Source organism: Notamacropus eugenii, chromosome 4 (genome assembly GCF_028372415.1).
Source record: "Notamacropus eugenii isolate mMacEug1 chromosome 4, mMacEug1.pri_v2, whole genome shotgun sequence".
Classification (NCBI taxonomy): Eukaryota; Metazoa; Chordata; class Mammalia; order Diprotodontia; family Macropodidae; genus Notamacropus; species Notamacropus eugenii.
Window position 1 is genome coordinate 5,691,501 of NC_092875.1, and position 71,162 is coordinate 5,762,662.

General features: G+C 44.0%; 2 protein-coding genes and 2 pseudogenes across 4 annotated transcripts; 2 read left to right on the top strand and 2 right to left on the bottom strand.

Annotated features, from left to right (window-relative positions):
* Positions 1-6,305: 6,305 nt before the first annotated feature.
* LOC140502821 (uncharacterized) lies at positions 6,306-7,768 on the top strand (annotated as a pseudogene).
* A 14,594-nt stretch (positions 7,769-22,362) lies between these two features.
* On the bottom strand, positions 22,363-28,721 carry LOC140502813 (uncharacterized). 2 transcript variants are annotated; one of them, XM_072606818.1, is made up of 5 exons: positions 28,625-28,721; positions 27,726-27,826; positions 26,026-26,152; positions 25,371-25,469; positions 22,363-24,682 (listed from the first exon to the last, which is right to left on the bottom strand). In XM_072606818.1, exons 1-5 carry the CDS (start codon positions 28,704-28,706, stop codon positions 22,467-22,469), a joined length of 2,625 nt encoding a protein of 874 aa, XP_072462919.1. In that variant the 5' UTR covers positions 28,707-28,721; the 3' UTR covers positions 22,363-22,466. The 2 variants fall into 2 exon arrangements, with proteins under 2 accessions (XP_072462919.1, XP_072462920.1); XM_072606819.1 differs by having other exon boundaries at positions 28,504-28,653.
* Positions 28,722-42,542: 13,821 nt separating this feature from the next.
* Positions 42,543-47,106, top strand: LOC140502818 (zinc finger protein 527-like). 2 transcript variants are annotated; one of them, XM_072606834.1, is made up of 5 exons: positions 42,543-42,643; positions 43,281-43,388; positions 44,202-44,328; positions 44,854-44,949; positions 45,640-47,106. In XM_072606834.1, the coding sequence occupies exons 2-5, from the start codon at positions 43,353-43,355 to the stop codon at positions 46,842-46,844; spliced, it is 1,464 nt and encodes a 487-aa protein (XP_072462935.1). In that variant the 5' UTR covers positions 42,543-42,643; positions 43,281-43,352; the 3' UTR covers positions 46,845-47,106. The 2 variants fall into 2 exon arrangements, with proteins under 2 accessions (XP_072462935.1, XP_072462936.1); XM_072606835.1 differs by lacking the exon at positions 44,854-44,949.
* A 2,782-nt stretch (positions 47,107-49,888) lies between these two features.
* LOC140502833 (protein C1orf43 pseudogene) lies at positions 49,889-50,604 on the bottom strand (annotated as a pseudogene).
* Positions 50,605-71,162: the final 20,558 nt, after the last annotated feature.

A 71,162-nucleotide genomic window follows, 5' to 3' on the forward strand; every position in this document is an offset into this window, starting at 1 on the left:
GGGATTTGTTCTGTAAAACTTGGACTCAGTCAAAAGGTCACACCCAAGGACCTAGAAGACTGCATGTGGCCTTGAGGCTGCAGTTTCCCTGCCCCTGGACTAAACACACACACACACACACACACACACACACACACACACACACACACACACACACACCATATACACATGTCCTAAAGCACATTGGTATGGGATTGATGGAGATCAATGCCCTGCACCTGTGGCAGGGTTGGAGAAGAGTTTGGTGAGAGCAGAGGAGACAAGGGGTTTGTCTACCTTTTCATGATCAAGAGGTCTCTTCAGATCATCTTCAGTCTTTTTTAGCCTTTGGGCTCTTCTGGCTTCCAGCTTCAAGAGAGAAAATGCAAGATGCCAACCAAGAAACCAACATGAAAGGAACAGTCTTTATTGCATCACTATGCCAGCTTGTTGCTGTTACTGGAGACTTTGGAAAGCTTCTCTTTGGATGTGATCTCTCTCTCTCTCTCTCTCTCTCTCTCTCTCTCTCTCTCTCTCTCTCTCTTTCTCTCTGTCTCTCTGTCTCTCTGTCTCTGCCTCTCTCTCTCTCTCTTTTTCTGTCTCCCTCTCTCCCCATTTGAGTTACTTCATTCCCAATGGGAGAGTTCCTTCACTGTGTGTATTCTCTTATGTGTATTTTCTCTGATTTCTATTTGATATGGACTTGGAGATATAGGTTTCTTTGACAGCTGCTGTGTGTTCACCATGGAGTTCCCTTTATGGGAAGGGAGGCAAGCCTTGGATGTAATGCTTGGGGTCCCGCTTTCCCCACTGATGAAACAGTGATGAAAAGTTATATTGAACATGAATACTACATCCCTTAGACTAACAACAGTTAAGGGAGCATGGATAGAATTCTAGGCTGGTAGCCCTTCTCTCTGAGAAGAGTAGAGGAGCCAAACGTAGCCCAACCCTCCTGCTTGCCCTTCTGACAGATATTAAAGCCTCCCTTAGAAAAGGTTGTGGGAGACAAAGCTAGAGGTGTCTATTCTACCTCTCTTCAAGTCACACAATGACACCTTCATTCCACATGTGGGGAATAGGCCTTGCTAGAGATAGATCTGACAATTCTTGACATAGAGATGATAGCTGTACTTGGAGAGCACGTGAGGCACTACAGAGGGAGAAGAGAAGAGGGCTCAGGACCAAGCATTGGAGTGCCTCCAAGGTTAATGGGACTAATTGGTAAAAAGATACCGAGGAGTACTTTAGACTAGATTGTCATGAAGATCTAAATTAGATTTTTATGAAGGTCAAGATTGTTAAGAAAGTTTAGACTACATTGTTAAGATCTAAACTAGATGGTGCAAACTAGATTATTACAAAAGTCACTTTCATCCTTAACATTATTTGATGTTCCTTTTTTTATTTTGGTCAAAATATTTTTTTTCTGTTGAGCTGAACATTACCTCACCATAGTTTCTACACATCATTCCCCATCCTGTGTTTCAGAACTTCATTGAATGAACTGAATGTGCTTCAATTTAGAGTTAACTCCTTGGTCTGAGGCCCAGTGTCCCCAACTGAAGGAAAGAAAAAGTGTAAATGCCCTTTTCCTTGGATGAGTAAGCTTTTCTGTACATTTTACTTTCCGCAATATTTTGGCTCTTAGGAGTTATATATATACATATATATATATATATATATGTATATATGTATACATATATATATATATGTATGTATGTATTTTTTTCACTTGAAAGCAGTTCTTAAGATTTCTAAAAGTTCTTTGAATCCACCAGGCTTATCCTTTTATATAGGCCAATAATATTACATTAGGTGAATATGCCAAAACTGATGCAGATAATGCACAATTGATGGAAAATGAACAATTACTGGTTTCCACAGACCAATATGAGCAAAGTAACTTTTTTTTTTTTCAGGAAAACTCTTCATCTGAATATCACACCTGGGAGAGACATGAGAGTGTGATCACTGGGTCTAATAAGAGGAAGTTATGTGGAGCTCCTACACCACAGAATTCCACTTGGCTTTCCAAAAAATAAAAATAATTCAAATTTCCACCCACAGTGGGGCAGTGTTCCTGCATTCTGAAAATATCAACAGAATTTGATCATTTCTGTCTGTCCCCACTAAGTGACTAGTATAGAAGGAGCCAAGATCCAAAGAAACTAGAGGAGTGGGGAGAAATTATAGCCATAAGATCTGTGCCTGAGAAAAGAGTTCATGACTAAAAAGTCATGGAGAGGATCACAAATGTGTCCATTTTCAAGGGGTTCACAGATGAATGATCAGCTGACGACTGGGCGTGGACACTCACTGTAATGGTAATTTAAAATGGGGAGATCTTTCTCATTCATTAATAGGCCCTGTGACCTGCCTGGGTCAAAAGAGTCTGAGACACATGGAGCCTGCGGTGGGAGAAGTTTGCTGAATGGGTGGAACAGGAAGAGGCAGAGCTAGAGCAGGGCTAAGAGGAAGCTAGTCTTGAGAGCAGTCAGAGCTAGGAAGGAGGCAGGCTGCTGGCCAGTGTGAGTGAAAGAACGTGCTTGTGATTTGTTTAATGCACCTGGTTTGTGGAAAGCCTGGCAGAGAGAAGGCTTAGGGGTGGTGTCCTTTTCTGCGTTGTTATTGTGAATAGATTTTTGTTACTTGATGGATTTGGCTTTCTGGTGTCTGAATAAACGTTTTGGTTCTGCCTTCCAAGCGCGGAGCCAGCGGTATTTTGTGATTCAGAATTGCCTGGGGACACTCATGGCCACCGCAGGCCCCGTGAGTATCAGGCTGGTGCTACACTCACACAAGGGATACTATCCATTGGGGCGGGGCTACGGAGCGGAGGCACCTCTAATTGGCTCAAAGTTCCAGGCGCCTCTAATGTGATGGGAGGGAGCGAGTTCCCCAAGCCCTTATTCCAGCCAACCAAGAAGAAGGGACGTGGCCCAGGAACGTCCCGCCCCCACGAGCTAGCCAATGAGCGCCCTCGCTGAGGGACAAACCGCGCAGACGCGGAAGTCGCCTCTTCCTCCTGGTCAGTTTCCCAGCATGGCAGAGGCAGGAGGTTCTCGGGCCTGCGGGGTCAGCGCAGCTTGTCCTGGATACCCGGCGAGGAGAAGGGAGGGGGCGGCAGGGGAGCCCGGGGAGAACGGGCGCCCGGGACCCCCGGCCCCGCCTCCCCTCGCCTCAGTTGGTTCGTCTCTGAAATGGGGCGAAGGCGCCTGGACCTTTGGGAGGGCCAATGGGGGGGCGGGGTCAGCGAGGCGTCAACCCCCCCCTTTCCTCTTCCCCCCTCCCCTCGCCTTCTCTTTATCTCCCCTTTACATCCTCCCCCTCCCCGCTCCCCAGCTCCTCTTCCACTCTCACCCCTCCCTTCCCTACCCCATCACGTCCCCCCTTCTTGCCCCCCAAATCCCCTACACTGACATGGATGACCTTGGACTCCCACTCTTCTCCCCGCTGCATTTCTACAGTTGCGGTCCCCAGGGAAAAGAGCTTCAAGCCCCCCTCCTCCAGCCCGGGGCTCCTCCTTATCATGCCCTCAGGTGTCACTGACCCCTCTCACATGCCCTGGCATTTCTGGGAGGAGGGCATGGTCTGGGCTTTTCTGTTGGCATCTCTGGCACTTCGAATGGAGTGTGACATACAGGAGTTACTTGACCCAAGTCCAGACCAGCTGCTTCTGGTGTCACTTTGAGGAGGGAGGACTGTGGGCATTTCCAAGGCAGAGGCAGGGCTGGGAGGGGGGAAGGGACCACCCCTCTCATGGCTCCTTTTCCTTTCTAGCTCAGCCTTGGGGGACCCTAGCAGCCTGGGTGCAGGGCAGAGCAGGGAGCAGGAAGGAGTGGAGAATGGGCCCCAAGTTCCTCACCAGCAGTCCCCCCCCCAGGTAAGCAGCATCATCCTCTCCCCTGACATGGTGTCTCAGGTCACAGTGTAGACAGGTCCTTGCTCCAATGCTCTCTGTCCCCAGACACCTGGGGCTGCTCAGCCATTCAGTCACCAGATCACAGTGGATCTAGCTTGATTCTGTGCCAGGTTCAAAGATAAAATCTCCCATTTGGCATTTCAGGCTTTGCACAAACAGCCCTTCCTACCTTTCCCATGCCTTAGTGAGGTAAACTCCTCCATGGTTCCTGTGGCCCAGCCAGACTGGCCTATTTTCTGTTCGTCATACATGACCTCCCCCACCCCCATCTCTCCTCTCTGCCTTTGCTTCTTAGCCCTGCCTGGAATGCTTTTGTCCCCTCACCTTCCCCCTCTTGCAGGCACTGACTTAGTCTGTCAATATTCAGCTCAAGCCCTGACTTTTATAGGATCCCACTCCTGGTCCCCTCAGCTACTGGGGCCTTGCTGTCCCTGTCATGACTGTTTCTGCTATGTTGTCTTCCCCATTGGAATGTGAGCTCGTTGAGCTCAGGGACTGCTTTTGCCTTTGTATCCCCAGGGCTCAGCACAGAGTCTATAACAGGGAAGACACTCCATAAATGCTTATGAGACAGTGACAGTTCTTCTGTTACATGACTCAGAATCTAGTACAGCCTGAGGCATGTAGTAAATGCTCCTCAAGATTTTGCTTTGAACATTCTGAAACCTGACTAATGGTAAGAATCAGTCCTTCTCATTCCTGCTCCTTTCACCTCCCCTCCCACGTCCATCTGGGGTATGGTCCCTGGCTAAACACAGATTTATTTGTTTCAGGAATCAGTGACATTCAAAGATGTGGCTGTGGACTTCACCTGGGAGGAGTGGGGCTACCTGGACACTTCCCAGAAGGAGCTTTACTGGGAGGTGATGCTGGAGAACTACAGGAACCTGGTCAGCCTGGGTAAGAAGGCTCCTGTGGGAACTAGAGATCTGCCCTTGAAACATTTTTTGCTTCCTTCTGCTAGGGCTCAGTCTGTTATTCAACACAGGTCCTTTGTTTGTAAGAAAATAAGCATTCTTTATTTCCATTAAAACCGAGAGACAGGAATCTTGTGCCCTCCTGGTCCCAGCTGAAGGGCTCCTGCTCTGTATGTCTGCAAACTGGCTGCTTCATTGTGTGACCCCACTCCAACTCTGTTCATGCTGGGGAGGCTTTCTCAAATCCCAAGGCATGAAAAGTCCCAGATACCTTAGTACTGAATGGACCAAAGGAACTCATTGTCTTTCTGAACCCAACTCCATCCTTTGTCCCACTCCTATATCTTCCCAGGAAAGCAAACCAGATGACCCTTCACATGTTTTCAACATGCTTATCCACAGCTCCCAGACTCCCTTGTTCTTCCTCACTTCCTCACTTCCTCACCTCACAAGGTCTGTGGGACCTTGGCTGTGAGGTGACCATGCCTGTCCATCACTTTTCCATTTCCCCTCACTAGGCCTTGCAAATTCCAACATGGATGTGATCTCTCAGCTGGAGTTGGGGGAAGCCCATGAGATTCCAAAGGATAGTGTCCGGAAAATCCACTGGCCAGGTAAGTGTGTGTGTGAGTGCCCAGTCGTCAGCTGATCATTCATCTGTGAAGCCCCTGAAAATGGGCATATTTGTGACCTTCTCGAAGACTTTTCTGGTCCTGAACTCCCCTCCCAGACATAGATCTTACAGCTAATCTCTCCCTGCTCCTCTAGTTTCTTTAGATGTTTTCTCCTTTCATACCAGTCACTTAATGGGGATAGATAGAAATGATCAGATTCTGTTGGTGCTTTTAGAACACAGAAACACTGCTCCACTGTGGGTGGAACTTTGAATTGTTTTTATCTTTTTGGGAAGTCAAGTGGAATTCTGTGGTGTAGGAGCTCCACAGTGATCACACTCTCATGACTCTCCCAGTTATGATATTCAGATGAAGAATTTTCCTGGAAGAAAAAAATCTGTAAGCTATTTTATTCATATTGGTTTATGGGAGCCAGCAGCGGTTCATATTTCAATTAATTGTGTGTTATCTGCATCAGTTTTGGCATATTCACCTAATACAGTGTTACTGGGCTATACGGAAGGATGAGACTGGTGAATTCAAAGAAATTTTAGAAATCTTAAATTGATTTCAGTTCAAGTGAAAAAAAAATACATGCATTGCTTATAACAGCCAAAATATTGAGGAAAGTGAAGTGTACAAAAAAACTTACTCATCCAAGGTAAAGGGCATTTACACTTTTTCTTTCCCTCCAATGGGGACGCTGGGCCTCAAACCAAGGAGTTAACTCCAAAATTGAGTGTTTCTATGGAAGACATCCCAGCAAAGGTCCTTGTGGAATGACCCATGCATCTCCAAAATAGGGAGAGACTGGGAGTTTTATGGTAGGTTAAAGAAGGGAAAACATTCTAGAGAAGGAAAAGTAATCCAAACAGAACCTGCCAATGGAGTCAGAGGCTCTGGATACAGTAGATACAGCCAAATCTCTAGCCCAGAGCCACAGCAGGGAGTATCTGTAGTGATGAACGTCCATCAAATTGATAACCAGAGAACGAGCTTCACCATGGAGTCAGACAAAAGACAATGTAATCAAATCTATTCAAAGAAGTATTCTATGGTTAACAAATGCCAGAAAGCTTTTGTTTATGATTTGGACTGCATTAGAAAACATGGAATTCATGCAAAAGAGCAGATTCCTGAGAGTGGAAGTTCTTTCTTCCCAAACAATGAATTTACTCTTTTCCAGAGAACTCATACAGGAAAAAAGTGTTCTGAATTGACTAAATGTGGGAAGACATTCTGTCAGAAGGCAGATCGTACCCAATCCACTTGTATTCCAAATAAAAACAAATCTCATAAATGCAGTGAATGTGGAAAAGTCTTCTGGCAGAAGAGAAATCTTACACAGCACTACAGAATTCATACTGGAGAAAGACATTTCAAATGCAGTGACTGTGAAAAGGCCTTCCACCAGAGGACAGATCTTACAAGACATTATACAATTCATACTGGAGAAAAACCTTTTAAATGCATTGACTGTGGGAAAGCCTTTCCCCTAAGCACAACAGACTCGACATCAGAGAATTCACACTGGAGACAGACCTTATGAATGTAATGAATGTGGGAAGAAATTCCTACAAAGCTCTACCCTTTCTAAGCACCACAGAACTCATACAGGAATAATACTTCACCAGTGCAGTGTATGTGGGAAGGCATTCCCTCAGAAGTCTGATCTTAATAAGCATGGTAGTATCCATACTAGAGAGAAACCATATTAATGCATGGAATGTGAAAACTTCTTCCGCCGGATGTCAGATCTTATACAGCATTTCAGCATTCATACTGGAGAGAAACCTTTTAAATGCGGTGATTGTGGGAAAGGCTTTATCTGGAACACAGCACTGACTTGACACCGGAGGACTCATACAGGAATAAAACCTCATCAGTGCAGTATGTGTGGAAAAGCATTATCTGAGAAGTCAGATCTGGCACAACACTGCAGAACTCATACGGGAGAGAAACCTTTTAAATGCAGTGATTGTGGGAAAGCCTTCTTTTGGAGCACAACACTGACTCAACATCAGAGAACTCATACTGGAGAGAAACCCTATGGATGTAATGAATGTGGAAAGGCCTCCACCCAGAATTCACATCTTTCATTACATAAGAGAATACATGCCAGAGAGAAATCTTGAGAATGGAATTAATGTGGGAAAGCATTCTTCCAGATCAGAGGACTTATTGAACATTACAGAACTCATGATGGAGAAAAACCTCATTAATTTTATCACTGAAGCAAAACACCCTGGTGGGCTGATCTGAATTAAAAGGTAATTGGGAATTATCTTTGAAATAAGCAAAACCACAAATAAAACACAGAAGATGTTAGTTTATGGTTGTCTAAGTCAATACATTTGTTTGTATTTGATTATGAGAGCAGTTCTAAGTTTTGATATTGTGTTTCCTTACTTTCTTTGCTGAAACGATTTTCTTTTCGTTCATCTTTGTATGCCCAGAAGTAAGGGGCACTTCTTGGCTTGTCCCCCTGTTATTGTAGAACCATAGACTTGGATGGGGAAGGATGGCCACTGAGTCCATCCCCTCATTTTGCAGATGAGGAAACAATCCCCAAAGGAATTAAGTGACTTGCCAAGGTCACACAAGGGTGGCCCTCATACCACTTCCCTGAGAGGTTTGTGCATTGTTAAATGCCAAACAGGATTTTATATTTGATCCTATAAAGAATAGGGAGCCACTGGAGTTTATTGAGGGATAGTCGGGGTGGCATAGTCAGACCGGTGCTATGGTAAAAATCACTTTAGTGATATGTGCAAGTTGGACTGGAGTGAGAAGAGACTAGAAGAAGACCCAAATACGAAGAGGCTGATTCAGAAAGTCACCTGAGAGCAGGAGGGTGGAAAGTGGTGGAAGGGAAAGGCATCTGTGGGAATACGGCTAGAGATAGAAAGGATGAGATTTAGCCACTGATTTGGTGACGTCAAACACAACACTACAGATGGATGCTCACCACCCATCTGTACCCCGTTCAGCAGCATTGTCCTCTTTCCTGAAATGGTATTTCAGATCATGGTGTAGAAAGGTCATTTCTCCAATGTTCTTTATCATCAGAAAAACAGAAGCCAAGCAGCCATTCATTTCCAAATCACAGTGGATTGAGCCCTTCCTGAGCACCAGGCTCTGGGTGAAGCACACCAGAGACCAGAGACCCAGAAAGGCAGAAACCTGAGCTTGTTTCAAGGGAATGACCAGGTGCACACCAGATCCCTGAGGAATTGTATGAGCTGGCCTTGGAGGGTTCCTGGCTTCCTTTAGGGCTCACCTCCAGACATCCCTTGTGTAAGGAGCTTTTCCTCATCCCCCTTAATGCCACTGCCACCCACCACCAAACCCCATGATGGACCCTTGCTTTGTCTCATTAGTACAATGCTGTTTGTAAGTTGTCCCCACTCTTACACAGTGAGTTCCTTCAGGATAGCACCTGGGTTATGCCTGTATATGCTCCGTGTTTAACATAGAATATTGGTTTACTGCACTGGACTCAGCAGCTGGGGGAGGTCTTCAAAGTGGCATCTCCTGGGATACTGTCTCCGATCTCCCAGTGGTAACTGCCAACTCCCTCCCCAAATGTCCCAATGCAGTGGCCAGTTCTCAAGCCTCATCCTCTTCCCTGACAGTTTCATGACCCTGCTCCTTCTTGGTCCCATTCTCCTACCTGTCTGACCATTCCTCCCTTCTCTGTCTCCTTTGCTGGGTCAGCATCCTTGGCATGCCTCTGTTTAAGAGGCTTGTCCAAGGCTCTGGCCTGGACCTCCTCCTCTTTTCTGTCTCCAAGCTCGCTCACTGAGGGTCTCATCCCTTGCCATGGGTTCCACTCCTAAATGTACAACTATGAAAGTTGGACTTTTTAAGCAGGATGTCCTACAGGCATCTCCAACTCACCACATCCTAGGATAACTCAGTATCCCTCCCCAAATCCTCCTACTTTCTGAACCTGGCTATTCCTGGGGAGGATCCCACTGTCCTCCAGGTCACTCAGGTTGGCAGCATCACTGTTCCCTTTGGATGCTTCCTTCCTCTCTCAGCTCACAAATGAGATCAGCTGCCAACTTGAGAGATTTCTTTTTCTACACAATCTTGCCTGCAACATGTCCCCTCTGTCCAGTGACCCAGGCCTCCCCCTAGTGCAGGCCCTGGTCAGACCACACTGGACTCTTACCAGATTTCTGCTGTTTGGTCTCCAGCCTCTCCCAGCTCCAGTACATCCTCCACTCACCTGCCAAAGTCATTTTCCCTTTTAAATTCAAACTGCCTCACTTAAGCACTAGTGTTCTTGCTTTCTGAATGGGATCCTTCTGAGTTCCTCTCTGGGCATCTTCAGTACAATGACCATTTTCTAATTTTTTCCCTAATTTTTCCATTTGAAGTTCAAATTAAATTACAAACTCCGCACTCTCCCTTACCTCCTATCATGTCTAGGACAGTGAAATCTGATCCCAGCACAAGCACATTTACAGAGGCTTTTTTGAAAATGCTGTAAAGCAGAGGCTCTAAGACAGAGGGAAATAATATTCAAAAAGCACGAACAGTAATCTAGCCTCATATTCTGAGAGGACATTGGCCTATTGATGACAGAGGACCAAGGCTCTTGACTCCCTTCAAGTATCAAGGTGGAATTTCAATAAGCAAGAAGGTACTGCATGCTTTATAGCAAAAATGGAAAAGAAAAGGTGTCCTTAGCCTAGGGTCCATGATTAAAAATACAAAAAAAGAAAAGAAAACAAGAATCATCTGTGAGTGTGGAAGACAGAGAGTAGTGACTTGTGAATAGACCCAAAGAAAATTCCGTGAAAATCCTCCATGTTATTCACCCTGGAACAACGGAAGCTTGAAGTCAGTTTCCTTTTTCATTTTTTTCTTAATAGCCCCACTTCTTGATCAGTCTTTTAATAAATACTTGTTGATTTTTACAGAAGCAATACAGTACACAGAAATTATAATGTTAGGAATGAAAGAGACACATGTGATGATCTATTCCAACTCCCTCATTTTCCACAGTAAGGGCAGAAACTTCCACAAGAGAACAAGGGCCAAGAAGATTAAGTGAAGTAGCCAAGGCTATTTCTCTATGTAGCTGCAAAGACAATCCCATAACCTCTCTGAGTCTCTTACTATCTACTTCAGAAATCTTTTTGCCACATTATCCTAGGTTTCCACAAGGAAGTGGGACCTCACATACTTTGAAACATCAGCCAGGACCCAGCTACTTCAATAAGTACTCAATAATCAACAAAAGCTTCTGGGAAACCTGGAAGGCAGTCTGGCAGAAACTAGGTACAGACCAACATCATGAGGTCCTGACTGGAGAAAAGCCAGAAAACACAGTAATAAGTGACAAGTCATAAAAACCTGAACTCTGTGAAAGGTGCAAAATCCCAAACATGGTGACCTGTTTAGAATCATAACTTAGATACCGAATTATATTTTAGACAATGAGTTATAGCTTAAGATACTATGACCTACAAAAACCACAACAAAAATATGACCTATTTGTGGCAGGTACATGATCAATACACAAACTCATGTTTGAGGATAACACCAGGTTAACTCCCAAGCTCTTTACTAAGCAGAAAGCTCCTCCTGTCTTTGTCTTCTATATTTATGACGGAGATTTGGGGGATTCTTTATTGGGATCCACTGAACTGCCTGGTTGCTGCCTCCGACCAGATTGCCCCTGTTTGTAAGTATTCATAATGATTGATTAAACTACTACCTATAATCAGTCCATAGCTCCATGGCCTCTTCTTTTGCTATCATAACACCCCATGGTTATGAGGGAAGTATAGGGTTCCCCAAACAGGAATTCCAGACCTTACGAGTGATGTAGTTGGGTAGGAAACTAATGGAATGCCAAGGGAGTAAAAGATAAGCTGGTGGTGGTGAGGTAGTAAGAATCCCTGGATGGCCTCTATGTGGAGGTTTGGCCCTATGTTGGACCATCTTGGCCCATAGTTGAAATATATGGACTATCTGAACATGCCGAAAGACCTAGAGTCCCTTCTGATGGAACTATGTTTCATCAGGTTGGGAAAAGTAGGAAACAAGTAATGGCGTTAGGTTAGCCCCTCCTTAGATCATTAAAAAAAAAAGCCACTACCAAGTTCCAAGACTCAGAGGCTGAGAATGAAAGTTGCTGGAAAAATTCCAGAAAAAAACCATGTAGAAATGCAGGTTTGCTGCTTAACCAGGTTGAAGGGAGTTAAGCATGTAGAAAGGAAAGCATGTCATTATGAGAGAGTCTATCTCCTTCTCTGGCTGACGGCAGCAGCCTGGTTGGGTGAGCATGAGAGAGAGAAATATGTTTTTTTTTAATGAACTGAAAATTGGGTCATCCTTGTCAGATCTGGAGAGATGAGGGGGAACAAAAGGGGGGAAGGAGAAGGGGAAAGTGAGGAGGCAAAAGAGACGAGGCGGGGTCGCCCCGCTTCACTGAGACCCCCCCCTCCCAGGATCCGGGAGCCTTCGCCCGATTTCAGAGACGAGTCAAGTGGGGCAAGGAGAGGCCGCGAAGGGAGGGGGGATCCCGGGCGGCACCCCCGCTCTCCCCCGGCGCCCCCTTCTCTCACCTCGCCCCGGACCCCGGACAAGCGCTGCTGAACCCGCAGGACCCAGACACTCACTACCGCCCCAGGCCTCTGAAACTGACCAGGAAGAGGGAACTTCCGCGTCTGCGCAGTAGCTCTCCTACCGAGGAACGCGCCCATTGGCTAGCTCCTGGGGGTGGGGCGTTCGCCTCCGGTTCCAGGGCCACGCCCCCTTGTTCCTCCTCGGCTGGAATTTGAGCCGGGAGAATTCGCTCCGCCCCCCGTGGCCACGCCTGGAATTCTAAGCCAATCAGAGGAGATGCAGCGGCGCGGCCCCGCCCCAGCGGCCTCTGCTCTCCCCTCCCCCCTCCCCCCATAGAAGTTTTCCTGGAAAGTTAAACACGTGGTGTTTGGCTCAGCTGTCAACCAGAGGCCAGGAGGTTGTGGGCCTGAGGACGTGACCCTGGGGCGCAGTGGTGATGGCTCCTAGGGCTGAGGGTGTGGACGAGCCTCGAGGCCACACGTGCTGGGCTTTTCTGTAACAGTTACAGGAATTTGTATTATAATCGACAACTGTGCTCTAGGATCTTTAATACCACCACTGGTTAGCACCTAACACGTTAGCTGGGGTTTGGTGCTGAAGCTCTCTTCTCCTAACAATTCACTGTACCTTACTATCTGAACAGTAATCCTGTTCTGCTTAATGCTCTAGTGCCATCCCTGATACCCATCACATCATAGCCACCCAGTAAATGCTGATTAACTGAGAGTAGGGACTTCAAGACTGTCATCACAGAGAGACACCAGCAATAACACAGACACTGCACCAGAGCCACAGAAACAGCACCAGTAACACAGACACTGCACCAGAGCTGGAGAGACACCAGCAGTAACACAGACACTGCACCAGAGCCACAGAAACAGCACCAGTAACACAGACACTGCACCAGAGCTGGAGAAACACCAGCAATAACACAGACACTGCACCAGAGCTGGAGAAACACCAGCAATAACTCAGATACTGCACCAGAGCTGGAGAAACACCAGCAATGATACAGACACTGCACCAGAGCTGGAGAAACACCAGCAATAACTCAGACACTGCACCAGAGCTGGAGAAACACCAGCAATAACTCAGATACTGCACCAGAGCTGGAGAAACACCAGCAATGATACAGACACTGCACCAGAGCTGGAGAAACACCAGCAATAACTCAGACACTGCACCAGAGCTGGAGAGACACCAGCAATAACTCAGACACTGCACCAGAGCTGGAGAAACACCACCAATAACAGACAATGTACCAGAGCCACAGAAACACCAGCAATAACACAGACGCTGCACCAGAGTCGAAGAAACACCAGCAATGAGACAGACACTGCACCAGAGCCAGAGAAACACCAACAGTAACACAGACACTGCACCAGAGCCGGAGAAACACCAGCAATAACACAGACACTGCACCAGAGCTGGAGAAACACCAGCAATGAGACAGATACTGCACCAGAGCCAGAGAAACACCACCAATAACAGACAATGTACCAGAGCCACAGAAACACCAGCAATAACACAGACGCTGCACCAGAGTCGAAGAAACACCAGCAATGAGACAGACACTGCACCAGAGCCAGAGAAACACCGACAGTAACACAGACACTGCACCAGAGCTGGAGAAACACCAGCAATAACACAGACACTGCACCGGAGCCGGAGAAACACCAGCAGTAACACAGACACTGCACCAGAGCTGGAGACGGCTTGCCTTTCCTCCCCTCCAGGAAACCACCATGGGCATCCCCTCTAGCTGCAGAGTTCAAGTTCAGTCTTTAATTTTAATATTAAACAGAGGCTAACCCTTGAAGCAGATTTGAAATGAGAAGCATCTTGTAATGAAATAGGTCACTTTTGTCCAGAAGAATTTCCAGGTGCTGGCACCACTCTTCATTCACAATCTGCATCATTTTTGCTGGAGGACAAACATCCCCCTTCCATTGCTTCCTCTGCTCCATTTTAGATGAGTAAGGGTGGTGGTTGGCTTTGGTAAAATCAGCCACTGACACTGTGTGAGGGTGATTAAGTTAACAGAGGCCTCTCCATCCTGGGCAAATAGGCCAGTCAATGAAATGATGATGTGTCTCAACAGGACATGGACAGAACTCTGAGCTACCACCTCTTCTTGCATATCCTTGATTATTATGTTCTGACACTGCCATTTAGAAAACTGAGTATTTTCATCTTTGCCTACAGTTAAGTGGAAGCTATGGCTGAAACCATTTGGCCATCCCTTATGAAAATTGTAAGATAATTAACTAAGTTATTTGGGGTTATTGCTCTAATGTTAAAACCTAAAATTAGTGATTGATTACTGAGTGTGGGAGGGGATGAGGTGACAGCCTTTTCTGGATTGATTCTGCCCATTCGGAGCAATCCTGAGGGCTAGTCTATTGCACATTGGAGGTGGGGTGGTGGTGTCAAAGAGCACAACCCACAGGAGCTCTAAGGGTACTCCCCTCCCATAGGAAGATGGCCATAGTCACCTATGATATAGGGCTGTAAGGACCCCATGTATAGCGACCCCATGAGCCAGCTACCATATACTGGGATCCTAGAAATAAACAAACCACATCCACTCTGGAAGATACCAGTGCAGAATGTGCAGAGCAGGGCTAGAATAGCACCAGTGTTTTGACTATCAGACGTCTAAGGTCTCCATGCAGCTCTAAACCTTTGGAAGTAAAGAGGGCCTTGTCAGTGAGGATCCCCAACCACTCTTACTGCAGCCAAAGATTATCTGAACTCTTGGGGCCATAATCCCATTCTTAGATTGTAGAATTACTGCTGCTCCAAGCCAACAGCAGGAGTTTTCAGACAAGCTCTCAGCTGGCCTGGCTTGGGCCAAGATAACTGGGAAGGCACAAGACCAACCAACCAACACCAACCAACCAGCACCTAGAATGCAGTGAGGCATAAAGTAGGTGCTTGATAAATGCACATGGAGTTGACTCAAGTCCTGTCACAGACCATTTTATTGAGCAAAGAGGACTGTGGGCACTTCCAAGGCACAGGCAGAGCTAGGAACTGGGAGAGGGGAAGGGCTCACCCCTCTCATGGCTCCTTTTCCTTTCTAGTTCAGCCTTGGGGGACCCTAAGAGCCAGGATGCATGCCAGGGCAGGGAGCAGGAGTCCCTTACCAGCAGGCCCCACCACCCAAGTAAGCAGCATTGTCCTCCTCTCTGACAAGGTGTCTCAGGTCACACAGTGTAGTCAGGTCCTTCCTCCGATGCTCTCTGTCATCAGAGCCACTGGGGTTGCTCAGCCATTCAGTCCCCACCTCACAGTGGATGGAGCCCTTCCTGTGTGCCAGGCCCAGGTGAAGCACCAGAGATAGTCAGGCAGAAACAGGGGCCCTACCCTTGAGGATCCTGGGCTCATCCAGGGGATGAGCAAGTGTGAGGCAGTTATGGAAGTTCCCTGTCTCCCTTCAGGGCCCAGGTCTAATCTCCCACCTTCTGTAAGCAGCTTTTCCTGGTCCCCCTTAATGCCAGTGCCTCCCATAACACCCCTATGGAGCCTTGCCTTGCTTGTATATCTCAATCATACATCGCTGTCTGCACGTTGTCTCCCCTGAGACACCTTGAGCTCTTTCAGGGCAGGGTCTGGGTTTTGCCTTTCTTTGTATCCTCAATGTATAACACAGTTCCTGGCATCCAGTTGGCACTTAATAAATGCTGGTTTACCTCACTGGACTCAGCAGCTATCCCATTGCAGTGACCTGTTCTCAGGCCTCATCCTCTTCCCTGGCAGTTTCATGACCCTGCTCCCTCTTGGTCCCCTCCTCCTACCTATCTGACCACTCCTCCCTTCTCTGCCTCCTTTGCTGGGTCAGCATCCCTGGCATGCCTTTGTCTGAAAGGCTTGTCCAAGGCTCTGGCCTGGACCTCCTCCTCTCATCTCTCCAAGCCCTCTCACTGAGTGGGGGAGAGGGAGCTCATCCTCTACCATGAATACCACTCCTGAATCTACAACAAATAAACAGGATTTTTAAGCAGGATGTCCCCTAGGCATCTCCAACTCACCATACCCCAAGATAATTCGGTATCTCCTACCAAACCCTCCCTGTTTCTGAACCTGGCTATTCTTGTGAGAATCCTACCATCCTTCAGGTCACAAAGGCTGGCAGTGTCATTGTTCCCTTTGGATGCTCCCTCCCTCTCTCAGCTCACATGTGAGATCAGCTGTCAACTTGAGGGATTTCTCTTTCTACACAATCTCTTGCCTGGCAGTGTCTCCTCTGTTCAGTGACCCAGCCCTCCACCTAGTGCTGGCCCTGGTTGCCTCACACTGGACTCTTACCAGAGTCTTTTCATTGGTCTCCTAACCTATAGCTTCTCTCGGCTCTAGTTCATTCTCCACTCACCTGCCAGAGTCATTTTACCTTTTTTTTATTTTTTAAATTGACACCTTTCTGTCCTCACTCTCTGGATGGGCCTTTTCTGAATTCTCCTCTCTTGGCATTTTCTTCAATATAAGAAGCATTTTCTACTGTTTTGCAATTTTTCCATTTGAAGGTCACATTAAATTTTAAGCCATGTACCTTTTCTTTATTGTGCAAACTTTTGTCTAGAGCATTAAAATCTAGTCCCAGCACAAGTACATTTAGAAAGACTTTTTTTTTTTTGAAAATTCTGGTCAAGCAAAAATTCAAAGTCAGAGAAATGATATTCAGGAAGCATGGAGAGGTCATTTAGCCTTGGACTATAAGGAAAAATTATCCTAATGATTACATAAGGGCTAAAGTTCTTGATTCTATTTAAGGACCTAGCAGGAATTTCAATTGAGTGAGAAGGTATTTGATGCTTTAAAACAAGAACTAGCTGTGACTGAACAAGACAGACAATAATGGCTCATGAATAGAGCTGAAGAACTTGTTTCAAGTGGAGTATACTCTGAAAATACTACATTTTTCCTTCAGTTGACCAATCTTGTTCCAAAGTCATTTTCCTAAAATGGAGGTCTGACCAAGTGTCACACAAAACTTGCTCCCACTCAATTCAGTTCATTGGTTTCCTATAATCTAGAATCTAACATAAATTCTGCTTGGCCTTTAGAGGCCTTCACGGCTTGACTGCTTCCTATATTTCTAGCCCTTTAAGACTTTCTCTATGTAATCTTCTGTCCAGCCATATTCCTCAGTGGTCTCTGACAGCTGTTGACTACTAATGACAAATGCTTTCAATGAAGATGAACCTCAAGGTCAACTCCCGTACCGATGGCAAGTTCTTCAATCTGAAAAGGCTCCAAGCCAAGACCAAAGTGCAGGGAGTGTTGGTGGATGATTTTCTGTTTGCAGATGACTGTTCTCTCAATGCAGCCTCTGAAGCTGAGATGCAACAAAGTATGGATCAATTTTCTGCTGCCCGTGCTAATTTTGGCCTAATAATTAACACCAAGAAAACACAGCCACCACCACAGCATCCATACATGGCACCATTGGTTACAACAAATGGAAAAGATTTGAATACTGTGGATAAGTTCACTTTCCTTGGTAGTGTACTTTCCAGGGATGTACACATTGATAATGAGGTTGATGCACACATTGCCAGAGCTAGCTCAGTGTTTGGGAAACTCTGAAGAAAAGTTTAGGAGAGAAGGGATATTAGACTGACTACCAAACTGAAGGTCTACAGAGCTGTTGTGCTGACCTCATTGTTATATGCTTGTGAAACATGGACAGTCTACCAGCGCCATGCCGGGAAACTGGATCACTTCCATTTGAATTGCTGTAGTAAGATTCTGAGGATCACTTGGCAGGATAAAGTACCAGATACTGAAGTCTCTGTTCAAGCTGAACTACCAAGCATTCAAGTTATGCTTCAGAGAGTGCAACACCAATGGGCTGGCCATGTTGTTTGAATACAAAATGTATGCTTGCCAAAAAGACTCTTTTATGGAAAACTTGCATGGGACAGGCAATCACACGGTGGCCAGAAGAAATGATACAAGGACATTCTCAAGGTCTCTGTCAAGAATTTTGGATTTGGAGGGAGAAGAGCCAAGATGGTGGAGTACAAAGACACACATATGCTGGCTCTCCCCACACAGCCCAGAAAATACTTGTAGAGAGGGACTCTCAACAAATTCTGGAGCAGCAGAAGTGGAGAACAGAGTGGAGGAGATTTCCAGACTAGGGTGACCTGAAAGGCCAGCAGGAAATGTCTATTGCACCAGATGCGGAGCAGAGCCTAGCCCAGCCTTGGCCGTGTGGTTCACAAATAGTCCTTGGGGGGCAGAATCTCCAGTCACAGTAGCAGTGGTTCGCAGATCCCTCAATCCACAGGTACCAAAGGTCAGAGACAGGGTTTTTTCAGCTGGCTGGGAAGGGAGAAGGGCATTCCCATAGCTCCAGCTTTAGCAGCGGCCACAGAGGCCACACTGGGCAGGTGGCAGCAGTTCCCACAGCAGCCCCTACAGCAGCCCTCACCATTGTGGGATCTTAAAAACCCTGGGGGCACTGAGCAGCCAATTCTTACCTCAGCCCTGTGTAGAGGCCCTGAGGCAGCTGATCTTTATCTCACACTGAATGACAGCCACACCCATGCAGCTTATCTGAATCTCAGCCCCCAGTGCCAGCTTGAGGGAAATGGAGGACAGATGGCTGTGGAGAGGAAACTACTAAGATTCTGGGCACAAAACTCTCCACTCCCAGACCAGTGTACATGCTTCATTGTGCCACCTTGGAGGAATTAAGACCTTACAGGTCCCCAGAGTATACCCTACTCTTAACAAAGGACCCAAAAGTCAAGTAACTGGTTGGGAAAATGCCCAAAAAAGGGAAAAAAAATAAAACTATAGAAGGTTACTTTCTTAGTGAACAGATCTCTTCTCCCATCCTTTTGGATGAGGAAGAACAATGCTTACCATCAGGGAAACACATAAAAATCAAGGCTTCTGTTTCCCAAACATCCAAAATAAATATTCAGTGGTATCAGGCCATGGAAGAGCTCAAAAAGGATTTTGAAAATCAAGTAAGAGAGGTGGAGGAAAAATTGGGAAGAGAAATGAGAGAGATGCAAGAAAAGCATGAAAAGCAGTTCAACATCTTGCTAAAGGAGACCCAAAAAAATGCTGAAGAAAATAACACCTTGAAAAATAGGCTAACTCAATTGGCAAAAAAGGTTCAAAAAGTCAATGAGGAAAAGAATGCTTTAAAAAGCAGAATTAGCCAAATGGAAAAGGAGCTTCAAAAGCTCACTGAAGAAAATAGTTCTTTCAAAATTAGAATGGAACAGGTGGAGGCTAATGACTTTATGAGAACCCAAGAAATCACAAAACAAAACCAAAAGAATGAAAAAAATGGAAGATAATGTGAAATATCTTATTGGAAAAACAACTGACCTGGAGAATAGATCTAGGAGAGATAATTTAAAAATTATGGGCCTACCTGAAAGCCATGACCAAAAACAGAGCCTAGACATCACCTTTCATGAAATTATGAAGGAAAACTGCCCTGATATTCTAGAACCAGGGGGCAAAATAAATATTGAAAGAATCCACCAATCACCTCCTGAAATAGATCCAAAAAGAGAAACTCATAGGAACATTGTGGCCACATTCCAGAATTCCCAGGTCAAGGAGAAAATATTGCAAGCAGCTAGAAAGAAACAATTCAAGTATTGTGGAAATACAATCAGGATAACACAAGATCTAGCAGCTTCTACATTAAGGGATCAAAGGGCGTGGAATAGGATATTCCAGAAGTCAAAGGAACTAGGACTAAAACCAAGAATCACCTACCCAGCAAAACTGAGTATAATACTTCAGGGGAAAAAATGGTCTTTCAATGAAATAGAGGACTTTCAAGCATTCTTGATGAAAAGACCAGAGCTGAAAAGAAAATTTGACTTTCAAACACAAGAATCAAGAGAAGCATGAAAAGGTAAAGAGCAAAGAGAAATCATAAGGGACTTACTAAACTTTAAATATTTACATTCCTACATGGAAAGACAATATTTATAACTCTTGAAACATTTCAGTATCTGGGCACTGGGTGGGAGTACACACACACACACACACACACACACACACACACATGCACACACGCACACATACATAGAGACAGAGTGCACAGAGTGAATTGAAGAGGATGGGATCACATATTAAAAAAAAATGAAATCAAGCAGTGAGAGAGAAATATTGGGAGGAGAAAGGGAGAAGTTATATGGGGCAAATTATCTCTCATAAAAGAGGCAAGCAAAAGACTTATTAGTGGTGGGATAAAGAGGGGAGGCAAGAGAAAAACATGAGGTCTACTCTCATCACATTCCACTAAAGGAAAGAATATAATGCACACTCATTTTGATAGGAAAACCTATCTCATAATACAGGAGAGTGGGGGACAGGGGCACAAGCAGGATGTGGGGGAGGATAGAGGGGAGGGCAGGGGGAGGAGAATGCAATACGAGGTCGACACTCATGGGGAGAGAAAGGACCATAAGAAAATAGAAGTAATGGGGGACAGGATAGGATGGAGGGAAATATAGTTAGTCCTATACAACACAACTAGTATGGAAATCATTTGCAAAACTAAACAGATATGGCCTATATTGAACTGCCTGTCTTCCAAGGGGAAGGGGTAGAGAGGGAGGGAGCCAAAGAAGTTGGAACTCAAAGTGTTAGGACCAAATGTAATGTTATTACCACTGGGTAACAAGAAATACAGGTTAAGGGGTCAAGAAAGCTATCCGGCCCTACAGGACAAAAGAGAAGACAGAGACAAGGGCAGGGAGGGAGGATAGAGGAGAGAGAAGATAGGTCACAGGGGCAATTAGAAAGCTTGGGTCTGGGGGGGGAGGGGAAAAAAGGGGAGAAAATTTGTAACCCAAAAATGTGTGAAAATAAATTTTAAAAGTTTAATAAAAAAAAAAAATCGGCTTCAAAAAAAAAAAGAAGAAGAAGAAGTAATGGCGGGGCAGGATAGGATGGAGGGAAATATAGTTAGTCTTGTACAACATGACTATTATGGAAGTCATTTGCAAAACTACACAGAGATGGCCTATATTGAATTGCTTGCCTTCCCAATGGGGATGGGTGGGGAGGGAGGAAAAAAAATTGGAACTCAAAGTTTTAGGAGCAACTGTTGAGTATTGTTCTTGCATACAATGAGGAAATAAGAAATACAGGTAATGGGGTATAGAAATTTATCTTACCCTACAGGACAAAAGAGAAGATGGGGATAAGGGAAGGGAGGGATGTTAGAAGGGAGGGCAGATTGGTGACGGGTAATTAGAATGCTCGGCGTTTTGGGGTGGGTGGAGGGGAGAAAATGGGAGAAAATTTGGAACTCAAAATTTTGTCGAACTGAATGTTGGAAACTTAAATAAATAAATTTAAAAAAAAAAAAAGAATTTTGGATTTGACTGTGTGATATAGTTTCTAGCATAGGACCACTCAGTATGGTGTGACCACATCAGAAAAGGTGCTGTGCTCTATGAGCAAAGCAGAATTGAGACATCACAAAGTAAACATAGGATACACAAATTTAGAGTATCCATCCCAAATATTCACACACACTATCTGTGCCCAATTTGTGGTAGAGCATTCTGAGCTCAAATTGGTCTGATCAGCCACAGTTGAACACAGTGAAATTTCACTTTATCATGGTGATGTCATTTTGAAATAACCCAAAGTTCTAAATAAAATAGGGGTCTAAATTAATGATTTCCCACATTAAATGTTCCATGTCTCACTTATTCTCCATGCTTACCCTCCTCTTCTAGACCTCCCCAACTTCACTCATGAAGGGGTTGGGAATGGGACAAAATCAGCCTACCTTTTCATGATCCGTCAATAAAATTGATAAGCACATATATGGCTTTAGTAACAAATGATTACACATCTATGGTACTTTAAAATTTACAAAGTGTTTTACATATATTATCTCAAGACTGATAAAAAATGTTAAATGTTATAGAGCTTAGCACAAATCCCTAAGGAATTTGAGTGCTGACCACTTTGCAAATTGCAATTAAATCATTTGTACTTAATCAAACAGCCACTAAACTGTTCTAATCTCACCTTCTTTACTATATTGTTGTCTCCATTATATCTTTCACGTTGGTAGCATAAGGATATTTAGGAAGTTCTATACTCTAGCTGAAAGACTAAAGATTTTCTTTTATTGATAGTCTCTTTACTTTTTAGACACACCACTGTCATTTCCTACTGACTCCTCCCTTCCCAATAAAGAACTTGCCTTGATTAAAGTGATTGTTAACCCCTCAAAAATTGCCTTTCCTTTTATAAATGCAGATCTAAGAACCTGTGATAGGAGGTCCCTCATGTAGGTTGGGGTGCTTACTGATACAGTCTCTTCTGGACAAAAGTATAGCTTCCATGACTTTATTAGTGAGGTTTCCCTCCATCATAAATTCTATAAGGATGAGTAAATGATGTGATCTGGGGAAATCCCTTCCCATATTCATTAAATTCCTAAGATTTCTCTCCAGCATGCATTTTTTCATGTGATAAAAGTCGTGCTTTCTGGAGGTAGGCCTTTCCACATTCACTGCACTCATAGGATTTCTCTCTAGTATGAGTTCTCTGATGTCGAGTCAGTGTTGTGCTCCTGGGAAAGGCTTTCCCACAATCACTGCATTTAAAAGGTTTCTCTCCAGTATGAATGCTGTAGTGTTGTGTAAGAGCAGACTTTTGAGAGAATGCCTTCCTACATACACTGCATTCATGAGGTTTTATTCCAGTATGAGTTTTTCGGTGCTTAGAAAGGTTAGAGCTTGATCGGAATGCCTTTCCACATTCACTGCATTCATAGGGTCTTTCACCAGTATGAATTCTCTGATGTCGAGTCAGTGTTGTACTCCAAAAAAAAGCTTTCCCACAATCACTGCATTTAAAAGGCTTCTCTCCAGTATGAATTATGTGATGTTGTGTAAGATTTGACTTCTGACGAAAGATCTTTCCACATTGAGTGCATTCGAATGGTTTCTCTCCAGTATGAATACTACTGTGTTTTCTAAGACCAGACTTCCGAGAGAATGCCTTTCCACATACACTGCATTCATAAGGTTTCTCTCCACTATGAATGATACTGTGATGAGTGAGAATGAACTTCTGAGAGAATGACTTCCCACAAACACTGCATTCATGAGGTTTTATTCCTATATGAGCTCTATGGTGCTTAGAAAGGCTAGAGCTTAACTGGAATGTCTTCCCACATTTGTTGCATTCATAGGGTTTCTCCCCAGTATGAGTTTTCTGATGTCGATTCAGTGCTGTGCTCCAGAAAAAAGCTTTCCCACAAACACTGCATTTAAAAGGTTTCTCTCCCATATGAAGGTTGTGATGTTGTTTAAGGACTGAGTTTTTTCGGAATGCTTTCCCACATTCATTGCATTTATAGGGTTTCTTTCCACTATGAATAGTACTGTGATGAGTAAGAAGGAACTTCTGAGAGAATGCTTTCCCACATACACTGCACCGATGAGGTTTTATTCCTGTATGAGTACTCAGGTGCTGAGTAAGGTTAGAGCTTAAATAGAATGTCTTCCCACATTTGTTACATTCATATGGTTTCTCTCCAGTGTGAATTCTCTGATGTCGAGTCAGTGTTGTGCTCCTAGGAAAGGCTTTCCCACAGTCACTGCATTTAAAAGGTTTTTCTCCAGTATGAATGCTGTAGTGTTGTGTAAGGACAGACTTTTGAGAGAATGCTTTCCTACATACACTGCACTCATGAGGTTTTATTCCTGTATGAGTTTTTCGGTGCATAGAAAGGTTAGAGCTTGATCGGAATGCCTTCCCACATTCATTGCATTCATAGGGTCTTTCACCAGTATGAATTCTCTGATGTCGAGTCAGTGTTGTACTCCAGAAAAAAGCTTTCCCACAAACACTACATTTAAAAGGTTTCTCTCCAGTATGAATTCTGTAGTGTTGTGTAAGATCTATCTTTTGGTGAAAGGCTTTTCCGCATTCATTGCATTCAAAAGGTTTCTCTGCAGTATGAATTCTGTAGTGTCGTGTAAGCCTTACCTTATGCTGAAAGCCCTTTCCACATTCACTGCATTTATAAAATTTGTTTTTATCTTGAATACTAGAATGTTGATTAAGATCTGAATTCCCACATTTAGTCAACTCAGGATACTGTTTTCCTGTATCAGTTCTCTGGTGTACAGTAAGTTCATTATTTGGGAGGAAAGAATTCGTACTTTCATGAAGTTTCTCTTCAGCATGAATTTCATATTTTTTAATAGGATCAAAACAATAACTGAAGGTTTTCTGACATTTGTAAACATCAGAATACTTTTTCCGCAAACAGATTTGATTATACTGACTTTGGTCTGAACACATGGTGAAGTTTTTTCTCTGAGTATCACTCTCACAGAGTTTTGTTACTACAGATACTCTTTGTTGTAGAAAACTGACTAGCTCTGGAATAGAGGTTTGGCTGTATTTACTATATTCAGAGGTTCCCATTTCATTGGGAGGTCCTGTTTGGAATACTTTTCCTTGCCTGGAATGTTTCTCCTCATTGTTTTGCTCTTTCTTTAACCTGCCATAATACTCCCAAGCTTTTCCCATCTTGGAGATGCATGGATCATTACACACGGACCTTTGCTGGGAAGGCTCTTTCACAGAAACACCAATCTTTGGAGTTGACTCCTTGGTAAGAGGCCTAGTAACCCAATCTGAAAGAAAGAAAAGTGAAAATAATCCCTTTCCTTGGATAAACTTTGGTCAGTGCATCACTGTTCCCAACATTCTGGTTGTTATAAGCAATGTATATATTGTTTTCACTTGAAATGAAATAAATTCTTATGTCTTCTAAAACTTCTGTGTATTCACCATGCTTAAGTTTTCATAAAGCCCAATAATATTATTAGGTACATATGGCAAAACTGACATAAATCAGGAACAAACAATGGAAATACAGATGATTTCTGACTCTCCCACAACAAAATGAACAATGTGATTTGATGTTTTTTGGTTTTGTTTTTAGGAAAATTCTTCATCAAATACCACATCTGGGAGAGTCATGAGAATGTGATTACTAGGTCTAAGGAAGTTATGTAGAGCTCCTACACTGTAGAATTCCACTTTGCTTTCCAAAAGGATAAAAACCATTCCAAGTTCCACCCACAGTGGAGCATTCCTGCATTCTGAAAGTACTAACAGAATCTGATCATTTCTATCTGTCCTTATCAAATCATATAGAAAGCAACAAACTAGTGTGAGGAGAAATTAGCTGTAAGACCTATGCCTGGGAAAAGATGTCATGACCAAAAAAGCCATGGAGACGATCACACATGTATCCATTTTCAGGGGGTTCACAGATGAATGTTCAGCTGAGTACTGGGCACTCATTCACACACTGACCTGGCCAGCAGGTTTTTAGGACACTATCCATTGGAATCCCATGGGCTTCCCCTGTCTCCAGCTGAGAGATCACATTCATGTTGGGGGAATCTGCAAGGCCTAGTGAAAGAAAATGGAAAAGTGATGGATAGGTATGTTCACCTCACAGTTAACACAACACAGACCCCTAGAAACAAGTGAGGAAGGCCCAGACAGTTTAGGGGCTATGGAGGAACATACAAAAACATGTGAAGTGTCATCTGGTTTGTCTTCTTGGGAGGATACAGGAATGGGACAAAGAATGGAGTTGGGTTCAGAAAGACAATGATTCATTTGGTCCATTCAGTACTAAGGTATCTGGGACCTTTCATGACTCCCAATATTTGCCCTGCGATGTGAAAAAGCCTCCCTGGCCTGAAGGAACAGAGCTGGAATGGAATCACACAAAGAAGAAATCAATTTCCAGGTATACAAAGCAAGAGCCCTTCAGCTAAGACCAAAAAATATAAGCACCTCTCTCTTGGTCTCACTGTGATTAACATATGCTTGTTTTTTTGTTTGTTTGTTTTTTGAACAGGCCAAGACATCAGTGCTGAACACTAGACCCAGCTCCAACAGAAGGAAGGAAATAATCTTTCATGGGCAGATCCTAGGTCCCAAGAAGAGACATCCTTACCCAGGCTGACCAGGTTCCTGTAGTTCTCCAGCATCACCTCCCAGTAAAGTTCCTTCTGAGAACTGTCCAGGTAGCCCCACTCCTCCTGGGTGAAGTCTACAGCCACATCCTTGAACATTACTGATTCCTGAAACAACAAATAAATTTCTACTCATCCAGGGATCATATCTCAGATGGACCTGAGAAGTGAAGTAGGCAAGAATGAGGACTGATTCTTACTATATTCAGGTTTTAGAATATTCAAAGCCAGATCTCTAGTAGTGGTAACCACATGCCTTTACCAGATTCTGAATCATATAACAAATGATTATTTGTTACATGAGAGACAAAGAGAGGCAGAAACAGTCTCTGGAGCTCATAGTCTAATGCGGGAGACAACATGCACCTGACTACTGACAAACAACGTCTAGACAACAGTTTCCTCCTAATCACCTTGGGAAAGTCAGTATTCCTTATTCCCTACTTTACAGATGAGCAACCAGAGGCTAAGAAAGGCTTTGTGGATTGTTCATGTTCACAGATTGAATCCAAGCTGTGGCTCCCATTTCCGTTTCCAGAGCCTATCCAAAGCTCTCTCCACCCAACCATGATGCTTCCTTCTCAAAAGCTCAGGTTTCCCTTTGGAAGTCTTCTCCCAAAGACAGCAGAAGCAAGCAACAGGCCTTTGCTAGGGGTTAACAATGTGCCAAACACTGGGTTACATGATAGGAATGCAAAGAAAAAGCAAAAACAGTCCTGACTGGGCATAGCAAGACACTAGCAGCTTAGGGGATAGGAGTGGGTTTCTGTAAAAGGCAGGGCTCGAGCTGAACCCTGAAGCAATAAGTCAGTGCCTCCAAGAGGGGGAAGGTGAAGGGAGAAAAGTATCCCAGGAAGGGATGGGTATCAAAAGCAGAGAAAATAGATGGGGGGGAAAGGTGGGGACATGTGTGAGAAACAGAAAATAGGTCATTCTGGATGGACCACAGGAGACATGGAGTTTAACACACAAAGACAAGGGAAAGGTAGGAAGAGTTGAGCTAATGCAAAATATTAAATGCGAAATGGATGATTTTGTATTTGATCCTGGAAGGAACAAGAAGACCCTGGCTGAAAGAGAGAGCATTCAAAGAGAATAATGAAGTTCAGAAGGGTCTGGGGAGGATACTGAGTAATCCTAGGATATGGTGAATTGGAGATGCCTATGGGACACCCAGTTTAAAAATCATATTTTCACAGTTGTAGATACAGGATGGAACCCGTGGTATGGGATGAAACCCCCAAGTGAGAGAGCTTGAGAGAAGATGGGCCAAGTCAGAGCCTTGGACAAGTCTCTCGGATGCTGACCCAGCAAAGGAGGCAGAGAAGAGAGGAGTGGTCAGACAGGTAGAAGGAGGGGACCAAGAAGGAGCAGGGTCATGAAACTGCCAGGGAAAAGGATGAGGCCTGAGAACAGGCCAATGCAGTGGGACATTTAGGGAGGGAGTTAGCAGAAACCACTGGGAGCACAGAGACTGTCTCCCAACTGATGCTACCTTCCAGGGCTCCCCCAGCTGCTGAATTAAGAGAAGTAAACCAGAATTTATTAAATGCCTACTGGATGCCAGGCACTGGTTTTTGGTGATTGAATGGATGCTTCGCCCCAAGTGCCTTGGAAATAGGACCTGCCTACACTCTGTGACCTGAGACACCATGGCACAGAGGAAGAGGAGGCCACTCACCTGGGGGGGCTTGCTGGTGAGGAACACTGGGTCCATTCTGTGCTTCTTTCTGAGACTCATTTTGACCTGAATCCAGGCCCCTGGGGTCCCCCAAGGCTGAGCTAGAAAGGAAAAGGAGCCATGAGAGGGGTAGACCCTTCCCCCCTCCCAGCTCCCAGCCCTGCCTCTGCCTTGGAAATGCCCACAGTCCTCCCTGCTCAAAGTGACACCAGCTGGTCTGTGTCCAGGACTTGGATCAACTCCACATGCATTTATGAAGCTCCTTCTGTATGCCTCACTGCATTCTACGTGCTAGAGATGCTAAGGAGACAAAAAAGCCCAAACTACGTCCCCCCAACCCAGAAATGCAAGGTCATGGGAGGGGGGGGGAAGTAATGACACCTGGGGGTAAGAAGGGGGGCCTAGGCTGGAGAGTGGGGGCTGGAGACTGCTTTCCAGGGGCTCCGAACCCTACAAATGCTGGGGGGGGTGAAACTGAACAAGGGGGGTAGAGTCATCCATGTCAGAGCAGAGGACTTGGGGAGAAGAAGGAAGAGATCGGGGGAAGGGAAGCAGGGTGAGAACAGAAGAGGAGCCGGGGATTGGGGAGGGGAAAAGGAGAGAAGTGGGGGGAGAGGAGGGAGGGGCGGGGCGGCCCTGCCTCCCTCGCCCCGCCCCTGCCTCCCTCGCCCCGCCCGCTGAGCTCCCTCGCCCCGCCCCTGTCTCTCTCGCCCCGCCCCCCGAGCTCCCTCGCCCCGCCCCCAGGCTTCAGGAGCCTCGGCCCCATTTCGGAGGAGACCTCATTGTGGCCAAGCCGGGGGAGAGAGGCCGGGGAGGGGCGGGGTCCCAGGGGTCCTCTCTCCGCCTCCTCTAGACAGAGGGCAAGCGCGGCCGCCTCCCAAGGACCCAGGGCTACGCACCCGCCCGCGCGCTCTCAGAGCCGGGAGTCAAAGGAGACTTCCGCTTCTGCGCAGTGTCTCCCTCAGCGAGGGAGGCGCCCATTGGCTGGATCAGGGAAGAGGCGGTGCCCAGAGGCGCCTGCGCATTCCGCACACCATTCACCTCCCCCCAGGTCTGGGTCTTAGAGCCCCCGTCCCTGCTGTCCACGTGCGCATGCCCCTCTCAATTCCCCCCAACCTCCGCATGTGGGCTCCCTGCATGTGGGCTGCCCCCCCGGATGTGGGCTCCCCCCCGGATGTGGACTCCCCACCCCGGATGTGGGCTCCCCGCATGTGGGCTCCTCCCGCATGTGGGCTCCCCCCCTGTATGTGGGCTCCCCCCCGGATGTGGGCTCCCCGCATGTGGGCTCCCCCCCGGATGTGGGCTCCCCGCATGTGGGCTCCCCCCCGGATGTGGGCTCCCCCCCGGATGTGGACTCCCCACCCCGGATATGGGCTCCCCGCATGTGGGCTCCCCCCACATGTGGGCTCCCCCCTGTATGTGGGCTCCCCCCGGATGTGGCTCCCGCAGGCCTCCCGTGGGCTCCGGACTCGGCGCTCACCGTCCCTCTGTCACGTGGGGCCGCTGGGGGAAGCGCCTCAGCCTCAGTCCCTGGGCTCCCCGGGGGTCGCGCTGGCCACTGCGGGCCTCTCGGCATCTGGGCGCCTGGCCGGGCCCCCCCGAGATCGCCCGGGGTCCTGGAGCTGGTTCTGGAGGGTCCCGGGTCCTCCCACCCCGCCGTGCCTTTGGCTTTGCGGGTGCTTCCTCTAGGAGCACCTCCTCCTCTCCGGCTCTGCCTCCTGAGGAGAGGCCCCTGCCTTCTGGGGGTGGGGGGACAGTGGAAGAAGAAAGACCCTTGACCTCCCCAGGCCTGCCCCTCCCCCCTAGGGTGGTGGGACTCCGTCCCTGTCATTGGCATTGGTTTGCCAAGCTCTGTCCACGCCCTGTGCCCTTGGACCCTCTGCACAGCCTTGACAATTCGGGGCCCTCATACCCTCATTGCAGAGGGGAAACTGAGGTACACTTGTGGCAGAATGTCCCACACACCCCCCTGCTGCCACCCATGCGCAGCCTCAGAGAGCCTCCTGACCTTGATGCCCTCCCTACTGAGGGTGCCCCCTGCCTCTCTCCTCCCCCAACACCATGGCCTGATCACAACATTCAGGTTTCCTGCCTGCTCTAGGTCAGACTTGGTGCTGGGCAGGTTTCTGGGTCAGTAATACTTTACAATGGTCAGTCTTGGGGTCCTTTCATCATCTTTCTAGTATGAAAACCACTTGTGTCACCACATCTGCAAATAAAACAAACCCTAGGACGTCTCTGGCATTTGACCGCCTGGGGTACAAGGAAGGAAAGGGGCTTTCCTTGGATTCTGTCCCCCTTCAGTGTCCCAGGCAGAACTGCAGAGGAAGCTTCATGGTTTTGATAAATGACTGTGATGTTCCCAGCTGAGAACTCTGAACTCTGTACCATGGAAATAATTGTGGAGTCATCCTGTTGATATGTTCAGAGATCAGCTTCCCAGTTATCTTGGCAGAGGCCCGGCCAGCTAGCATCAGTCTTTCCAGGACTCGGGGTGACTGGTGGAGACCACCTAGATTGGGGCTTGACATCCAGGGAAGGGAGGCAGAGTCTGGGAAGGCCAGGATTGTGTCAGAAGGAAGCCGTCTGAGAACACAACCTCTCCAGAGGCCTTGGGGTGAGGGGGTAATTATGCTCCTCCTAGAAAGAGGTGCAAAGAACACTTCTCACCTTACCCAGAAGCTTTTGGGCTATAACCCCAGCAGGAAAGCTCCTTGCTACATTTTCCACAAAGGGCATTAGCATAACTATTTGAACCAGACCAAAGAAACGATATTTTTACTGTCATTCAGTTAGTTAACATGTTTTTGTTAAACTTCACGATAACCCTTCCTCCAGTCTCCTTTTCCAAAACTCCATCACCCTTTTACTTTCAAGCCTTCCATTCATGCTGAGTTAGTGCAGCACTTTCTGCCCACTCTGCTCTCATCCAGGCTTGGTGGAAGCCCTTCCAAACCAGACCTCTCTTCTTCCCTTATTTATAAGGGAAGATTTATTTATAAGATTTGCCTTATTGTTCTCCACTTTCTTAATTCCTTTAACCTTAAAGACTCTCTACAGGCTTAATCTTCACTCACCCCACAGAATTTTTCTTTCACAATTTAAAACCAATTAGTGGGGGAGGAGTCTGGGGAGATGGCGGAGTAGGTCAGAAAGCTTTCAGCTCTCAAAATTTCTTCCCCCCAAAAAAAGAACTCTTCAGAGGGAAGACATAGCATCAGAAATAAACCGAAGTCAGGGTAAAGCAGCTGTCCTAAAACAATCTAAAAAATCCCCAGGAAAGACCAAACCTCCAGGGGCCAAGGTTGGGCCACAGTGAAGTGCAAACACCACCACCCCCACTCTGCAGCATCAACTAAACAAGTCCTGGAGGGACCTGAGTGGGCAGACAGCCTGAGAAGCTTTCACCTCAAATATAGCATGGGGGTCTGAAGACTTAGTTCCTGGTTCTTGAGTGTCACAGATTTATATAAGTTGGTTGGTTGTTGTCCTTCCTCGTCTGGAAGAGGATCAAAATGACATCACCATTGAAAGTGAAATTTCAGTGTGTCTGACTGTGGCTGATCAAACTAATATGAGCTCAGAATGCTCTACCACAGGTTGGGCACAGAGAGTCTGTGTGAATATTTGGGGTAGATATCCCAAATTTGCACATCCTGCGTTTGCTTTGTACTGTCTCAATTCTCCTTTGCTCAAAGAGCACAGCACCTTTTCTTATGTGGGCACCCCATGCTGAACATTCCTGTGCCAGTGTCTCCCATGTTACAAAGTCATAACCAAAGTTCTTCAGAGAGACCTTGAGGGTATCCTTGTTTCATTTCTTCTGGCCACCATGTGATTGCCTGCCCCATGTAAGTTCTCCATAAAATAGTCTCTTTGGCAAGTGTACATTTTGCCTTCAAAAAATGTGGCCAACCCATTGGAGTTGCCCTCTCTGAAGCATAGTTTGAATACTTGGCAGTTCAGTTCTAGCAAAGCCTTCAGTGTCTGGTACCTTATCCTGCCAGGTGATCCTCAGAATCTTCCTAAGACAATTCAAGTGGAAGCAATTCAGTTTCTTGGCATGGCGCTGGTACACTGTCCATGTTTCACAGGCATACAACAATGAGGTCAGTACAATGGCTCTGTAGACCTTCAGTTTGGTAGTCAGTTTGATACCTCTTCTCTCTCAAACCTTTCTTCATAGCCTCCCAAACACTGAGTTAGCTTTGGCAATGCGTGCATCAACCTCATTGTCAATGTGTACATCCCTGGTAAGTGAACTTATCCACAGCATTCAAAACTTCTCCATTTGTTGTAACTGGTGGTTCCATGTATGGATGGTGTGGTGGTGGCCGATGGAGCACCTCTGTTTTTTGGTGTTAATTCTTAGGCCAAAATTAGCATAGGCAGGAGAGAATTGATGCACACTTTGTTGCATCTCAGCTTCAGAGGCTACATTGAGTGCACAATCATCTGCAAACAGAAAATTATGTGCCAACACTCCCTCCACTTTGGTCTTGGCTTGTAACCTTTTCAAATTGAAGAACTTACCATCAGTATGGTAGTTGACCTTGATCTCGTGTTCATTCTCATTGAAAGCATTTGTCAACATGGCTGAAAGCATCATGCTAAAAAGCATGGGAGCAAGCACACAACCCTGTTTCACTCCATTGGTGACTGGGAAGGCATGAGAGCTTTGTCCATTATCCAGAACCCAGGCAAACACGCCATCATGAAATTGACCTACAATATTGATGAACTTCTCCAGGCAATCAAATTTTGACATAATTTTCCATAAGCCCTCATGACTAACAGTGTCAAAGGCCTTGATCAGATCCACAAATGTTGTGTACAGACCTCTCTTCTACTCCTGGCATTTCTCCTGGAGCTGTTGGGCAGCAAATACCATATCGACTATTCCTCAGCCCTTTCTGAAGCTACACTGGCTCTCAGGTATATGACCATTTTCCAGTGGACTCTAGCAAGAATTTTTGCCAGCAATGACTAAGAGAGAGATCCCCCTGAGATTGTTGCAGAACAATCTATTCCCTTTACTCTTATAGAGATGGACAATGGAGGCAACCTTGAACTCCTGGGGGATAACCTCCTCTTGCCATATAACCTGGACTTCTTTAAGTAGAATAATTTTGAAGAAATCATTTCACTCCTTCTCAAAGTTAACATCTTTTCTGGTAGACAGGAATTCATTCACTTATTTCAAAGAGGAAAATACTTGGCAGTGCCACAGGGTTTGATCAGAGCCCAATTACAGTTCCAAAATTTATACTCTGTTGTCTAAAAGCAACTTTCATTTTGCTGCTGGCACTTCCATGTGTACAGAAATTTGTAAGCACTTTTTCTTTCACTATGAATAACCTTAGTGACTTATGAATTATTGCATCTAACTAAGCAGTTAGGAGTTTCAAATATGTCTCATCAAAAGAAGTTAATTTTCTAATGATTTCAAACGGACAAATATCCTCATCACACTAATTTTTGGATTCACCTAAATCAAATATAGCTATATTATCATGAATGTCATCTGTTAAAAATTTCAACTTTCTGACAAGGACCATTAACTGCTAAGATCTCAAATTTCAGGACTCGCTGTTCTCAATTAGAAAAATGATGGTGACACTACGTCTCTTGGGATGTGATTGTGAACATCAAGTTGGTTCAATTAAATGTAAATCAGTAAAACTTTTGAAAACTTTACAAAGTTTACTGGTACGTGCCCAAAAAAACCTCATAAAAATACTTTTAAAAACACCAAAATCAGAATTTAGAAGTTCTCAGTAGAGAAATTAGCCCCATTCAAAAAAATTCTGTGCTCTAATTAGTTTTTGTATTTGGCTTTCATCTCTGCGATTTGCAACTTGGCCAGTGTTAGCAATGTGAGAAACAAGGAAGGAGCTCTGCTTCCACAGGTTCAAACTCCCAGCTTTAAGTGATCAGATTGTGACCTAACACACTCAGATTAAAGGTCAGAAACTTGCGGAAAGCCTTGATGAACTCTTTGAGGGAAAACCTATCAGAGAGGAGAACATGAAGTCAAGTGACCAATGGATGGTATGCTGGGAAGTCCAAAATTTGGAAAAGGCTTGCATTGGTCTGAACAAATTGTAGTCTTGGTGTAGCCTTGCTTGGGAGCAACCTTTTCATTCAGGAGGAATGAAAGTAGAAGGCACTCCTTTCTCCTGAAGAGGGGTGGAGTCAGCTTTGGCCAAAGTGTTCAGTTCCTCTGAACTCTGCTGTAATGAATTGATACCCTTTTGTGTGTCAAGCGTGTTTCTAACAGCAACATAGAGAAAAGAGAGACTTGTCTTCTCTGAAGACTTTTGCAAATTTTAGTTTTTACAGTCTTCTTTCCTTGGTTGACCTGTCCAAAAGAAAAAGGGTAGGTTGAATTATCAGGATATAGAAGAAAGCAGCTGCTTGAAGACACCTGCCAGCATAAACGAACAACTAAGATCTCACAGGGAAGAGGGACGCGTACCTCCATCCTCACCTTTTGCTCTTCCCTTTAGTGGAGGAGGGATAGGGTAAAGGAGCAGATGGAGGAGAAGGAAGAGAAGACTGAGTGGAAGAAGTACAAGAGAGAAAGGAGAGGGTCCTTTTTGTTGCTGTGGGAAAGACTCTTACTCAGAGATGCCCAGCAACACCAATAATTCATTTGAAATGGGTGAGTTTTCAAAGAACAGGCAAAGTCAGAGCTAGGATGGATCTTAGAACAGGGAAGGTCAGAGCAGGGATGAAAATGTCAGGGTTGGGAGCAGTCTTAGAACAGGGAATGTCAGGGCTAAAAGCAGCCTTAGAGGAGAAAATGTGAGAGCTGGGTGGACCTTTAAAGGAGGTGATTTAAAAAATAAAAACTAATTTATTTGTTTTCAGTTTTCAGCAATCACTTCCAAAAGTCTTACATTTTTTCCTCCTCCCTCTCCCCTCCCTACCTGAGACAGCATGCAATCTTGTGTGAGTTCTACACATATATTCTTATTAAACACATTTTCACATTGGTCATGTTGCATAGAAGAATTAAAATGAATGAGAGAAACCATAAGAAAAAACAAAGAGAAAATAGTCTGCATTATTCTGCATTCCAATTCTATAGTTCTTTCTCTGAATATGGATGGCATTTTGCCTCAAGAGTCCTTTGGGAATATTTTAGGTCCTTGCATTGCTGTGAAGGGCTTAGTCTATCAGAAATAGTCCTCAAACACTGTGGCTGTTACTGTATATAATGTTCTCCTGGTTCTGCTCATTTCACTTTGCATCAATCCATATAAGTCTTTCCACATTTTTCTGAAGTCCTCCTTTTCCTCATTTCTTATAGTGAAATAGTGTTCCACTATATTCATACATCACAACCTGTTCATCTATTCCCCAATGGATAGGCATTTCCTCGATTTCCAATTCTTGGCCATCACAAAAAGAGCTGCTATAAATATTTTTGCACATGTGGGACCTTTTCCCATTTTTATGATCTCTTTGGGATACAGTCTAAAGGAGAGGATATTAAGGCTCAGAGGAGTCTTAGAACAGAGGATATGAATCAGGGAGTTGCAGGAAGGATACAGGACATAGAATGTCAGAAGGGACCTGGAGATGGGATCTCAGAGAGCATCTGGTCTAGTCTCTATTTGTCTCTATTTTCTATGGAGAAACTGAAGCTCAGTGAGGGGAAGTGCTTTGTTTGCTCAGGCAACACTGACCCCACTAAGTGAATGGTTGAGGGATTGCCCTGAGACAAGGCATGGGGGGAGCCAAGGCAGGGGCTGCCCCAGGGGAAGGAGAATGGGCAAGCCCCTGTGGGGGAAGAAGGAGTGGCTTGGAAGTGAGCCCTTATTTCTGAGGTCACCAGTGCATCCTGGAACACTGTGGTCCCTCCTCTTCTTGATGGGCCCAAATGTTGTAGAGCTGAGGGGATGTTAGAGATCATCTACTCTCAAGCTCCCCCTCCCCCATTGTAGAATGAGGAAACTGAAGCCCAGAGAAGAGGTGAATGACCTGAGGGAGCACAAGGAGCAGAGCAGGAATTTGAACCCAACTCCAATGTCTCTAGGTAAGATGTGTTTTTCCTTCACCAATATTTAGGGAATGACTTCTGTGAGCAAGATCCTCTCCCAAGCCCTGAGGGGGCCACCAGAGACTTGAAAACATCCCCTGTGGCTTTGATCAAGAACATGTGATATCCCTGGGTTCTCCACTTAGAGCGTGATGGGGCTTCACAAGTGATCTAGTGCCACCCCTTCATTGTACAGTGAGGAGAGGAAGGTGGAATGACCTGCCCAAGGTCACACATCTAGGAAGAGATCCAGCTGAAACCAGCTCCTCTGACTGTCTCCATCTTTCCAGTCCCGACATACCCTGTAGGGTGGTGTGATGCTGCGAGAGGAGTGGTCACTGCTTTGCTGGTGTGTGCTCTAGTCTTTACTTAGGAAGGGCCCCTCTTAAAGACTAAACTTGAATTCTGGAACTAGAGGGGATGCCCATGGTGATTTCCTGCAGGGGAGGGAAGGCAAGCCATCTTCAGCTCCGATACAGTGTCTGTGTTATTGCTGGTGCTTCTCCAGCTCTGGTGCAGTGTCTGTGTCATTAGTGGTGTTTCTCCAGATCTGGTGCAGTATCTGTGTTATTGCTGGTGTTTCTCCAGCTCTAGTGAAGTGTCTGTGTTATTGGTGGTGTTTCTCCAGCTCTGGTGCAGTGTCTGTGTTATTGGTGGTGTTTCTCCAGCTGTGGTATAGTGTCTGTGTTATTGCTGGTGTTTCTCCAGCTCTGGTGCAGTGTCTGTGTTATTGCTGGTGTTTCTCCAGCTCTGGTGCAGTATCTGTGTTATTGCTGGTGTTTCTCCAGCTCTGGTGCAGTGTCTGTGTTATTGGTGGTGTTTCTCCATGTCTGGTACAGTGTCTGTGTTATTGCTGGTGTTTCTCCGACTCTGGTGCAGTGTCTGTCTCATTGCTGGTGTTTCTCCAGCTGTGGTGCAGTGTCTGTTATTGCTGGTGTTTCTCCAGCTCTGGTACAGCATCTGTGTTACTGTCAGTGTTTCTCCAGCTGTGGTGCAGTGTCTGTCTCATTGCTGGTGTTTCTCCGACTCTGGGGCAGTGTCTGTGTTACTGTCGGTGTTTCTGCAGCTCTGGTGCAGTGTCTGAGTTATTGTTGGTGTTTCTCCAGCTCTGGTGCAGTGTCTGTGTTACTGCTGGTGTTTCTCTGGCTCTGGTACAGTGTCTGTTATTGGTGGTGTTTCTCCAGCTCTGGTGCAGTGTCTGTGTTATTTGTGGTGTTTCTCCAGCTCTGGTGCAGTATCTGTGTTATTGCTGGTGTTTCTCCAGCTCTGGTGCAGTATCTGTGTTATTGCTGGTGTTTCTCCTGATAATGTTTAATATAAAATTTTGGAATAATCTCTTTGTTCTCTCTGAAGTAAACTCAGAGAATGCCTTTCCTATGTCAGCAAAAGCCAGCCAAGGCTGACTCTACACTCCTTAAGGAGACCTTTAACCTAAGACACTATATCTTGAATAATGAGACTTTCCTTTGAATCTTATTATCTGTAGACACATACTATGTTATGGCATATTAATGGTAAAGAAAATATAGACATCTTAGGTCGTAATTTCTATTGAACATTGTTTACCCTTTTCTATGTCAATTATCTGTTTAGGGGAGGAAGCCTGCCACTTACTAGTGGTGGGGTTTCTTTCCTTATCACCGAGACATATGCTTACCCAGCCTGAAATCCCAAGGCCTGACCAACATTGCTTTGTTAATTGTCCAGTCTTACTGAATTTATGGTTTGCTTAATTATGAGAGTTTCTTTCTCATGGCAAAATGTATATAAGCCAGAAGATTTCTGCACTGGGTAGCCAGAACATTTCTGGCTCCATAATGCATTATGTTACCGTTTTCTTTAATAGGGAATTGATTAATTAATTAATTAAATTAAAAAATGTATGCATTTAGCCTGTTGCCTTTTTCTTTAACCAAGTTTTCAGGTTAACACTCCATATGTGGTACAGTGTCTGTGTTATTGCTGGTGTTTCTCCAGATCTGGTGCAGTGTCTGAGTTATTGCTGGTGTTTCTGTGGCTCTGGAGCAGTGTCTGTGTTATTGCTGGTGTTTCTCCAACTCTGCTGCAGTGTCTGTCTCATTGCTGGTGTTTCTCCAGCTCTGGTGCAGTGTCTGTGTTATTTCTGGTGTTTCTCCAGCTGTGGTACAGTGTCTGTTATTGGTGGTGTCTCTCCAGCTCTGGTGCAGTGTCTGTGTTATTGCTGGTGTCTCTCCACCTCTGGTGCAGTGTCTGAGTTATTGCTGGTGTCTCTCCAGCTCTGGTGCAGTGTCTGTGTTATTGCTGGTGTCTCTCCAGCTCTGGTGCAGTGTCTGAGTTATTGTTGGTGTTTCTCCAGCTCTGGTGCAGTGTCTGTCTCATTGCTGGTGTTTCTCCAGCTGTGGTGCAGTGTCTGTTATTGCTGGTGTTTCTCCAGCTCTGGTACAGCGTCTGTGTTACTGTCAGTGTTTCTCCAGCTGTGGTGCAGTGTCTGTCTCATTGCTGGTGTTTCTCCGACTCTGGGGCAGTGTCTGTGTTACTGTCGGTGTTTCTGCAGCTCTGGTGCAGTGTCTGAGTTATTGTTGGTGTTTCTCCAGCTGTGGTGCAGTGTCTGTCTCATTGCTGGTGTTTCTCCAGCTCTGGTGCAGTGTCTGTGTTACTGCTGGTGTTTCTCTGGCTCTGGTACAGTGTCTGTGTTATTGCTGGTGTTTCTCCAGCTCTGGTGCAGTGTCTGTGTTATTGCTGGTGTTTCTCCAGCTCTGGTGCAGTGTCTGTGTTATTTATTGCTGGTGTTTCTCCAGCTCTGATGCAGTGTCTGTGTTATTGCTGGTGTTTCTCCAGCTCTGATACAGTGTCTGTGTTATTGCTGGTGTTTCTCGAGCTCTGGTGCAGTGTCTGTTGTTTCTGGTGTTTCTCCAGCTCTGGTGCAGTGTCTGTGTTATTGCTGGTGTTTCTGTGGCTCTGGTACATTGTCTGTTATTGGTGGTGTTTCTCCAGCTCTGGTGCAGTGTCTGAGTTATTGCTGGTGTTTCTCCAGCTCTGATACAGTGTCTGTGTTATTGCTGGTGTTTCTCCAGCTCTGGTGCAGTGTCTGTTGTTTCTGGTGTTTCTCCAGCTCTGGTGCAGTGTCTGTTGTTTCTGGTGTTTCTCCAGCTCTGGTACAGTGTCTGTGTTATTGCTGGTGTTTCTGTGGCTCTGGTACATTGTCTGTTATTGGTGGTGTTTCTCCAGCTCTGGTGCAGTGTCTGAGTTATTGCTGGTGTCTCTCCAGCTGTGGTGCAGTGTCTGAGTTATTGCTGGTGTTTCTCCAGCTCTGGTGCAGTGTCTGTATCATTGCTGGTGTTTCTCCAGCTGTGGTGCAGTGTCTGAGTTATTGCTGGTGTTTCTCCAGCTCTGGTGCAGTGTCTGTGTTACTGGTGCTGTTTCTGTGGCTCTGGTGCAGTGTTTGTGTTACTGCTGGTGTCTCTCCAGCTCTGGTGCAGTGTCTCTGTTATTGCTGGTGTCTCTCCAGCTCTGGTGCAGTGTCTGTGTTATTGCTGGTGTTTCTCCACCTCTGGTGCAGTGTCTGTGTTATTTATTGCTGGTGTTTCTCCAGCTCTGGTGCAGTGTCTGTGTTATTGCTGGTGTTTCTCCAGCTCTGATACAGTGTCTGTGTTATTGCTGGTGTTTCTCCAGCTCTGGTGCTGTGTCTGTTGTTTCTGGTGTTTCTCCAGCTCTGGTGCAGTGTCTGTTGTTTCTGGTGTTTCTCCAGCTCTGGTGCAGTGTCTGTGTTATTGCTGGTGTTTCTGTGGCTCTGGTACATTGTCTGTTATTGGTGATGTTTCTCCAGCTCTGGTGCAGTGTCTGAGTTATTGCTGGTGTTTCTCCAGCTCTGGTGCAGTGTCTGTGTTACTGGTGCTGTTTCTGTGGCTCTGGTGCAGTGTTTGTGTTACTGCTGGTGTCTCTCCAGCTCTGGTGCAGTGTCTGTGTTATTGCTGGTGTCTCTCCAGCTCTGGTGCAGTGTCTGTGTTATTGCTGGTGTTTCTCCAGCTCTGGTGCAGTGTCTGTGTTATTTATTGCTGGTGTTTCTCCAGCTCTGGTGCAGTGTCTCTGTTATTGCTGGTGTTTCTCCAGCTCTGATACAGTGTCTGTGTTATTGCTGGTGTTTCTCCAGCTCTGGTGCAGTGTCTGTGTTATTTATTGCTGGTGTTTCTCCAGCTCTGGTGCAGTGTCTGTGTTATTGCTGGTGTTTCTCCAGCTCTGATACAGTGTCTGTGTTATTGCTGGTGTTTCTCCAGCTCTGGTGCAGTGTCTGTTGTTTCTGGTGTTTCTCCAGCTCTGGTGCAGTGTCTGTTGTTTCTGGTGTTTCTCCAGCTCTGGTGCAGTGTCTGTGTTATTGCTGGTGTTTCTGTGGCTCTGGTACATTGTCTGTTATTGGTGGTGTTTCTCCAGCTCTGGTGCAGTGTCTGAGTTATTGCTGGTGTCTCTCCAGCTCTGGTGCAGTGTCTGAGTTATTGCTGGTGTTTCTCCAGCTCTGGTGCAGTGTCTGTATCATTGCTGGTGTTTCTCCAGCTCTGGTGCAGTATCTGAGTTATTGCTGGTGTTTCTCCAGCTCTGGTGCAGTGTCTGTGTTATTGCTGGTGTTTCTCCAGCTCTGGTGCAGTGTCTCTGTTACTGGTGCTGTTTCTGTGGCTCTGGTACAGTGTCTGTGTTACTGCTGGTGTCTCTCCAGCTCTGGTGCAGTGTCTGTGTTATTGGTGGTGTCTCTCCAGCTCTGGTGCAGTGTCTGTGTTATTGCTGGTGTCTCTCCACCTCTGGTGCAGTGTCTGAGTTATTGCTGGTGTCTCTCCAGCTCTGGTGCAGTGTCTGTGTTATTGCTGGTGTCTCTCCAGCTCTGGTGCAGTGTCTGAGTTATTGTTGGTGTTTCTCCAGCTCTGGTGCCGTGTCTGTCTCATTGCTGGTGTTTCTCCAGCTCTGGTGCAGTGTCTGTGTTATTGCTGATGTTTCTCCAGCTGTGGTGCAGTGTCTGTCTCATTGCTGGTGTTTCTCCGACTCTGGGGCAGTGTCTGAGTTATTGCTGGTGTTTCTCCGACTCTGCTGCAGTGTCTGTGTTATTGCTGGTGTTTCTCCAGCTCTGGTACAGTGTCTGTTATTTGTGGTGTTTCTCCAGCTCTGGTGCAGTGTCTGTGTTATTTATTGCTGGTGTTTCTCCAGCTCTGGTGCAGTGTCTGTGTTATTGCTGGTGTTTCTCCAGCTCTGGTGCAGTGTCTGTGTTATTGCTGGTGTTTCTCCAGCTCTGGTGCAGTGTCTGTGTTATTGCTGGTGTTTCTCCAGCTCTGGTGCAGTGTCTGTGTTATTTATTGCTGGTGTTTCTCCAGCTCTGGTGCAGTGTCTGTGTTATTGCTGGTGTTTCTCCAGCTCTGATGCAGTGTCTGTGTTATTGCTGGTGTTTCTTCAGCTCTGGTGCAGTGTCTGTTGTTTCTGGTGTTTCTCCAGCTCTGGTGCAGTGTCTGTTGTTTCTGGTGTTTCTCCAGCTCTGGTGCAGTGTCTGTGTTATTGCTGGTGTTTCTGTGGCTCTGGTACATTGTCTGTTATTGGTGGTGTTTCTCCAGCTCTGGTGCAGTGTCTGAGTTATTGCTGGTGTTTCTCCAGCTCTGATACAGTGTCTGTGTTATTGCTGGTGTTTCTCCAGCTCTGGTGCAGTGTCTGTTGTTTCTGGTGTTTCTCCAGCTCTGGTGCAGTGTCTGTTGTTTCTGGTGTTTCTCCAGCTCTGGTGCAGTGTCTGTGTTATTGCTGGTGTTTCTGTGGCTCTGGTACATTGTCTGTTATTGGTGGTGTTTCTCCAGCTCTGGTGCAGTGTCTGAGTTATTGGTGGTGTCTCTCCAGCTCTGGTGCAGTGTCTGAGTTATTGCTGGTGTCTCTCCAGCTCTGGTGCAGTGTCTGAGTTATTGCTGGTGTTTCTCCAGCTCTGGTGCAGTGTCTGTATCATTGCTGGTGTTTCTCCAGCTCTGGTGCAGTATCTGAGTTATTGCTGGTGTTTCTCCAGCTCTGGTGCAGTGTCTGTGTTACTGCTGGTGTCTCTCCAGCTCTGGTGCAGTGTCTGAGTTATTGCTGGTGTCTCTCCAGCTCTGGTGCAGTGTCTGTGTTATTGCTGGTGTCTCTCTGTGATGACAGTCTTGAAGTCCCTACTCTCAGTTAATCAGCATTTACTGGGTGGCTATGATGTGATGGGTATCAGGGATGGCACTAGAGCATTAAGCAGAACAGGATTACTGTTCAGATAGTAAGGTACAGTGAATTGTTAGGAGAAGAGAGCTTCAGCACCAAACCCCAGCTAACGTGTTAGGTGCTAACCAGTGGTGGTATTAAAGATCCTAGAGCACAGTTGTCGATTATAATACAAATTCCTGTAACTGTTACAGAAAAGCCCAGCACGTGTGGCCTCGAGGCTCGTCCACACCCTCAGCCCTAGGAGCCATCACCACTGCGCCCCAGGGTCACGTCCTCAGGCCCACAACCTCCTGGCCTCTGGTTGACAGCTGAGCCAAACACCACGTGTTTAACTTTCCAGGAAAACTTCTATGGGGGGAGGGGGGAGGGGAGAGCAGAGGCCGCTGGGGCGGGGCCGCGCCGCTGCATCTCCTCTGATTGGCTTAGAATTCCAGGCGTGGCCACGGGGGGCGGAGCGAATTCTCCCGGCTCAAATTCCAGCCGAGGAGGAACAAGGGGGCGTGGCCCTGGAACCGGAGGCGAACGCCCCACCCCCAGGAGCTAGCCAATGGGCGCGTTCCTCGGTAGGAGAGCTACTGCGCAGACGCGGAAGTTCCCTCTTCCTGGTCAGTTTCAGAGGCCTGGGGCGGTAGTGAGTGTCTGGGTCCGGCGGGTTCAGCAGCGCTTGTCCGGGGTCCGGGGCGAGGTGAGAGAAGGGGGCGCCGGGGGAGAGCGGGGGTGCCGCCCGGGATCCCCCCTCCCTTCGCGGCCTCTCCTTGCCCCACTTGACTCGTCTCTGAAATCGGGCGAAGGCTCCCGGATCGTGGGAGGGGGGGTCTCAGTGAAGCGGGGCGACCCCGCTTCCTCGCCCCTGCCCCCTCCTCCCCCTTCCTCATCCTTCCTGCTCTTCCCCCCGTTTTCTCCCGCTCTCTCCCCTCTCCTCTTGTCCCCCTCCCTCTCTCCTGCTCTGACATGGATGCCCTTGGACCCCCCCCCTGTGCCCCCTACATTTCGAGGGTTCTGACCCCTGGGATAGCAGCCTCCAGCCTCGCCTCTGCATCCCCTCCCCCCAGGTGTCATTGTCCCCTCCCACCTCATATGACCTGGCATTTCTGGGAGGAAATGGTCTGGACTTTTTTGTCTCCTTGGCATCTCTGGCACCTCGAATGGAGTGTGGCATACAGGAGTTACTTGACCCAAGTAACGGACTTGACCCAAGTCCAGACCAGCTGCTTCTGGTGTCACTTTGAGCAGGGAGGACTGTGGGCATTTCCAGGGCAGAGGCAGGGCTGGGAGGGGGAAGGGTCCACCCCTCTCATGGCTCCTTTTCCTTTCTATCTCAGCCTTGTGGGACCCCAGGGGCCTGAGTGCAGGCCAGAGCAGAGAGCAGGAAGGGGAACAGGAAGGAGCGCAGAATGGGCCCCAAGTTCCTCACCAGCAGACCCCCCCAGGTAAGCATCATCATCCTCTCCCCTGACATGGTGTCTCAGGTCACACAGGGTAGACAGGTCCTTGCTCCAATGTTCTCTGTCCCCAGACAACTGGGGCTGCTCAGCCATTCAGTCACCAGGTCACAGTGGATCTAGCTTGATTCTGTGCCAGGTTCAAAGATAAAATCTCCCACTTGGCATTTCAGGCTTTGCACAAACTCAACCCTTCCTACCTTTCTCATGTCTTAGTGGGGTAAACTCCTCCATGGTTCCTGTGGCCCAGCCAGACTGGCCTATTTTCTGTTCCTCACACATGACACACACACACACCTCCTCCATCTCTCTGCTCTGCCTTTGCTTCTTAATCTGCCTGGAATGCTTTTGTCCCCTCACCTTCCCACTCTTGCAGGCACTGACTTAGTCTGTCAATATTCAGCTCAAGCCCTAACTTTTGCAGGATCCCGCTCCTGGTCCCCTCAGCTGCTGAAGCCTTGCTGTCATGACTTTCTGCCAAGTTGTCTTCCCCATTGGAATGTGAGCTTGTTGAGCTTAGGGACTGCTTTTGCCTTTGTATCCCCAGGGCTCAGCACAGAGTCTATAACAGGGAAGACACTCCATAAATGCTTATGAGACAGTGACTGTTCTTTTTTTACATGATTCAGAATCTAGTACAGCCTGAGGCATGTAGTAAATGCTCCTAAAGATTGTGCTTTGAACATTCTGAAACCTGACTAATGGTAAGAATCAGTCCTTCTCATTCCTGCTCCTTTCACCTCCCCTCTCACGTTCATCTGGGGTATGGTCCCTGGCTAAGCACAGATTTATTTGTTTCAGGAATCAGTGACATTCCAGGATGTGGCTGTGGACTTCACCTGGGAGGAGTGGGGCTACCTGGACACTTCCCAGAAGGAGCTTTACTGGGAGGTGATGCTGGAGAACTACAGGAACCTGGTCAGCCTGGGTAAGAAGGCTCCTGTGGGAACTAGAGATCTGCCCTTGAAACGTTTTTTGTTTCCTTCTGCTAGGGCTCAGTCTGTTATTCAGCACAGGTCCTTTGTTCTGTAAGAAAATAAGCATTCTTTATTTCCATTAAAACCGAGAGACAGGAATCTTGTGCTCTCCCTGGTCCCAGCTGAAGGGCTCCTGCTCTGTATGTCTGCAAACTGGCTGCTTCATTGTGTGACCCCACTCCAACTCTGTTCATGCTGGGGAGGCTTTCTCAAATCCCAAGGCATGAAAAGTCCCAGATACCTTAGTACTGAATGGACCAGAGGAACTCATTGTCTTTCTGAACCCAACTCTATCCTTTGTCCCACTCCTGTATCTTCCCAGGAAAGCAAACCAGATGACCCTTCACATCTTTTCTACATGCTTCTCCGCAGCTCCCAGACTCCCTTGTCCTTCCTCACTTGCTTCTAGGAGTCTGTGGGACCTTGGCTGTGAGGTGACCATGCCTGTCCATCACTTTTCCATTTCCCCTCACTAGGCCTTGCAGATTCCAACATGGATGTGATCTCTCAGCTGGAGTCAAGGGAAGCACATGGGATTCCAATATATCCTGTCCTAAGAACCTGCTGGTCAGGTTAGTGTGTGAGTGAGTGCCCATACTCAATACTCAGCTGATCATTCATTTGTGTACCTCCTGAAAATGGGCACATTTGTAATCTTCTTGACTTTAATGGTCCTGAACTCTTCTCCCAGGCATAGATCTTAGAGCTAATTCCTCCCCTGTCCTCTCATTTGTTTGGATGTTGTTGCCTTTTATACCAAAGACACTTGATAAGGACAGATAAAAATTATCAGATTCTGTTGGTGCTTTTAGAACGCAGAAACACTGCTCTGCTGTGGGTGGAACTTTGAATTGGTTTTATCTTTTTGGAAAGTCAAGTGGAATTTTGTGGTGTAGGAGCTCCATATCATTCCTCTAATTAGATCCAATGATCACACTCTCATGGCTCTCCCAGATGTGATATTCAGATGAAGAATATTCCTGGAAAAAAGAAAAACAACTTTGAGGTGCTTTATGTTGGTGTATGGAAAGGAGTAATTGTTCATTTTCCATTAATTATGCATCATTTACATCAGTCTGGCACATTCACCTAATATAATGTTACTACGCTATATAATTTAAAGAAAATTTTAAAACCTTAAGAATTGATTTAAGTTAAAGTGAAAATTATGTACATAACAGCCAGAATATTGGAAATTAAAGTGTACAGAAAAGCTTGTTCATCAAAGGAAAAGGGGACTTACAGTTTTTCTTTTCCTTCAGATCAAGACACCAGGCCTCAGACCAAGGCGTCAGCTCCAAAGATGAGTATTTCTGTGGAAGACTTATCCCAGCAAAGGTCCTTGTGGGATGACCCATGCATCTCCAAGATGGGGAAAACCTGGGAGTATTATGGCAATTTTATGAAAGAACACAACAATGAGGAGAAGCATTCTATAGAGGGAAAAGTAATCCAAACAGAGCCTGCTAATGGAGTCAGGGGCTCTGGATACAGTAGCTACAGCCAAACCTCTAGTCCAGAGCTAGTCTTTTTTCCACAACAGGGAGTATCTGTAGTGCTGAATCTCTATAAAAGTGATAACCATGGAAGGAACTTCGTCATGGAGTCAGACCAAAGACAGTCTATTCAGATCTATTCACAGATGTATTCTACGGTTAATGAATGTCAGAAAGCTTTTGGTTATGATTTGAACTGCTTGAGAAAACAGGGAATTCATGCTGAAGGGCAGCTCTATGAAAGTGGGAATTCTTTCCTCCTGAATAATGAATTTACTCTTTACCAGAGAGCTCATAGAGGAGAAAAGTATTCTGAATGGACAAAATGTGGGAAGGCATCCTGTCAGAAGGCAGATTGTACCCAACACGCTTGTAAAAACAAATCTTACAAATGCAGTGAATGTGGAAAGGCCTTCTGGCAGAAGGTAAATCTTACACAGCACTATAGAATTCATACTGGAGAAAGACCTTTCAAATGCAGTTATTGTGGAAAGGCCTTCCACCAAAAGACAAATCTTATGCAACATTATAGGATTCATACTGGAGAAAAACCCTTCAAATGCAGTGACTGTGGGAAAGCCTTTCCTCGGAGCACAACACTGACTCGACATCAGAGAATTCACACTGGAGAGAGACCCTATGAATGTAATGAATGTGGGAAGACATTCTATTTAAGCTCTAACCTTACTCAACATCGGAGTACTCATACAGGAATAAAACCTCATCAGTGCAGTGTTTGTGGGAAGGCATTCTCTCATAAATCTAATCTTACCAGCCATAGTAGTATTCATACTGGAGAGAAACCATATGAATGCACAGAATGTGGAAAGATCTTCCGCCAGAAGTCAGATCTTAGACAACACTTCAGCATTCACACTGGAGAGAAACCATTTAAATGCAGTGATTGTGGGAAAGGCTTTCCCCGAAATGCAGCACTGGCTCGACATCAGAGGACTCACACTGGAGAGTGACCCTATGATTACAGCAGATGTGAAAAGGCCTACACCCAGAATTCACATCTTTTATTACATAAGAGAATACATGCCAGAGAGAAATCTTAGGAATGTAACTAATGTGGGAAGGCGTCACATCACATGAGAGCACTTATTCAACGTTATAGAACTCACAAGGGTGAAAAACCTCATTAATTTAATCACTGAAACAAAACACTGTGGTGGATTAAAATAATAGGGGAAACATTTTTTAAAACAAATAAAACCATAATAAAACATGGATGATGTTAGTTTATGGTTGTCAAGGGCAGTGCAGCTGTTTGTATTTAGTGTAACACCGTGGTCCTAAAGGTTTTGATATTTTGTTTTCTTATTTTCTTTGCTACAGTCATTTTATTTTAGCCCATCTTTGTATGGGCAGAAGGAAAGGGCTCTTATTGGCTTGTCCCATTTCTGTGGAATCCTAGATGTAGATGTGGAAGGCAGGCCACTGAGTCCATCCCCTCATTTTGCAGATGAGTGAACCAGCCCCAGATGAGTTAAGTGACTTGCCCAGGGTTATACAAGGGTGACCCTTACACCAGTTCTCAGAGAGTTGAAGTTTGTACAGTATTAAATGCCAAACAGGGCTTTCAGTTTGATCCTGGAAAGAACAAGGAGCCACTGGAGTTTATTGAGGGACAGTGAGGGGTTGGCATAGTCAGACCTGTGTTATAGGAAAAGACCCAAATAGGAGGAGGCTGTTTCAGAAAGTCTGAAAGACCTGAGAGCAGGAGGGTCTACACTAAGGTGATGGAAAGGAAAGGGACCAGTGGGAAAATGTCTAGAGACAGAAAGGAGGAGATTTGACCACTGATTTGGTGGAGTCAAGGACAACACTACAGATGGATGCTTCCAATGTTCCTCACCTCTAGGCTTTTCCAGGTAAGCAGCATTGTCCTCTTTCCTGAAATAATGCCTCAAATTGTAGTGTAGGCAGGTTGTTTCTCCAGTGCTTTCTATTTCTATTTTCTATTTCTATTATCTTCTCCAGTGCTGCTCTATGCCAGCAGCAGAAGCCAAGCAGCCATGCATTCCCAAATCACAGTGGACTGAGCCCTTCCTAAACACCAGGCCCTGGGGGAAGCACATCAGAGGCCCAGCATGGGCTTGTTTCAAGGGCATGACCAGGTGCACACCAGTTCCATACAGAGTTGTACAAGCTGGCCTTGGAGGATCCCTAGCTTCCTTCAAGGCTCAGCTCCAGTCACTCCATATGTAAGGAGCTTTTCCTGGTCCCCCTTAATGCCATTACCATCCAGCACCACACCCCGTGATGGACCCTTGCTTTCTCTGTCTCATTTGTACAATACTGTGTGTAGGTTGTCCCCACCTTTGGACAATGGAAGCTCCTTCGGGATAGCACTTGGATTTTTGCCTTTCCTTGTATCATCAGTGTTTAACATAGTACCTGGTACCTAGTAGGTACTTAATTGTTCGGCCTAGAGGCCAAAGGGCTACCTGAGCCTTTCTTACCTGTCGTCCAGGTCTTCAGAGATCAGCCGGATAACGTGTTGAGAGAAGAGACTTTCCAGAGTCAAACAAGGGTTAGGCTTTATTCAGGGTCTTAGTTACATGTGCAGGGTGAATTCTTCCTCAGGAGAGAGGAATCCTCCTCCTCCCAAGGGGCAAGGATCGTACAGCAAGAGTATGGGAGTGGAAGAGGCCAGGGACCCTCTTCCCTCCAAGGGCCCCTCAGTGTGAAGAGCCCCCTGAGGGGACTCTGCATCCAGAAGAGGGCCTTCAGGCTTTCCTGTCTCTCCTTAAGCTCTCCCGCCGCAGAGTTTACACGTGAATACCGTGCGTGCTCTCAGCCCCTAGCTAGTCAACAACAGGTGTGCTCAGACCACAGGCCAATCTCAAGGGTGGGATGCTCTCCCCAGCAAGTTTCCCACTGAGAAGAGGTGGAAATGCACAAGATAGCCCGGGTCTCACGCCTCAATTCCCAGCTGTTCCCTGAGGGGCCTCATGAGAACTCTGAGGTTTAGAAGTCCTCACCTTTACCTGCCCGAGACTGTCCACGTGAAAACTGAGCTTACACCCCCAACACTTAATAATTAATAAATGCTGGTTTACCTCACTGGACTTAGCAGCTGAAGGAGGTCTTCAGACTGGTATCACTTGGGAGACAGTCTCTGATATTCTCAGTGGTTTCTGCTAACTCCCTCCCCAAATGTCCCACTGCAGTGGCCTGTTCTCAGACCTCATCTTCTTCCCTGACAGTTTCATGACCATGCTCCCCCTTGGTCCCCTTCTACGTGTCTGACCACTCCTCCCTTCTCTGTCTCCTTTGCTGGGTCAGCATCCCTGGCATGCTGAGGAGGCTTGTCCAAGGCTCTGGCCTGGACCTCCTCCTCATTTCTCTCTCCCAGCTCTCTCACTGGGGGGGTCTCATCCAATGCCATGGACTCCACTCCTGAATCTACAACAAATAAGTAAGACTTTTTAATATTTACAGCTGTTTTTATTAAATAACTGATTTATAAAGTCAGACCGGTGCAGTGACTTATTGGAGGAATATGGAATTAGTGCCTATATCAGTGGCAGTTCCTCTCAGTCATGTCTGGATCTATGGTATGCAAAGAGAAGGTCAAGACAGTGCACTAAACACAGCACAAATCTCAACACCTCCCTAGTTCCCTTCTGCCCCTTTCTCCCTAGAACTTTAAATAACATGTCTGTGGGCTAGAGTCCCCATCCAAGTGGGTAAGATAAGGGCTCTGTGGTTTCCATTTCTAACTTCATAAATGAAACAATAACCATGATCAAAAACAAGTTGGGGTAAGGAGAAAGTGACATGGACAAAGGTATTGGAAAGGGCAAGAGGACCTCATGGAACTTTAGTTCTACAACAAACCAGAGGGATGAACTAAAGAAGGATCTCCAGACAGGCATTTTAAGAATTCTGGGCATAATGATATCAGTGCTGCCCAATGCTGCTGTGTCTCCTGCCCTGGAGAAATCCCAGGGTACTGAGACTGGTTTCTCCTCCTGAAGCCATGTTGCTATAACTATCCCCAAATTCAGTCAGAGGTTGCTCTCTAGTGTGTTGTAGTTATCACTCACACTCTTCAGCTCTAGGGAGTACTTCCTGGAGGGTGGGTATGTGACGTGGATAGTTGTTGGGAAGGAAACTTCAGGGGCCTGTTAGATCCTCAGCTGCGGACTGGTGTTGCTACTGGGAGCTTCCACCACTGGTTTGCCAGTTCACTCAGGGCTTCCTGATAGTCTAGCCAAAGAAGCCAATTCCATATGGAGCTGTCTCATAGCCATCTTCCAGGGTGTCAACGAGAGCTTTATGGACACCCTTGAAGGAGGTATTTGTGTTTCAAAGCTCCAGATAGGAGCAGAAGTTCTTGCCCATCAGGGAAAGATGAGGTCAACCTTCTGAATGGAATGAGATCTCAGAGGAATGAATGGCATCCAATACTTTCATCCTGTAAAGGTAGTTGTAGCCATGTTGATTTCCTGGTGTCTCCAGCTACAAAGGCATCATCCTCTTCCAGAATTTAAGGTTCATACTTTACGTCCTGGACCTTGGAGAGATGGATGTCAGTCTCTTCCTCCAGATCCTTGGAAGCATTGTGCCCCACAGGGATGTGAGGGCCTCTTTGAGACTAAATAGCAAAATGCATGATCTGCCTCTTTACAAAAATAATCAGCAGCACAAATACCAGGCTCCTGAATGTAGGCCATCACTAGCCCAATGTTCATCCTGTTACATCCAGTTACTGCTGGACACCAAGGCCTCCTTTCAGATTCTTTGGCTTGGGCTCTGTAGTAGTGACGGCCCTAGGGCTCCTTGGTGTGACTTGGTCATTTCCTTATGAAGGAAGCGAGAGCCTGGTCCTGTTGGAAAATATGGTGACCAGGGACAGCACAGGGGATAGGGAGGATACTGAGGAGCGAAAGGGAAAAAGTAAGACTTTTTAATCAGGATGTCCTATAGGCATCTCTAACTCATCATATCCCAAGATAACTCAGTATCTCCCTCCAAACCCCCTGTTTCTGAACCTGGATATTCCTGTAAAGGGAGGGTACTGCCATCCTCCAGGTCACCCAGGCTAGCAACATCATTGTTCCCTTTGGATGCTCCTTCCCTCTCAACCCACAGATCAATTTGAGGATGCCAACTTACACGATTTGTTTTTCTACACAATCTCTTCCCTGGGCATGTCCCCTCCATCCAGTGACCCAGCTTTCCCCTTCGTGCAGGCCCTGGTCACCTCTCACTAGACCCTTATCAGAGGCTGATCTTTGGTCTCTTGGCCTCCAGCCTCTCCCTGCTCTAATTCAGTGTCCACTCACCTGACAGTCACTTTCCTTTTTCAAAATCAAACTTCCTCACTTGAGCAATAGTGTTCTTGCTCTCTGGATAGGATTTTTTCTGAGTTCCCCTCTGTTGGCATCTTGAGTACATTGACCATTTTCCAATTTTTTCCCCAATTTTTCCATTGGAAATTCACATTTAATTACAAACTCTGCAGTTTCCTTTACCTCCTATCATGCCGAGGACACTGAAATCTGATTCAACCACAAGCACATCTATAGAGGCTTTTTTTGAAAGCACTATAAAGTAAAAACTCTGAGACAGAAGGGAACGATGTTCAGAAAGCATGAACAGTAATCTAGCCTCATATTCCGAGAGGCGATTGTCCTACTGATGACAGAGGGCCAAGGCTTTTGCCTCCATTCAAGTACCAAGGTGGAATTTCAATGAACGAGAAAGTGCTGCCTGCTTCAAAACAAGAACCAACTGTGAGTGTAGAAGATAGATAGTAGTGACTCATGAATTAACCTGAAGAAAATTCTGTGAAAATCCTATACGTATTATTCCCCTTAGAATAGTATAAGCTCCTTGAAGACAGATTCTTTTTTTTCACTTTTTACATAATAATTCCACTTCTTGAATAGTCTCTTAATAAATACTTTTTGATTTATACACAATAATGCAATACATAGAAAATAGAATGTTAGGAATCAACGAGACATGCATAATGATCTATTCCAACTCCCTCATCTTGCAGAAGGAGGGCAGAAATTTCCAGAAGACAATGAGGGTCAAGGAGATTAAATGAAGTGGCCAAGGCCATATCTCTATGTAGCTGCCAAGGCTACATAACCTAGCTGAGTCTCTTACCTGAGAAATCTTTTTGCCACATTATGCTAGGTTTCCACAAGGAAGTGGGACCTCAAACACTCTGAAACATCAGTCAAGACCCAGTAACTTGGAGAAGAGCTCAGCAATCAACAAAAACTATTAGAAAACCTGGAAAGCTGTCTGGCAGAAACATCTCATCCTATATACTAAGATAAGCTTCAAATGTGGCTATTACAAAGACATAAAGAGTGATATCAAGACAAATTAGAGGGTCAGGAAGAAATTATCTTTCAGGTCTATGGATGAAGAACAGTTCATTACCAAAGACAGAGACATTTATAAAAAGTAAGTGGATAATTCTGATGACTTAAAAAATAATGGTTAACATTTACTTAGCAGTTTCTATGTAGCAAGCATTGTGCTAAGCACTTTAGGATTGTTATCTCATTTTGGTCCTCACAATAACCCTGGGAGGTAGGTGCTATTATTATCTCAGTTTAACAGATGAAGAAACTGAGGCAAACATGTTACTTGCCAACAAATGAAGTGTCTGAGATAATTTAAACTTAGATCTTTTTGACTCCAGACCCATTGTTCTATACACTGAGTCATCAGCTTTCCAAAGTAAAATGAAAAAACTTTTGCATAAACAAAATCAATGCAACCAAAATTAGGAGGGAAAAATCACTGGGAAAAAAAATCTTTGTAACCAGCTTATCTGATTATTGGTTTGTTTGTTTTTTTAATGATAAGTAAGGAACTGAGTCAATTTTTATGTGTCATTTCCCAACTGATAAATGGTGAAAGCATATGAATAGGTTGATTACAGAGGACAAAATCCAACTTATCAGTAGCTGTATAAAAAAAAACACTCTAAATTAATCAGAGAAATACACATTAAAACAGCTCTCAGATTCTGCCTCACAACTACCAGGCAAAAAGGAAACAACAAAAATTGGATGGGTTACTGGAAAACACTGAGCTATTGCTGTGGACCAGTCATTCTGGAAAGTAGTTTGGAAATATACCCAACAAATATCTCTGACCTGGTGATAGCATCATTAGGTCTGTACCCCCAAAGAGATTCAAGGAAGAGGAAAAGGACTCACAAATATATATATATATATATATATATATATACATAAGCTATTTGGGGGATGAAAACTTGTGGGGTGCTCCTCAATTGGAGAACTGTAGGAGCTATGGTCTATGAATGCAATGCAATGAAAGATGGTCTTGTGCCCTAAGGCATAATAAACAGGGTGTTTCAGAGAAACCTAGGAAAACTTTTAAGAACTGATGAGGGGTGAAGTCAATAGAACCAAAAGAACAATGTTGTAAAGAAAAAGAATGTGCAAAGATTTATATGCTCTTATCAGTAAAATAACCAGGCAGAATTCCAGAAGCCTCACAAGGAAACATGCTGCCCATCTGATACAAAGGTGATGGATTCAATGAGCAGACTGAGATATTGGGCTGAGGGCAGAGAGGGGAATACAACCAGTGGGGAATTTGTTTTGCTTGGCCATATATTTCATAATTTTTTTAAACTTTCTCTATGGATTGGAGAGGCTGGAGGGAGAGAAGTAGGATTTTTGTGGAAATAGAGGGGAAAATTTGTAGGTCGTGTTGTTGCTAGGATTTCAAGGGGGAGAAGCCTCCTGCAGGACAGATTGAAGAATTAAACCCCTGTAATTTAGGGGATGTTGCTGAACATCAGGCCACAACAGAGACAGTTGGAGGATAAAGTCCACTAGAAAAACTAGAAACTAGGAAAAGCTGCCCACTCTCATTGTTTCCGCTGCTTCTTCTTATACTCATTCTTCAACCCTTTGCTACCTGGCTTCCAACCTCATCACTCAGTTGAAACTGCTCTCTCCTCAGTACCCACTGATCTCTTCCTTTGCCAAATATGTTAACCTTTTACCTCATACACCTAAATATTTTCTTTTCTGGTCTTGACATGTCCCCAGTTCCTTCAGTCAGTGTATGTACAATTTATAGCCCCTCAACATGTTAGTCATTTTCTATAACTGTCCTCCCTACCAGCCAGCAGTAATAAGAGCACTGGAGATTGATTTGGAGTCAGCAGGTACCTGACTTGTATATTGTGCCTTTAAAACCCTTTTCATGATCTTATTTGAGCCCCAAACAGACCTTGAGGAAGGTACAATCATCTTTGAGGATCAAAGCAGATAAGTGACTTGTTCATAAGTATGTTGTAGGTTTGTCCTCGACTCCAAAACCAGCATCCTTCCCATGATCCCACATCACCCAATCATTAGCTGAGGTAGTCAGGCTGTTTCTTAAGGACTAACTCTGTACAAAAGCCACAGTCCTGAGAAAAGGTAACACAAAGAAAGATTATAGCTAGACCCTGCTCTCAACAAGCTCACAGTCTAATAGGGGAAGCTACATACAAACAAGATACAGGAAGATACAAAACAACATGGGGACCCTCAACAAAGGGCAGATGTTAGCTTTAAAGGTTATAGGCTAGGGAAAGGGTGGGATTTTAGCTGAAATTTGAAGGGATCTGGAGAACTCAAGAGGGAGAGGATTCCAGTCACTGGGAAATGCCTAGAGTCTAGAAATGGAGTATCAAGGGCAAGGAACAGCAAGGGAGCCAATGTGGTTGGATTGCAATGTTCATGGAAGGGAGTAACATGGAGAAATATGGGAAAGGAAGGAGAGAGCCAGGTTAGGAAGGACTGACAGGCAAAGTGAGGATTTTTCATTTGATCCTGGAGGAGAGAGAGACCCCTGGAGTTTATTGAGTAGGAGACTGACATGAAGAGACTATTTTACAGGGAAGGAAACTGAGTTCCAGAGAAGTTATGTGACCTACCTAAGATCACACAGCTGGTAAGTGTCTGAGGCATATTTCAAAGCAGGGTTTCCAAGTCCAGTCCTCTGTCTGCTTCTCCACCTAGATGCTGCTCCATCTCTGTTTCAGAAATGCTAGCAAGAACAGTAAGATAAGAGAATGAAATTAATGGCATAAATATAGATAAAAGGAACATAAAACTATCCCTATTTGTTGATGATATGATGTTTTACTTGAAAAACGCTAGGAATCAGCTGATACACTAGCAAAGTTGTAGGCTGCAAAATAAACCTCCAAAAATATACTGCTTTTCTACATCATAATAATAGAATCCAAGAAGCAATAATAGAAATGGAAATCTCATTCAAAATAAACTACAAAATGCATCAAATGTCTGGGGATCGATCTACCAAAGCACACAAAGGACGTGTAGAAATTCATTTACAAAGTTATCCTTAAAGAAATAAAGAACAACTTAAGTGGTTGGAGTTAGTACTCATTGTTGGGCTTTGCCAATATAATAAAACAATGATACTGTTGTGGTATCAAGGTGTGCTGCAGTGCCCTCTTGAAAGAATTCAGCCTCAGACCATCTCCAAGCAAAGACATTTATTGAGGGTTATGCAGAATATATGAATATTAAAATAGAGGAGGGTTTTACTATCATTGTATAGGGAATTTCTATGATTAATAATAATTACTATTATTAAAATTATGTTGCTAATATACTATTTGAAAGAAGGATCCCAGCCTTGGTGGAACTGTGCATGCAGCTAACTAGAATGCATACCGAAAAGGCCACTAGGTGAGAATTAATATATGGTAATGATATTATAATAAACCTCTCTATGTCTAAGTTCATTTAAAGGGCAGTTTTTTATATTATGTGTAGGTGGCCACTCAGGGAAAGTCACTCTTATGATTGAGTGGTCACACGTCCTGCTCACTATCCTGTTGGTGCTGCTTTCTTTTTGACTGGCTATTGTGACCCTAAAACTAGATAAATGTGGTTGAGATCATGGGCACACCTTCTGTGCTAGTAAGGCAATGAGGCATGTGAGAAAGTTGGGTTATTGTGGGCAGTGGCTACCAAGGGCCAGTGGTTAGGATTCCAACAATACTGCCAAAGTAAATTTATGCCTTTAATAGTAGACTAATCAAATTGCCAAAGGGATAAATCGGTTGCTCTAGTTTTGTCAAAGAATGATCACTGTTTGATATCTGGCTGGTTGAAGTCTCTCCTCATTCCAACACTGTGTCTCTGTGCCAGGCTGGCAATGTTTCTTGACCTCCTTGCTGTGATCGTCACCTACACACTTTCCACCATGATCATCACCCTTCTCCCAACACCTTTCAGTGTGGGCGTTGCTAAACATGAGTGTATTTGCTTGATGTGCCATGCTTCCCTCTGCCCCACTTTAATTAGATTGCATCTAGACATTGAAGGAGATCTTGTGATCCTTTGGCTTCTTTGCTGCTGAAATAAAAGGTCTCCATAACATACACATAGAGGTGCTCCCTCAAAAATGCTTGCTTGTTAAAGCACTAGGTGGCGCTAGACGTGGCTATTCTGCGATCACTATTTGCTTACCTGTACTCACGACTCAAAACAAGGTACCTGCACATATGCTCTAAAACCACATTCTGTCTGCTCACTGTTCCTGCTGGGGTAGAGGGGACGGCTCAAAGTCTTATCAGATGGGGTGGGGGTCACTCCTTTATAAAAGTGAACTTTATGACTCTTCTTGCTCTATGGCCGATGAAAGAATTGCTTTTCATCTCACTTTTTAAAAAAACTAACTTGATTTTATTAATTGTCCCCCAGAAAACAAAACCAGGTCCTAGTTCTATTTATGAATTCAAGTGCTTGTTTGTTTCTTGCTTTTCCATTCATTTTGGTTAATCTCTTGATTTTTAGGACTTTTATTTGGATGTCAATTTTGTTTTAATTCATTACTTCTGGAGTTTCTTGCAGTCTTTTGCCTCTGGTCTGTTCCTCCTCTCTTTTGCTGAAGAAAGCACTGAGAGATAAGACTGTTCCTCTAAGGATGGCATTAGTTGTATCTTCACCTAGAGATGTCAAACAAATAACACTTAGCTGATCCACAAAATAAATAAAGCTCAATTAAAACATATTTGATGTAAGTTTATAATTGTCAGACCTCACACCAGAGGTACTGGTCCTCCCTGAACACCCCATGCAGACACCCACCCTCAAGAAATTTGCAATCTAGTGGGAGAGATGACTTGCAAACATAGATGCAAAGCAAGCTTAGGAAATAAGGGAGGGAAGTTGCTTTCATGAAGAGGAATTGGAGAATACTTCCAATAAAAGAAAGGGGTTGTATTTGGGACTTAAATTTAGGGAGATCAGAAGGTGGAGCAGAGGATAGGGAGCATTCCAGACATAGAGGAAGAGTCAAAGCTGGAATGTCTTTTTCATGTGATATCCAGAAGGCCAGCGTCATTGGATCAAAGAGGACATGTTGAGAAGTAAGGTTTGTAAAAAGACTAGAAGGGGTGTAGGGGGCCAGGTGGTGAAGGCTTTTGAATAGCAAACAGCATTTTGTATTTGATCCTGGAGGTAATAGGGAGCCACTGGGAGTTTATTGAATGGTACAGTGATGCAGTGAAACCTGTGTTTTAGGGAAATCACTTTAGTGGCTCAAGAAGGATGAACTGGAAAGACTTGAGGCAGGCAGACCCCCACCCTTTCTGCCTCAGTAGACTATTACAATAATCCAGGCATGAGATGATAAAAGCAGTGTCAGAGAAGGGGACATACATGAGACGCTGCAAGGGTGAAATCAATGACTCTTGGCAACAGACTGAATATGAGGGGGATGGGAGGAAAGTAGTGAGAGATAGTGAGGGATCCAGTGTCAGTGAGGGCCCAATTTAGGTTGTGTAACATAAATTTGTAGTGAATCCAGTTAGAAGTGTTGTATGATTTTTCTCCATCTTCCTTCAGCAACATATGTGTACTAGCTCAGGTGACAAATGGTGGAGATGACACAAGGTTGAGGCTTGGTTTGCATAATCAGTGAAATGTTAAGGGGCCTAGCGTCAAAAAAAGGAGAATGTGGAATCAGATTTGTTCACAAAGGAGGTAAAAATTGGGGAAAAGTAAGTAGTGGGTGGTAAATGCAGGGAATGGCCTAGGAGAGAACTGAGGGGTCAAAAGGATTGGAGGTCATGGTGTAGATGAAGGGTAGAGTTTTGTAAGGGAAACTTGTGGGTTTAAGACAACTAAGGTGTCAAAGAGGCATTTGGAGATGGGAGATTAGAAGTCAGCAGAGAGTTTGGAGGCATAATAGGTAGATTTGAAAATCATCAACATAGACATGACTATTAAATCTGTGACAGCTGATGATAAATTGTTTAAATAATTCAGGATCACAACCTTTTGGAGGAAAACAATTAACACTGTGTCCGTGTTTTAGGGATAAGTCTACGAGAAGTAATTTTTTTAATTTAACATCAATATCCAAGCCACCTCTAACCTAGAGACATGTCCAAACTGGCCCAGTTCCTTTATGTCATCTGACGTGTCTCTCTACTCCAAGATAGTTTAAGATAATATAGGAATCTTGAAAAAGGGAAGGTCATCACATGTTAAAATACAATTTTGGAGTATTGTTAATTAGTCAAGACTCAATTTCTGCTCAGGCCAATCCTCTCAAGTATCCTCCAGAAGTTGAAAAAGGGGGATGATGGTGGCTAAAGAAGTAGAGGAGTGAAATCAGGAATACTCAAGTGAATATTAAATGTGGAGCACAAAAGACAGAAGGACAGAGGAACATTTTCAGAATTGTGAGACAGGGGATTTTGTTGTCATTTAGCCATTTCAGGTGTGTCCAACTCTTCATGACTTCATTTGGGGGACTCTTGGAAGAGATGATGGAGTAATTTGCCATTTTCTTCTCCAGCTCATTTTTTTTTACTGATGGGGAACTGAGATGAACAGGGTTAGTGATTTGCCCAGAGTCACATCACTAACAAATGTCCAAAGCCATATTTAGACTCAGGTCTTCCTGACTCTAGACCTGGCCCTCTATCCACTGTACCACCTAGCTGCTCTAAGGGGATTTAATAGGATGTTACCATTTGAGAAAAGATTCAGCGGAATGTACAAAGTAGGCAAGATTCAGCTGTTACTGAGTCAGTGAAACATAGATGTTCCAGAATGATAGAGGTCATTTCTCATTCCTTCGACCTTGTGAAGGAATTCTAAGGCAGTATTACAGAATGCTTCCCACGTTTGCTCTCTCATTTCTTTGTTATGCACTCCTGAGTGTTCTTATCTGGCCTTGGCAAGACCACATAACACTTGGGAATAAAGATGCAGCCCAGTAACCCAGCACTGGAGGCCAGGATGGAGAAGATCTCGACAATCACCATGGTCTTGCCCTTGGTACTCTGGTATGTTGAAAGGAAGGAGACCCACACACTGCAGAACACTAGCATGCTGAATGTGATGAACTTGGCTTCATTGAAGGTGTCAGACAGGCTCCTGGCCAGGAAAGCCACAGTAAAGTTCCCCAGAGCTAGGAAACCCATGTAGCCCAGGACGAAGTAGAAGGCAATATCAGAGCCTTCATTACAATGAATGACGATGTGACCAGGTTCAGAGGGTAGGTCCATGTCTGGGAAGGGGTCAGAAGTTCCCAGCCAGATGCAGATGCCAGAGCAGATGTGCACAACAGAGTTGGACACCTTAGATTGTACCCACATCCTGATTCAACTCCCTGGTCTTGTAACCCTGAAGGCCAAAACCACCATAATGGTTTTTGTTAAAATGGAAGAAACAGCCACAGTGAAGACAACCCAAATGTTATTTGTCTGAAGAGGCAGATGGCTGCAGTGGGACAGCCAATGAAGAGCAAGGAGAGGAAGCAGAAGGTGAGGGAGATGAGGAGAGTATAGCTGAGAGCCTAATTGTTGGCCTTGACTATGGGAGTGTCTTGGAACTTCACAAATATCCAGAGAATCAGTCATCAGCACTGAAAAAAAAAGTGCCACACAGGTTAGTGTCATCCCCAGAGGTTCTTTGATATCTAGGAAGGTAACAGCTTTGGGGAGGCAGTGATCTCTCTATTTGGAAATTCACCTTCTGGGCACTTCATACAGTGCTTCATATCTATAGGGGACAAGAAGTGTCTCATTGTTCTATGCTGAATAAATTCTCCATGTTCCCAGGACCAGGAAATAGTCACAATAGCTCTGGTCAGTCCTTTTGGCTCCAGAGAGTGAGATGTGGCACTCAAGCTGTAACTGAAGACAATGCCACAGGTGGGCACCATGTGGATCAAGCCTGATTCTACTGTGTGAATCTGTTTTATAACTTATAAGACTTAGATCAAATTCTGTCTCAGGGTTTATCTTTCCCTATAAAATAGTTTCCCGGTCTATTTGTGTTCACATTGCAAGTGTGCTTGGTGCTACTTCCCCAACATTAATCACAATAGCAATGATATTAGTAGTTAACATTTATGCAGCAGCTACTATGTGCCAGGTACTATGCCAAGTACTTGACAACTATTATCTTATTTGATCCCCACAAAAATCCTTGGATGTAGGTGCTACTAGTACTCCTATTTTACAGCTACAAAATTTATACAGTAACAGCAATATTGTAAAGATAATGAATTCTGAAAGACTTAGCTACTCTGATCAATACAATAACCAAGCACAGTTCTGAAGGACTCATGATGAAAATGTTCTCGACTTCCAGAAAGAGAAGTGATGAACTCAGAGTGCAGTTTGAAGTACATTTTCTTCTATTTCTTTCTTTCTCTTGCTTTGTTTCTTGAAACATAGCTAATGAAGTAATTTGTTCTTCATTTCTACCATATTTTAATAGTTTTTAATTTTTCTTTCTTTCTCAATGGGTAGGTGAGGAGAGAGGGAGACAATTTGGAACTGAAAATAAAATTCAATAAAAAAATTAAAATAAAACTAGTGACACAATTGGTATCTATAATTTGCCGTGAAGGATAAGAAGAGATAAACACCTGATTTGTTAGCAGTTAGGTAGCACAGTGGATAGAATGCCAAGTCTGGACTTAGGAAGACCTGAGTTCAAATAGGGTCTCAGGCACTTACCATTGGGCAAGTCATTTTACCCTGTTTGCCTCAGTTTCCTCATCTATAAAATGAGCTGAAGAAGGAAATGTCAAACCCTTTTAGTATCTTTGCCAAGAACACCCTAAATGGAATCATGAAAGGTCAAACATGACTGAAAATGACTAAATCACAAGGGGCTTCAGTTGACCATAAGTTCTGTAGCTTGACATCACATTCAAGCACAATTTGTAACAGAATGTTATTTAACATATATAAAGAATTCCTGTGCTTATCCGTATATATTTGTTCTTTATTTACCTATAAGTGTCCCTTCCATTAGGTGAGCCCCTGGAGAGTAGGGACCATTTAAGATTCTATGACCTCCAGGATATGGAAAAAAGTTTGAGGGGAAAAGATCTAAGGTAAAGGGGAGCAGTTCAGAGGTAGTACAATGGTTCTAGATTACATTCCTACCCAGCAATGCCGTTCACATCTCAAACTTGTCATATAGAAAATGGGGCTAGAGCAGAGCCAAGAAGGCACAGTGAAGGCAGGGACTGACCTGAGATCTCCCAAATTTCACTCCAAACAATGTTATAATAAAGTCTTATATTGAATTCTGGATGATTAGAAGCAGCAAAAGTTTGAAGTGAAACAATTTTCCTGCCCAAGACAACTCAAGAGATCAACAGGAAAGGTCTGTTTCATCAGGGTAAAAATAGACCAGAGGGCAGTGCCGCCTCATGGCAAGGGAGCAGCAAGCCTTAGGGGTGACTGCATAGGAGATGGTGGCTTCCGGAGCTCTCAGCCCATGGATGATAATGGGGGTGGGCAACTTGTCAGAAGGAAATTGCAGGGGACCCTGTGCTGGCACTGCGTGTAAGACTCTGTTTCATTGCCTATACATGGTTCTAGGTAATGTTCCCAGTGCAAGTAGGAACACTAGCACAGTAGCACTTATGGTCACAGAAGAGAAGGGATCTGAATCACATTTCCAGTGTGGAAAAGAGTGCTTGCGGTTGTGCAGAGGCCAAGAGCACAGGACCAGACCTCTTCTTTGATCATACCATCTTGGAAGAACTGAAAACTTACAGACTCCCAGAACTATCTCCGAAAACATTATAATGAAAACTCTGAAACTTGGTACAGTGCCCTCTCCATTCCAAGAGCAGAGCCCAATTTTAAGATAAAATTAAAAGTCAAAAAAATAGACTGGAAAAATGAGCAGAAAAACAAACAAGCCAAAAGAACACGAAGATAAAAAGTCTCTACAGTCACAGGGAAGATCAAGACATAAACTCAGAAGACAACAAAGTCAAAATAGCTACATCCAAAGCCTCAAAGAAAAATGCAAATTTGTCACAGGCAAAAATATCCCTAGAAGAGATAAAAAAGGATTTTAAAAATAAGAGAAAAAAATTTTTTTTAACAAAATAGAATTGTCCAAATAATCAAAGAAGGACAAAAATCCACTGATGGGAAGAATTTCTTTAAAAAATCAGAGTTGCTCAAATGGAAAAAGAGGTACAGAAGCTCACTGAAGAAAATAATTTCTTAATAATTAATATTGAGCAGGTGAAAGCTAATGACTCTGTGAGACCTCAAGAAAAAATAACAAAAAATCAAAAGAATGAAAAAAATCAGAAAAAAAATAAAACATTTCATTGGAGAAACAACTGATCTGGAAAATAGATTGAGGTGAGACACTTTTAGAATTATTGAACTACCTGAAAACAATGATCAAAAATAGAGCCTAGACATCATATTTCAAAAAATCATCAAGGAAAATTGCAATGATACCCTATAACCAGAGGTTAAAATAAAAATTAAAAGAAACCACAAATCACCTGAAAGAGATCCCAAAAGAGAACTCTCAGGAATATTATAGGCAAACTCCAGAGATCTTAGGTTAAAGACAATATATTACAATCTGCCACCTAGCCACCCATTACAAAAGGCCAAAAAGAAACAATCTAAGCATTGTGATGCCACAGTTAGGATAATACAAGATTTAGCAGCTTCTACATTAAAGTGTAGTAAGGCTTGGAACATGATATTCTGGGGGGGGGGGGGAGAAGGAGCAAGAATTACAACCAAGAATAACCCACCCAGGAAAATTGAATATAATCCTTGAGGGAACAGGATATTTAATGAAATAGAGGACTTTCAACCATTCCTGATGACAAGACCGGAGCTGAAATGAAAATTTGACTTTCAAATACAATATTTAAGAGATGCATAAAAAGCAAAACATGAAAGAGAAATCATAAGGGATTCCATAAGGCTATTCTGTTTACATGCTTACATGGAAGATGATACTTGCATCTTCTGAGAACTTTATCATTATTAGGACAGTTAGAAGGAGGATGCATAGAGGGCATGAGTGTGAGTTGACCATGATAATTTAAAAAAAAACTAAGAGGTGAGAAAGAGGGATACACTGTGAGAAGGATGAAGGGAGAGGTGGGTTTTCTCACATAAAAGAGTTGTGAAAGGAAGAATTTTTACACTGGAGAGGAAGATAGAGAGGTGGTCTGCAATGTTTGTATTTTACACTCATTGGAATTGACTCAAAGAGCAAATAACATACACACCTAGTCAGGTATAGAAATCTTCTTGCCCTATAGAGAAAGAAGAATGGGGGGGATAAGAGGATAGGTGGGGCTGATAAAAGGGAGCATAGATTAGGGGATACAGTAATCAGAAATAAGGAAGGACAACATGAAAGGAGAGGAAGATTAAAGAGGGGAAGCATAGATAGAGGGAAATAGAGTTAGTAATCATAACTGTGAATGTGAATGGGATAAACTCACCCATAAAATGGAAATGGATAACATGGTGAATTAAAAACCAAAATCCAACAATATATTGTTTACAAGAATCACACTTGAAGCAGGAAAACATACACAGGATAAAGATAAGGGGCTAGAACAGAATCAATTATACTTCAGCTGAAGTAAAAAGAAAAAAAAGCAGAGATAGCAATCATGATACCAGACAAAGAAAAAGTAAAAACAGATCTAATTAAAAGAGATAAGCAAGGAAAATACACTTTCCTGAAAGATACCATAGGTAATAAAGTAATAGCAAAACCAAACATATATATATACCAAATGATGTAGCTTCTACACTCTTAAAGGAAAAGTTAATCAAATTACAGGAAGAAATAGTAAAACTCTGCTAGTGTGGGACCACAGTTTTCCCCATTCAGAACTAGATAAATCTAATGAAAAATAAACACACACAAAAATTAAGGAGATAAACAAAATTTTAGAAAAGTTAGATAGGATAGACCTCCTGAGAAAACTGAATCCAAACAAAAGGAATATACCCTTTTCTCAGAAGTTCATGGCACCTACACAAAATTTGACCATATATTAGAGCATAAAAACCTCACAATCAAATTCACATATTCAGAATTAAATGTATTCTTTTCAGATCATAATGCAAAAAAATTACATCCAATGCCCTGTAAAGATAAGGTGAAAAATTAATTGAAAACTAAATAATCTAATCCTAAAGAATGAGTGGGTCAAGAACAAATCAGAGAAACAATAATTTTATTAAAGAGAATAACAATGAAACAACAAACCAAAATTTATGTCAAGATAGTACTTAGTCAAGACAGTACCTAGGGATGATGTTATCTCTTTAAATGCTTGCATCAATAAAACATAGAAAGAGCAGATCAATGAACTGAACATGCAACTAAAAAATGAAAAATTGCCAATTTAAACATCAAACTGTTAATCCTGAATACCAATGGAGAGATTAATAAAATTTAAAGTAAGAAAATCATTGAACTAGTAAATAAAACTAAAAGTGGTTTTATTTAAAAAAATAAAATAGATAAACTATTGGTGAATTTGGTTTAAAAAACAGAAGAAAACCAAAATACCAGTATAAAAAAACTGCAAAGGGTTAACTTACCACCAATGGAAAGGAAATGAAAGCAATTATTAGGAGCTATTTTACACAATTAAATGCCAATAAATCTGATGGTCTAAGTGAAATTGATGAATATTTACAAAATTACAAATTGCCCAGATTAAAAGAATGGGCAATAAAATACTTAAATAACCCCATCTTAGAAAAAAAAAGAAATGGAAAAAGCTACCAATAAACTCCCTAAAGAAAAAAAAAAACAGTTCCAGATGGATTCATAAATGGATTCTGTACTCATTTAAGGTTCAATTAATTCCTAAACTTTTTGGAAAAATAGGCAAAGAAGAAGTCTTATTAAATTCCTTTTATGACACAAATATGGTGCTTATACCTAAACCATAAAGAGCAAAAACAGATAAAGCTATAGACCAATATCTCTAATGAATCTTGATGCAAAAATTTGAAATAAACACCAACAAGGAGATTATAGCAGTATATTACAAAGATCATGTGCTGTGACCAAGTAGAATTTGGACCAGGAATGCAGGGCTAGTTGAATAATTAAAAAAAAAAAACTTTCGACATAATTGACCATATCAGTAACAAAAACAACAAAAATCATATGATCATCTCAATTAATCCAGAAAAAGCTTTTGACAAAATACAATACTTATTCCTATTAAAAAATAGTAGACAGCACAGGAAGAAATGCAACTTTCCTTAAAATGATAAATAGTATCTATCTAAACCATCAGCAAGCATTATCTGTGATAGGGATAAACTAGAAGCCTTCCAAATAAGATCTAGGGTGAAGCAAGAATGCTCATTATAACCACTTTTTGCTCAATATTATACTAGAGACAATAGTTTCTATAGCAATAAGAGAAGAAAAAGAAATGGAAGGAATTAGAATAGGCAGTCAGGAAACAAAACTGTCAGATGGTTTCGTGGTATACTTAGAGAATCAGTTGAAAACTAGTAGACACAATGAACAATTTTAGCAAAGTTGCAGGATATAAAATAAACCCATATAAATTGTCAGCATTTCCATAGATTGCCAAAAATTCCAGCAGCAAGAGATAGAAAGAGAAATTTCATTTAAAATAACTACAGACCATATAAAAAACTTGAGAATAGACCTTTCAAGACAAATCCAGTAACTATATGAATAGCATTACAAAAGACTTTTCACACAAATGAAGTTGATCTAAACACTTGGGAAAATAGCAGTTGTTCATGGGTAGGCCAAGCCAATATAATAAAAATGATAATTCTGTTAAATTTATTTATTCAGTACCATGCCAATCAAACTACCAAAACTTATTTTAATGAGCTGGACAAAAATAATAAAATTCAGCTGAAACAATAAAAGGTCAAGAATTTCAGGGAAATCAATAAAAAAAAGTTAAGAAAGATCGCCTGGCAGTGCTAGATCTCTAACTGTATTACAAAACAGTGGTCATCAAAGCAATCTGATACTGGCTAAGAAATAGAGTAGTGAATCAATGGAATAAATTAGGACCCCAGTAAACAGTAGTAAATGAACCATGGTAATTTATTGCATACCAGGATAAATACCAGGATCCTAGCTTTTGGGACAAAAATTCATGATCTGATAAATATTGCTGAGAAAACTGGGAGGCAGCATGGCAGAAACTAGGTACAGACCAATATGACACACCATATACCAAGATATAGTCAAAAGGAGCGCATGATTTTGAAATAAAGAAGTAATTCCATAAATAAACTAGGGAAGCGTGGAACATATTACCTGTCATATTTGTGGATAAGAAAAGAATTTATGAATAAATAAGAGGCAGAGAACATTGGGGGATACAAAATTGATAATTTTGATTACATTAAATTAAAAAGGTTTTGTACAAATAAAACCAATCTAGCCAAGATTAGAAGGGAAGCAGAAAAATGGGGAAAATTTTTACATCAACCTTCTCTGATAAAGGCCTCATTTCTCAAATATGTAGAGAACCAAGCCTAATCTATAAGAATATGTCATTCCACAATTGATTAATGATCAAAGGACATGTTATATCAAATGATATAAAGGATTAAAAGCAGTTTTCAGAAGAAGTCAAAGCTATCTATGGTCATATGAAAAAAATGCTCTAAAACACTACTGATTAAAGAAATGCAAATTAAAATGACTCTGAAGTACAGACTCATACCTATCAGACTGGCTAATATGACTGCAAAAGAAAATGATAAATGTTGGAGGGGATGTGGAAAAAATGGGACACCACTTTTGGTGGAGTTGTGAACTGATCCAACCATTCTGGAGGGCCATTTGGAACTATGACTAAAGGTATGTAAACCTGTGCATACTCTTTGGCCAAGTAATGTCACTGCTAGGTTTGTATCCCAGAGAGATTTTGTTTTAAAAAGAAAGAGGACCTCTTTGTACAAAAATATTTATAATAGCTCTTTTTATGCTGGTTAAGAATTAGAAATTGAGGAGATTCCCATCCATTGGGGAATGGCTGAGCAAGTTGTGTTATATGGTTGTGATGAAATACTATTATGCTATAAGAAATGACAGACAGGATAGTTTCAGAAAAACCTGGAAAGACTTACATGAACTGATTGAAAGTGAAGTGAGCAGATCCAGAAGAACAATATATACAGTAGCATCAATATTATATAATGATCAACTGTGAATAACTTAGCGGCTCCCAGGAATAGAATGTTCCAAGACAATTTTGAAGGACTTTTATTGAAAATTACTATCCACTTCCAAAGAAAGGGTGGAGTCTGAATACAGATGGAAGCATCCTTTTATAAAACTTTATTTTTCTTGGGGGCAATCTGGTGTGTTTTCTTTCACAACTTGACTAAGATGAAAATATGTTTTGCATGACAGCAAATGCATAATTTATATCAAATTACTTGCCTTCTCAAGGAGGAGGAAGGGAAGGGTTGGATGGAAGAGAATTTGGAGTTAAAAATTCTTTTAAATAAATGTTAAAGGAGTTTTTCCATGTCATTGAAAAAAAAAAAACGAGTTAAGAAAAAGAAAATGTGGCTCACTACCTCCCTATCCCAAAATTCTTCCTCTCTTTTTTCCTATTTTTTTTGCTATTTCTCTTGAAATCAGCCATTTACCCCTTCCTCTAACCCATGTTCAGAACCTCATATTCATCCTTGACTGCCTTCTCTTCTTTCTTTCTTCCTTCCTTGTCATTCCCCAAACCTTGAACCCAGTGCACTCTGAAGGTCATGGGCTGGACAACAATAGGTCTCCTCCCAAGCTCACCTTATCATTTCTCTGATGTCATGGTCTTCTTTGAAAACAAAAGATGAACAAAACTTGTGAGTAGACTGAGCTGCCTGAGTGGGGACCCAACTAGCTGAGTAACCCAGCTCATCCTCTCCCTTCTGTCTCCCTCTCCCTTTTTTGGGGGGTTTACTGGCTAGATGTCCTTCCTTCCTCCCTCCCTTCCTCCCTCCTTCTTTCCTTCCTTCCTTCCTTCCTTTCTTCCTTCCTTCCTTCCTTCTTTCCTTTCTTCTTTCCTTCCTTGTCATTCCCAAAATCTTAAACCCAGTGCACTCTGAAAGCCATAGGTTGGACAACAATAGGTCGCTGCCCAAGCTCCACTTAATGCCTGGCTTAGAATGATTATCAATAGTAACAGTTTATCTTTCCCTCTCAGTGTGATTTAGTTCATTTTTTTTTCTTTAGCTCATTAAAAGGACCTGCCTACTGACTACTCCCTGACTAGTTCTTAAACAGGCCTATTCATTCAATGTGCATTACCTCCCTCTAAGTCAGTACCTGAAAAGGTCAAGGTCTCCCACTGCATCCTGGGCCCCCTCCAGTCATCCTGGTGAATATCTGGTCACTGGATCCAGATGGCTCAGGAGGAGAAAGTGAGGCTGGTGACCTTGCACAGCCCTCCCTCACTCAAAACAAAGCCAAGTGCAAGTCATGGTGTCATTTTTCTGATGTCATGGTCTTCTTTGGCAATGAAGGACAAACACAACAACAACCTCTTCTTTAAAATCTCTCCATCTCTAATTCATGGCCAGTTCTTGTCAATTTTACCTTTCTCACATTTCAGATCTATTTATCCAGCTCTAACCTCTCTCCTGACCTCTAGTCTTGGATCTCCAATTGCCTAATAGACATTGTGAACTGAATCTCATAGATATCCTAAAGTCAATCGGTCCCAAACTGAACTGATTATCCCCACCCCCACCCCAAATATCCCCTACTCAAAATTTCCCCTCTTCCTAATTTCTCTATTACTATCAAGGGCAATACCATCCTCCTATTCACCTAGGCTTTAAATATGGGTGTCATTCCTGATTCCTCACTCTCTCACTCTTCCCCTTCCCAAACTTAATCTCTTGCCAAGTATCATCAATTTTAACATTGTAGTACGTCTTGAATACTTTCCTCCAACACTGCCACCACCCTGGCACACATTCTTATCACTTCACATTTGTACCATTGCAATAGCTTCTGGTTGGTCTACTTACCTCAACTCTCCACTCAACTTCATCCTCCACTCAGCAGCCAAAGTCATCTTCCTAAATACAGTTCTGGCTATATCAGCCTCCTATTCAATTAACCCCAGTGACTCCCTATTACTCACAGGGTCTAACAATATTCTGTAGCTTTTAAAGCACTTTACAGCCTGGCCTCTTCCTACAGTTCTCATCTTCTTACATTTTACCTCATTCCACATACTTTACATTTAGTACCATTGGCCTTCTTTCTGTTCCTACCACAAGGCCAGCCATCTCTTGCCTTTTTGCCTTTTACTGGATATCTGCCATACTTGGAATGATCTCCTTCCTTGTCTCCACCTTCCAGCTTTTCTAGCTTAAGTCAAATTTAAAATATCGTCTTCTATGGTAAGTTCTTCCTTGTCCCCTTGAAGACTATTGCTTTTCCAGTTGTACCCAGTTGTTTGTATGTTGCATCTCCTGTTGGACTGTGAGCTCACTGCATGCAAGTTTCATTGTTTCTGTCTTTCTCTGTATCTCCAGGGCCTAGAACATGATAAGTGCTTCAGTGCTTATTGTTTTGTCCCCTTCTCTCCACTCACATGGCCAGCAACCTAGTGCGGATGCTGATCACCTCTCATCAGGACTATTGGAATGGCCTCCTAATGACTTTCTTTGCTTTCAGCCCCTCTCATCTGTAAACGCAGACAGTGTGTTTTGTTTAGCAGTGCTGAACTACAAGCAGAGACATTGGGGCTCTTATCTTTGCTCTGCTGCCAAGCAGCGTCTTGGCCTTGGGAAAGCTGCTGCCCATGCCTGATCTTCTGTGTCTGCTGCAGTGTAATAGAGAGTTTGATAGCTTATTTACAGGACTCTTTGGTATGCCAAAAGTCATATAATCAATTCTTTCATCAATCCATAGTCTGGTCTTTATTCAAGGATAGCTTCACTACTCCCACGAGTAGTGAATGGTCTGAGAAGGGCACAGTAGGTGACAGATTCAGTATCCCTCATCTGCAGAACCTTGTAGAGGTTGAGTAGGGTCCCCATCTGGACAGAGAGAGCTGATGTGACTCCTCCAATGACAGCCACAGACTTGTCATGCTCCCTGCAGTTGTAGTTAGGGATGAGCTGGCCCTGCCCAGACAGCCAGTGCAAAGAGCTCTCCAAGGTCCTCTCATCACTGTGGTAGGTATTGTAGAGGTGAAATCCCAGCGAAATATTGGGCAACAGATTGGGATCCCTGTTGGTCTCCTCTACAGCAAACACTAGAGCCAGGGACTGCTGGTAATTTTTGTGCAGCCACCTGAGGGACAGAGAGTAAGAAACCAAGGACAAAATATTCAAAGATAATCCATCAGAACAGTCAACAAGAAGGTATAAAGCACTTAATCTGCACCAGGCACTGTGTGAAATGCTGGGGATCCAAAGAAAGGGATCATTTCCTGCTTCACAGAACTTCCATTCTAATGGAAAGAAACAAGGTACACATAAATATATCTATGTAAGAAAAATCCTGAATAGGTGGAAGCCCACTTTAAAGTTGAAAGCACGAACAGAGAGTGGAAGGGAGAACTAGGAAATGTATCTTTCTGGAAGGTGTTTTTTGAGCTTAATCTTGAAGGAATCCAGGGACTCTAATAAGTGAGGGTGACAAAGAGTATTCCAGGAAGGAGGACAACAAATGCAGACATTGAGATGGAAGTGTGTATAGAACATCACAGAAGGCATTACTGGTAGCTTTGAAGTGGAGAGAAGCAACATACAAGAAGATTGGAAAGACAGGAAGGACTCAGGTTTACATAGATTTTGATTTGAAGCAGACACATTTGATCCTAGAAGTAATTAGGGATCCACTGAGGTTTATTGAATGGGAAGACAAGATCAGTCTTGTGCTTTATTTTTTATTATCATTAAATTCATTAATTTGGTTTCAGTTTTGTACAATCACTTC

Coding starts and splice junctions, on each gene's coding strand:
- LOC140502813 (XM_072606818.1), bottom strand. CDS start 28,706: ATGGGCGCCTCCCTCGCTGAGGGAGACACTGCGCAGAAGCGGAAGTCT. Junction 26,153..27,725: donor TCACCAGCAAGCCCCCCCAG/GTGAGTGGCCTC, acceptor TTGTTGTTTCAG/GAATCAGTAATGTTCAAGGA. Junction 24,683..25,370: donor CCTAAAAACCTGCTGGCCAG/GTCAGTGTGTGA, acceptor TCTTTCTTTCAG/ATTGGGTTACTAGGCCTCTT.
- LOC140502818 (XM_072606834.1), top strand. CDS start 43,353: ATGGGCCCCAAGTTCCTCACCAGCAGACCCCCCCAG. Junction 43,389..44,201: donor TCACCAGCAGACCCCCCCAG/GTAAGCATCATC, acceptor TATTTGTTTCAG/GAATCAGTGACATTCCAGGA. Junction 44,329..44,853: donor CAGGAACCTGGTCAGCCTGG/GTAAGAAGGCTC, acceptor TCCCCTCACTAG/GCCTTGCAGATTCCAACATG.